Genomic DNA, 72,089 nt, shown 5'->3' on the forward strand with positions numbered 1-72,089 from the left:
TTTTCAGCTACATTGCCACTTTAAGTCGCTCTTTTACGATAACGTTTATAAATTAATGCACTGCTGAAACAATATCTGTACATGTTTTCTATGCTTTGTTTTAGTGGCCAGGTACACAGTAGTTTCCATCCATTTAGTTTGTGTTTGAATATTAGCCAGCTGAGAATAATCAAAACATAGCTATAGGAAAAATCGCTCATAATGCGATTGTGTCGATTGTTAAGTACAAACATGGCTGTATTCATACTACAAGCTCGAGGGATGTATGCAAAATGTTACGTATTGAACATTAGATAATTACGTTCTGAGCTCCACTAGACGACAATAAAACAAAATCTGCCAAGAAGATATAATGAAACTAGATTGTACAATATATAGAAGTAAAAAAGCAATCCCCAAAACTTGGTAGAGGATTATGTGTGAAGTTAGCAATAAGATTTATGTAAGATTTGGTAGGATACAGCAAAGAAAAAGAGCTTTCAACGGAGAATATAAAGACGTGTGTGATTTTGCATGTAAAGATTTTACTGGAACATAGTGAGTAATAGTGGTGTTAAAACGTATGCTCCTAAAATTTGGGAAAAGGATTGTGAGAAATATTGTAACTGGAAGGAAATATGGGTATAAAAAATTAAATGTATGCCAGTAAAAAAAATAGCACAATTTAATTATTATTTATTACACAACAAAATCCCACACAAAGAAAATTTGTTTAAATGAAAAATAATGAATAACCCATTATGTGCGATTTGTAAAAAATTTGAAGACAGTAAACATTTTCTTTATGAATGTAAAGTTGTAAAGCAGTTCTGGACTAAATATAAATATAATCAATCAATTGTATAGAATGAACGTACGGCTGCTGTGGAAGCACATTGTGTAGGGATACAGAATATATTGTAAGACTTTTGATGTATTTAATTTAATCTTGATGGTGGCGACCTTTGCCGTGTATAAAGCGAGAATTTTGGAAAGAAGAGATATTGAGCAAATAATAAAAGAAATATTGTATATCAATTATAATAAGAAGAACAAAATGTTGAAAGAGTTTGCTAATGCTTTGTGAGCTACACGATGTATATATTCTTTCAAAGGGATATAAATAAAAATTCACTTTTGAAAAAAAAATCTGCCAAGAATAGCGAAAAGAACATGCAGCCATGCTACAAAACATCCTACAATACACGAGCACTACAGTAACTGTATTTTTAAAAGCCGAAAACTACATGTATTCTTGATTACTTCTTGATGTATTCTTGATTACTTTGACCAGTCCTCTTGAAAAAGATTTTTATCATCACTGTCATGATTTCTACTCCTATGATAGGTTTACGACAAATAGTTTACCTGACATTTGCCGCCACGATGGTCGTGAAACGTTAGACGTAATAGCGGTGACAATTTGAACCGTAGGTTGTGACCTAATTCACTTCTACATCAATCAATGTTTCCCGCCAAAAATGTCAGACGAAAATTCTCGCTTTTTCCTCATATATGTACATACATAGCGACATCATGTTCGATTGAAATTACTGAAGCCAGTCATATTTATGAGGGAATGTCAACATATTAGGTCACGCGCGTTCATATTTTACAATATTTGATAAATATAGCCTAATATTTGCCGACATATCTGTGGCAACGTAGGGGTTAATTTGATAAAAATGACCCAGAGAGTCACACAGAGAACGCGCGTATCCGAAGTGGTTCATCTTGGCTTTGAAGTTTCTATTAATTCGTTTAATTACCAAGAAACCTGCTCTCACTTTGTATTTTACCTATGTATCCTGAGGTCATATTTACATAGGAGACATTAACATGAAATATAAGTCATTAGCACCCACTTAGTGGTGATATAATATTCCATAATTCAATTTGATTTCGGGAACTAGAACTAAAGCGGAAATCGATTCAAAATGTCAAAGAACACTTGGAAGGAACTTGGCGACGAAGAGCAGGATATTGGAAGCGTGATCTCAACATTTGACATATGAACGAGACAGTGTTTGCTAACAAATTAATCGACATAAGATTGAATATGCGGAACTAATTCCTTGCCGTCTACAGACAAAGTATTAAAGACCGACTATAACTAAACTATTCTCTTGAAATTGTTAGGTCCGATTAATTTAAATTGAAACATCGAGCAAGTTCCATAAGTCTAACTGACACACGGGTCATATATATGTCATTGTAAAAGCAGTAAATACGCATTTGGGAAATTATCAGCCTTCAGAGCTCCATGTTTTTGATAATAATAATTGCACAATTGTGTTCATCGGGACAAATCCAGCGTTTCCTAGTCAATTCTACTCAGTCGGCTGCCCACAGTAAATTACAAAATTACGATCTATGAATGCGATACAACCACGCCGTGTATTGAAAATAACATGGTCGCTCAGTCTGTTCTCGTGAATTCTTCTCGCTTTACGTTACGATTTCTGTGTTTATTATATTGTGACATATGAAGTGAAGATATAGTGAAAAGTTATTCACAACTTTATAAAAATAAACATACAATAAAACAAGTATTATTCTTCGCACCTTACCGCTATACATCCACTAGCACTAAAATCATACATACGATCACATTTTTAGACCAAATAAATACATTATACTCAAGGGAATGTATGATATCCGATGTAAACTTTGAATAAAAAAGAAAATGCCAATCAAAGCAAATAACTACTGTTTCCAAAATAATGAAATTTGTCAACATGAGATTGTAATCACTAAGTAATATATTTTCTTCCTCTGGGCAATATTGCATATCCCTTTGATGTGGCCGACACCGAGTGACCTTTAACCTTTGGCAGATGAGAACAGTACCCGGGAGGAAGAGAAATGAGGCATCGAACGATTCGACTCGTTATAGCTATTCAGTTTACAAATAATTCAGTATAGTAACAAACATTAGGAATCGATCGTGTTTCAATGCCTGGTAACTTAAAATCGAATGTAGTATAACAAGGAGGGGATATAGTACATTTCCATATAGTTTACATGTATCGTTGTGGATTTCAGTAACTGCGTTGATATCTGCAGATGTGATATCTGAACAAAGGGTGCGATTTCTGTCTTTAACATGCGATGACAATTATGTTTCATCAAAACAAGTGAACACGATCAGCTTCTTTCATCTGTCGCAGATGTCGCAGGAAATGTTTCACCCCTTTTCATTGTTGATACATTTTGAATATATAATATGCTTTAATACATTGTCATGATTACAACAATCAAGATTTAAATGTACCATTATTTGTTCAATATCTAACTAAATCTAAAATTACTTACCGTCAGGATATCGCAGGTTGTGACGTCACCGGAGAAGGAATCCTTGGTGGTTAGAAGGTTATGACGACTGTTGCTTGGAGAAAGAATTCAAATCAATCGCGTGAACTCTGAGGTAAATGTATTAATTAATTATAAGATTGATATTGCCAATGATGCATGCATAGAATGGTAGCTGTAACTAGTAGTATACTGGAGTATCACGCAATACCCGGATGAGAGAAGTCGCTTTGGAAGCATCCGGCGCCACAAACGATTCTCAATGCAGCAGTGTCACTTAAACTTATGTATTAAATCGCAGTCATACCAACAGCTGCCTCGTACAACCTATTCATCATGATCGTCCTAGGGCTTAATAATTGTAAAACACTCAGTATGAAGGGTGTGTTTGAAAGTATATAAACAAATGCATACTACTCGTGATGCAACATGTTCTGAAAAAAGCATGCTTTGTCGGAATAAAAATGTAAACAGTTAACCTTAGTTCCAGTAACCTGTATAGTTCCAGCTACTCAATAGTATATTTTTACAATGATTCAATCAATGACATTTGGATAAATACTATAACGTATTCTGTAGTGCAAGTCGGACTTTTCAACATCATTGAATGCTATCGCAAGCCACCTTTCCCAGCGATGTGAATGGATTTCAAAACAAGGACAGTATTTATATGCGCAATGGCCAATGCAGTACGCCGTGAACAGCTTTAGCACAACGGTACAACTGACGCAATTGATAGGGGAAAAAATACACAGATCTACTGCTGACTGTTACAACCAACAGAGCGGAAAAATCGCGTGATCTGATTGGTCACTGACATGCAAGATATCACTGGAAAAGTAGCCAAATGAAAATGGTAGCGAAATGACATTGACAAGCAAATTAACTAGTGAATTCAGTCGGAAATTTACACGTATATACTATGAAATGCATTCTAACTATGGACATGTTAATTGCAATTTCAAGCTGTTGCAATACACCTAGAGGTATAAAGGGAAACGAAATGCCATGGCCATAGCAATCTGTAATTACCAAAGGCATGATGCCTAGTCAATCTGGGACGACCTTACTGTATTCCATCGCGTTTTGCATAATTATGCGCCTAACGTGTTCCGGCGATAATTATTATTTCTTCTCAGTGGTCGAAACTCAAATCAATGTCAAAGGTCGCGAGAGATTTATCGTCAAATATCTAACTTGCTAGTTCTTTAATAGGGTCAGATGGGCAAAACAGGCTTGCGAAAGTAATTCTTAGGCAATGAAGCATATTAACGATTACTTCCTGTCGGCTTTAAATTTGCCAAGTTTGAAAATCTAAAAATTGCATGTAGTAACAAATCATAGCCACTAGTTTAAAGACTGTGGGAAATATTATAGTTACACCAAATATTCTGTCTAATGTCTAAAATATTTATGAAAACACGGGTTCAAATCCTAGCCATCATAAAAGTGAATTTGTTATTTTTTCTCATTTCTAAGGCAAATGATATTTAGAGCATCGAAGCGTGTATTGGGAAATATACATATATGTCTATTACCATACTATAGCGCAATCAACTGTTATGATGTTCATTTCTATTCTGTATTTCAATATTTGCCTTCTCCGTGTATGCCTATATAAATAACATTTTTATGATATCAATATAATGACCGTATATATGTATATTTGATGAATCGAGTTTTGATTTATATAGAGAGATACAAATAGAATTTATACAATGTCGTTTCATATGAAGACATATTATTCCAACCTTCATATGGTTTGTTATCAATCATCATGGTTCAGGTAATCTCTATTTATTAAACGTTTGTTGATAAAAATTGTATTTCAACAAATATTTAACATGTGGTAAATGTAAAGATACTTAGTATCATGATATAAGTCGTACTAGCTGTCTCAATAGGTACCGGTAATATCACATAAATGGCCAGATATAAATTGCATAAATTCAGTAAGGGAGAAATAGATGCCTTTATATTATATTGTTATATCGGAATGTAAAATACGTAGCTACCATACAAGATATCGCAGCCTAGGTACGTTAATTACGCAAATGACTCATTTAAATAGGGAAATACATCATCAAGCTATGCCGGATAAGCGTCCTTTGTTATCGTCAAAGTATGTACAATAGTACCTGAAATCCATAGCTTACATTCATAAGATATTGTCTGATTAAAGAACATCATTAATTATGGAAATGACTCATCAGAGCTAGATGCTATATCAATAAGTTTTAAAGGACGCATGCGCTTTGTTATCAACATTTGTACCAAAAAGTGTACATTCTTAAGATATTGTCTAATTACCGAACATCATATTCATTAACTATGCAAATAACTAATTATGTAAATGACTCGTTGAAGCTACAAGCTGCATCAAGCTTTGTCATCGACGATATATGTACCAAATTTGAATCGCCTAATCAAGCCATGATAACATTTGTTTTTCTAGATACTCCATGTTGCAGTGTTTTTATCGTCTGTAAGGGAAGGTTATGTTTTATTGACGACTGTCTGTTTGTCTATCTATCGTAATTTTACATCATAATAAATCAAATAAATCAACTGTATGCATACAAACGTTCGTACATTTGCTATTGTGTAGTTAACAAGGAAAACATATCTTGAAAATTCCCTTTCAATCAATTCCCAGTGCTACCATCAATCAAGCTTTTAGTGTGGTTCTTTCATTGATTTCCTAATAAATAATCTAATAAGGTTCTGTATACACATGAGAAGTTTGAAGTTATAACACAATGGCAAGTTTGGAAGTCACCGTGACACCAAGGTCAACCAATTCAAGTAAATATAACATTCCTGTAACTATAAGTGTGCTTTGCTGTACATGTAATCATTTCTTTGTAAATTATTTTACAGTTATTTCACGAAGCCTTACAGATACCAACTACATGCAACACGTGTACTTAAAGGGCTATGTTTCAATCCCTGGTCATCGTATTAGTATTATCCTAATAAGGATTACATGGGGTAACTCATTTGTGTCTGTACCATGTTTTTTTTATAGCATTGTCAAACAAGGCCTTTTAATTACTTGACTCTAATCCTAATCTGGAATAGGTCTTTAATCCGAATTACTCAACAACCGTTACAGAGTAAATCTTTCCATAATTCCACTATCTATGGATTTTATAGTAATGTTAGGAATGTCAAGGACATTGTCGGGAAAGAGGGACAGATAAAAATTTGTCATCTCAAACCTACAGTGATGACTTTTCACATTCTAGGTTTCTCTTGTAGTTGACTGACCACAACTTCCATGTTTTAATACATTTATTGATGTCAATACTCTTGCCACGCTTTCTCGAAAGATGAATTTTCAATCTCCACCGTTTGCCTAGTGATCAATCGTATATTTGATATCTTACTACACCCTAGAGAGATAAACATAATTTCATAAATCTCATATGCCATAATGTCATAGAAAAAATAAATGCCAGCATGTTATGACGAGAGAGAGAGAGAGAGAGAGAGAGAGAGAGAGAGAGAGAGAGAGAGAGAGAGAGAGAGAGAGAGAGAGAAAACATATATGGAGAAAGGTGACGAAGGATTGGATGATGATGTCAGTCTCGAAACTGAATTCGATTTGAAATATTGACGTCATGATTTCTTGCAAATTATGTTGAAAAACATACCCGTAGTACAAAGTAAATATGTTGAACTTCTCGGAATCAGTATTCTGCTGTTGATATTAGTACTATTCCGGTTTCAAGTCACAACATATTTCATTGGAGTGGAAGATGCAATGAAGCTTACGTGAACAACAAATTGAGTCGGTTTTAACAGCAATCGAGAAAACGGAGCATAAACACTTCGAATCCTGGCACGATACAATGCACACGTATCGACTGATTGATGCAACGACGTCATGGCTATCGTCTCACGCTCCGATTATTGATGACCGCAAAAAATATTCAAAAAACCACGGTGAATTCACCCTTTCTTATTCGCCATCGTTATGTATGCATAGAGCTTATACGTTGTATGACAAGGTCAGATACTTTTTTTTCATCATTGGAAGCGTATTAGTCAGCTAGCACTGCTTGGCATTTATCGAAAAAAATCTTGTATTCAGGGTTTATGTCATTTTTCTACAGCCTAATAAAAGTCCAATAGATTAATTAACTTTTACTGTTTGGTTATTAAAAACTTGTATTACAACTTCAGTAACGAAGTATTGCATTACTGAAATCGGATTTATTTCATGTTTTGGCGTTATTTTCGCTTTTGTATCTGGACATATGCATTATAATTTGACAAATGTTTACGCACGATATGTTTAGTGTTAATTCCCTTTCTTTCCTGTTTCATTGTTCCGTCGTTCTTATTACAGGTAACTTTGCTTTCTCTTTCTCTATGTTTCCACAAGATTGAGGATTCTCACAAATCAGTGTATATCATACCGACGCACCGTGCGTCATAAAGCGAACATTAGTAATTTATTACGACGATATGATGGAGGGAGTTTTTTCTAACGTTGACATAACAAACAAATGCAAACTTTTAAAGCTGCTCTCTCTATCTATCTATCTATCTATCTATCTATCTATCTATCTATCTATCTATCATATCTATCCACACACACACACACACACACACACACACACACACGTTTTCCTTCGGATGTGTTTTGCTATAGGTCAATAACTTACTCATAATGTCGTACATCGTGAACAGTATTGCATCACCTATGGGTAGACGTATTTTGGTCGCTGCATACATAATTCAAATCAATTTATTTTGGGGTCCGCACCCCAAAAAACGCGCCCTCAACGATTTCAACCTGTTTCAGAACTTCTTATGGATAATATCAAACACAGATTAGCATGTAGACTGTCTAAAATATTGGTATTTGGACAATTTTCACATTAGTGTTTGTCTGAAAAAGTATACTTCAGTTAACAATTAGCATAGTTTCAACATGGTGAGAGATTCAAACCCGAGCTTTCGCTCAAGATTACACTAGTTACAGCTAATATTGAACAGAATGCACTATATTTTTATACTAATTGACCATTTTTAGTGTGGAGATATCTTTGGTAAATTGACAAGAAAAAATGTTCCAATTGCAGCTAGTGTAGGTTTAAAATCATGAACATATTCATGAGGCACTGTATTGTTACCGTAAAGTGGGCCATCGTTTACAACCATGAGATAGGGGTGTAGTTTTTCCAAACGTTTTAACACATGCAAACTGAAGAATCATGGCAAAATTTTATAACAGCAATAATATAATCAATGACAAAGGTCATGAAAAGTGTGCCTTCACTTGTAGTTTAATAGCAACTGCTTTACGATTTTGCCAATGATATGCTGCCATAACTAGCCCCTCCCCTCCCCTCCAACCTATTTCTGTTTTTCAAGATCATCTTAAAGTAATCATAAAAATGGTTGGAATGATAAAAATTACGAGTTCATGAAAGTTGCCAGAAATAGTACATCAAACAAAATACTTCACTGTGAAGGCAGTATACCAAATGCCTGCTGAGCTACATATCAACATCGGAATAAGACACATTTAATGAATTGAACGAAAGTTCATTAAATTTCAAAACTGCTAAATAAATCAATCATTAATCGCATAAATTCGTTATATTGTATATGTTTTCACAGCGTTACTAAGCAAGTGTATAATCTAAATTAAAAGGAAGTGTAAGATTTGTTTTGGCTGTGAATTGCACCCTTTTAACTAGTTTGTGTGTGTTTACAGTTAGCTAGTCATTGTATTTCCACACGAATATTCTTTATCGCCTTTAATATGAAGTCATTGATACCAGCTAAATTGATTTAAATCATTAGTCTTAAGAGTCATGTTATTGAAATCGACATTCATCAACTCTAAAGAATAAAGTGAATGTGTTTTGTATTTCCTTGTGAAGAAAATCCCTTTTGCATTCATTCATTGATAATATTGGGCAATCGCTGTGTATGCTAATGGACTATAATTGCAGAGTTTGTGAAACGCTTCAAAGACACAAAATTCAATCCTTTGGCGTTTCTATAGTATGTATTTTGTGGTTTTCAACTAAAGTAGAAGTACCAGTTCTTGTTCTTGTGGATATATACCTTGGAGATTACTTTTGTAAAAGGTTATTTGGAGTAATCAATAGAGCATGCGCACTTACGGTATCAATAATAAAGAAATAACACATTACTGTCAACGTCAAACTCCAAACGCAAAATGTGTTTAATAGCCTATACAAGGTACCCTTTTCTTTAAAATGGGGATTGTATAGACCTCAATAATATGTTTTGACCTTGATTGAGCTGAAATTGTTAATTGCAATTTTGTTTTTGTTATATGCCCTTAGCAATGACAAGCTGATTTGATTTAGGGGCATTCCATTGTAAAAGCTGTGAAAGAAATACTAATACGATTCTACGATTTTGAGACTTAATTTAATAACGTTTCACCTTTCTACATACGCCAACTATTAACAATTGTAAGTGACAAACATAGTTGAATAACTTGACGAAAGTGGAAATGATAAAACGCGCGTGTACATTGGGTTGCCTTTTAGATAAAGTTTTGCCATTCTAACTCCATGTTGACGAACTTTTACCGAACTGAGGGTTTAAGTACTACTAATGAAATATTTGGTGATACAACACCTCAGGGTGGAGCAAACTCGAGAGTTCAATATAAATATATATATATATATATATATATATATATATATATATATATCTATATATATATATATATATATATATATATATATATATATGTGTGTGTGTGTGTGTGTGTGTGTGTGTGTGTGTGTGTAAGTATGCATATGTACAGGAGAGAGAGAGAGAGAGAGAGAGAGAGAGAGAGAGAGAGAGAGAGAGAGAGAGAGAGAGAGAGAGAGAGAGAGAGAGAGAGAGAGAGAGAGAGAGAGAGAGAGAGAGAGAGAGAGAGAGAGAGAGAGAGAGAGAGAGAGAGAGAGAGAGAGAGAGAGAGAGAGAGAGAGAGAGAAGGTAGGTCGGTGGATGGATAGATGGGTGAATGGATGGGTGGGTCCGGGGGTGGGTGGATATGGATATACTTAAAATGCATATGAAGATACCTGTATGTGGATTGTTGTTTCCTGTGTATATATATTTGGACTTCGTTTGTGTTTTGTAAGTGTTCACCTAAATACAACTCAAAGAAAATCTTGTCAAATATGTGAATAGATATATAGACTGGCTTTCGATTATAACAGATCGCGTTATTGAAAATCACGTATCGAGGCTGTGATTTAGAAAACAGACACCATTAGATAATTTCTTATCAAGTCAAAGTGTTTGAAAAATCTTTCGAAAGACGATGGTGCCTAAAAAATAACTCAAATATCAAATCAATGCATAATTTACTAGTTTGGTGAAAGAATGTTCCAAAAGTGTTCCATTTCTCGTAAAAAGAGACAATAAAAGCGTACTGGTCAGTGTTGAAAAATTGCTTTGAGACCACAGAATTCCCTGATAGAACATTCTGACCCAGCTGAAATAGATACGAATGAAAGAATTGTTCAGCTGATTTCTTTATGATTAATTTGTTCCTTTACATTGACAATTATGTTAACAGTGCTACGCCCCCACATATATCTAGAGAATCTGTTACAGGCTAAATAGTCAGGAGTACGAACGTTTGGATTTACATCTGGTAATTACTGTTCAATAATTCAGACTTGCGATGAAGAGTAAAACACATATCAGACTGACAACCAGGCACGAAAACAGTCATTGAGTACTACACGTTAATTTGAGAAAAGGGTTCACGGTAACTGCAGTGAACCACAGTGCCCCAACACCTAGCTGTAACTCAAATCTGGGGAATCCTTCCAGTAATGGCCAACAGCGTTGGCTTTGATTGTTTGTTTTTCAAATTTTCTTATCAGCTGTCAACTACGTCATTCATCAAAACCCAAACATAAATTCAAATTCAAGAGCCTTAGGGTGGGTCATATACTGAAATGACAATGAGGTCATGTTCCTATTTCTGTAGAGTCTATGTTAATGCAATGACGCCTGTTTTGACTGACGGTATATCTAAATTGTAGATCTAATTATAGACGGTTCATGTTTTTTAGTTACTTCATTCTTAATTAACGCAAAAGTTCTAAAGAACACTACGCCCTAAAGATTTTTTCAATTTTAAAGTAAGTCATCTGAAGGGTGAATCGGGTCTAAAGTGTTATACGGTCACATTTGTACCAAAACTTTCAGATTGGTTATTAGAAATTTTGTTTATTGTAGGATTGTAGATAAAGACTCAAGAGTCACACACACAATTAATCGAGGTACACTGGCCTCAGGTGTTTTTATTCAAGCATTTATCAAAGGTGTTTTTTGACATTTGGAAACAGATTTGTAGAGTAACACATTTTCAAATAATTTCTCAGTCAGTGGTTAGCAGCATTGAAATATTTCTAGGGACGAAAAGCCGATGTTTATTATGTGTTATTTATGTATCCTTTCACTTATAATCTGTATACAGGTATAAAAGAAACTTTGTATTCGATGTATATAAAGTACGATTCAAATTAAATCATCGAAATAAGGACACTCCGCTAGTTTAATTAGACCTTGCCGACCTTATGAGGTTTAGTTGATCTTATGTATGTATGTATGTATGTATGTATGTATGTATGTATGTATGTATGTATGTATGTATGTATGTATGTATGTATGTATGTATGTATGTGTGTGTGTGTGTGTGTGTGTGTATGTATGTATGTATGTATGTATGTATGTATGTATGTATGTATGTGTGTGTGTATGTGTGTATGTATGTATGTATGTATGTATGTATGTATGTATGTATGTACTATACGTAAATGTGCATGCGTTTGTCTGTGTGTCCGTGCGGTTATGTATATGTGCATTTTATATGACAATGTTATTATTAAATTAACATCGGGAATAAGAGCTTATGCTAAATAAATGTGGTTAATTCTTCATCTTCTCAGTTGTATTGAATACATTTGAATTTATCCTTTACCTACCCACCCACGGCCGAATAAATTAACTAGCGAAAATGTCATGATTGATAACACATCTCTGAAATGAATTTGTCAATGAATTGTGATGACAGAGGCATGAGTAATGTGAAATGATAATGCGAATTTGTCATATCATTCACAGAGGGCGCTATAGTACTCATTTTGAAAACTTGAAATAACACAACAATTACTGACATTTGACGTATTCAACTGTGCATGGGTATTCGGAAGATATCGAAATGTTTACATTGTATAAAAGAAATCCGCTAACGTTATAAAATTGTAACTAACTATCAGCATGTAACTTGTGAGGGTGGAGAAGTCAATGAATACTGAATCGACTGCTAAAAATTTTCATGAATTTTGGTGTACTATTTGTCATTAGAAGTGAAGGTGCTAGTGCTATCTCCTAGTTAGTTATGCCTGCCATAGCAAACTTACTCTTTGTTGTTATTGTTATTGTTGTTTTGTTTTTTGAGAGTGTTATGGGTATTGGGGATTTGATTGGTGCAGAATGATATTAAATTGTTTGTAATGTATTAAAATTAATTAAAGTACATTGTACTTGTAAAATAAGAAAACGTCACTGCACCATGTTCTGAAACTACTTGGCTAAAAATAAAAACATTAAAAAAAGACGACATCGAAATATAGAAATTTCTGTTAAATATCATGTCAATCCATAAAATATCAGAGGGTATGACCTCTTGTTATGTATGACGCACGTACCACTTTTTGAATGACATCGAGTCATTTCTCGATCTCGTAGTTAGGAGTTTCCCTGAAAAGTAGGGAATCCTAGATATTTTCACGCCCTTAAACAAGATTATTACAACCTAAGTGAAATCCTTTGTGGATGAAATTTCAATGAATATCATTTTCTTCGCTTCCAATCTCCAGTAGCATTACAGTTTGCAATAAAGATTATAAGTTTACAACACTAAAAGCCTGTATATAAACACAACGGGATAATGGGATTTAGACATGAAATATAATGAAACTTGTACATGTACAATACGGTCGCGTTACCCCAAATCTTCGGAGACTACTTCTAATCACAGAATCTCCGTATATGATCATGATGGCATTTCCCCTTTTCTTAATTGAATTTTCCTCTGTTTGTTTCCACTTTGAAAAAAAATGTTAAACTTAAATATCTTTATCAGTAAAGAATAAAACTTTGAGATTGACAGTGTGTAAATCTAGCTTCAATTAATAACTTTCTAGACGCCAGAGGCGATTAAAATATCTTAGCGTCAAAGTGTACATGGAAGTATTAGCGGAAGGACGACAAGCGAATTAATACAATCATCGTTTTCCCGTCGATGGCGCAATTACTGATGCACCTCATGTAATTTCCTCCCAACATGCTTTTATCTTCAATTTGTACTTTATTGGGCTCCATGTAATAATAACCATAGATGAGCGAAGATTTACATCCAATCTTCCGAGAAACAGTTACATACAGTAAACTCCTAGCTTATGCATATCAATTCACTCTATTCTCATATAAAAATTGGCGGTCGTTTTTATGATCTAAACTGTCAAGATATTTAAGTGAAACCTACCCACTCTTAAACAGTTACCATGGCCGTCTAAACAATGTTAACGACGCACAATATTTTTTTTCATTCAATAAAGTTATAAATTCTTATACTTTGAAATCATACTTTGCATTCTTCATATCATGATACACGTCATCATATATACATTTTGTTTTATGAAGGCTGTGTAAACGAGAATACTTATGTGATGATCCCCGACAGTGGCAGTCTTACTCAATATCACAAGAGGTCGTCGACCCTTACCTTGGATTTTACAACCCAAATTGATTTCTTTGGCGATTATATTACCCCATCTAATATTTTACAGCTGTAAAATATATACAAAAAGATAGTTAACGATATAAAGCGATACGTTAATTTCCGTTGTCGAGCATCATTCCATTTGGGTTAATCTAGTGATCTGAGGTTAATATCAAGGTTTTTACAAAGAATACATGGTTTCATCAAGTTCGCATTGCCATCATGATGACATAATGATCTAGAACAAACACATGATTTTTATTATTCGTGTAATTTCCCGCAATGTAAGTCACAAATTTAGTAGGCAATAGAATACACACATCAAGGATTTTCATGTAGGTATGTCTGTGTTTTCACCCGAAAACCATGTCTCACGTAATTGTCAGTAGACTAGGAAACTTGGGATATTCTGACGATTCGGACAAATCAAGGATCTGGGTATAATGGATTGTAGTTGACAGTATAAAGGACAATTGCAACGATTTCACCGTAGTATGATTCTGTCTTGTCTTGGGTAAATCTACAACTGTTAAATATTATCGGAAGATTTGAAAGATGTCATTAACATGATTACGCTATTTAATACATTGATTCATTACATATACACCAATGGCATAGCCATCCCGATAGATAAACATAGCGATATGCCCATGATATATATGTATATCTATATATATATATATATATATATATATATATATATATATATATATATATATATATATATATATATATATATATATATATATATAACTCGGTGAGTATCAATCTGCTAAGACAGTGCTCTATACCGCAGTGGCAGAGCTTATATATATTGTGTGTGTGTAAGCATAGAAATAATCTAAGGAAGAAATACATTAGTTCGTTTCATCGTTTTAACAGGTATCGTTTACTTGAAATGTTCGACTTAATCTCAGACGTAGACAAACAGCACGGGGGATCATTTAATGATATGTCTAACGACTTGACATCGAATTCCCGAGTATTAAACAACAGGGCACTCAGGCTTACTTAGTTATGTTATGAAAACATACATACAAAATAAATAAAACAAACAAATAAATGAATAATACTGACAATCATCAACAAGAGAGTAGTTACGAATCATTGTCAACAACGAAAATTGCTATATGTTTTCCAATTGTTCAATTGTAACCATTTCGCATATAGGAAAACATAAAGTAATTCTTGTAGTTGATAATGATTTGTAATTACTCTTGTTGATGCTTGTCAGTATTTCTTTATTGCTTTACTTCTTAATTTATTGTTTGCTGCTTTATTTATCTATTTATTTATTTGTTTGTTTGTTTGTTTGTTTGTTTTTGTTTCTTTGTTTGTTTGTTCGTTCGTTTGTTTTCGTAAACATAAATAACTAAGCCTGAGTGCCCTGTGATTAAACATAATAATTCCAGCGAGGGAAGCATCTGACGAAATGATACATTAAGTGTCAACACAGATCCATCAATCAGCAGTAGCCATCCTTCAAAAAGCCCGACCTAGGTGTCTCTAGTCATAAATATATCTTTATCTGTTGCGAGATACACATAATAACATGAGGTGATCACCCGTTACACGTCACGATATTCACGTAAAACGTCATCAAAAGGGAATGATATGTGCAAAAGGTATATGATAATGGGATGTGCAAAGAAGATTTGCCTGGAGATCTATGTATCAAAACAACCATGTATCAGCTATACATAAGTTATTTATTATTTTGTCCTCGATAAGAAATCTCATACAATACTGTAATCGATACCAAACGTGAAATTAACTTAAAATCTGAAGGAGGTTTGTTATGAAAATGATAATACGTCGTATACAGAGAATCAATAGCAAGGAAAATATCCATTATTGTAAAGGTTGCAGCGACGTATTGTGACGTAATCAAAGTCATAATAATTATTCTGATTCCTAGATCTTAATCAGTAGTGGGAACGAATCCACTATCTCTGATGTTTTTACCAGTGCATCTCTTCAAGTAGGGACTATAGTGCTGGCTTCAAAGATTGCCCCCGTATTCTCTCCTACAAATGCAATTACACACAGAGCGTGTAATCAACATGTTATTTTAATTAAGTTTTGTGGCGGTCCTGAATAGAAGAGAGAGTGGAGAAGAGCGGATAATCGATTTTCTTTTGTGAGCTCCGTGAAATTGCGATTTTATGGCTGTTCTTTGATTATGAATATGCGGTCACGTATAACATCTCACAATGCTTTCATCATTAATGGAGTCCATACATAAAACACCAATAAGTCCGATGCTTTTACCGTAATTATAATCTCTACATTCGACACAGCAAAGATCTTAATGCATCCTTTCTAAACCTCAAAATAATTACTAATAAATCACGGCGTCGTTTTTATTTGTGATGTCTCTTATTTCGGCTACTGGCAATATCTTAATGTACAGCGACCCTTAGATGTTTTCCTAACTAGATTCGTTAAAAGATGTAATAAATTGTATTTCAGTTACTATTGAAACTGCACTTGCTACAAAAAAGTACTTGAACATTTTTTGATAATACTAGTATTTTGTAAGATAATATCTTACACGTGATCGTATGCCCTGAACTATATCAAATCGCATGAGTAAAGGTATCTTTGTAGCCACACACTTACTCAGATACAATAAATCAAATCAAATTGATTTTGGGGGGCGCACCCTAAAATCAACACCCCATCGCGGCCACGATTTCAACTTATTACTACACTACTTGTAGAGACTGAGTATTGAAATAGACCTCTAATTAACATGTGCAATATCTAATTTTGGTATTTTAAAAATTTTCTCTGAATGTATTGCTGGTTGTCTGATTGAAAAAATAATACTCCAATTACAGTTAGTGCAGCTTTAACGATATAATTTCAATACCCTGAGCTCCATGATATGAGACAGACCCCCCCCTTTTATAGTGCCTATTGAATCAACTTAATATACCACAAAATGTATTTGAAAGAACAGCTGTATTTTTTTCAATGATTGTGTTCAATATCACTCTGTTGCAAAGATTCCTGAAGTACTAATAATCGAATTTTTAAGCATTTTTTAAAAATCTGAATACTATATTTATCCAGTGTAGATTCGTGCCATATGAGTATAAACCCATCGATCCTATAACGTTGTTTTATGATAGAATCTTGTTTCGCTATGCTCTTGATATCAATGATGACTCCTGGTTGCACCCAAGTATTCGGCATCATAAGTTACTCTTAGCAAAGGGTCACGGTATTATTCGATCGAATGCAACCTTTGAATAGAGCCGTCATGGCTTTATGAGACGCCAAGATGTCCTGACAGATCCACGATTATTGAAAACCTGACTGAAACAGATGTCTGCGTTGTGCATATCTACAACTATATAAAGATAATGTTATAATTTGAGGCTTCACCGTATATTTCCGCACACACAATAAGCGGCTTGATGTTGGTATTTTAGTGAAATGTCAAATATGTTGTTTAACTGAGGCATACATTATAAGTATTACCAAAGAAGAATACGTGGATAATATGTTTTGTGAGTAGATAGTCGATGCATTTGTGTTGTCCAATATCAAAATAAGTATGGCATAATATTTCTCCCTATACTTGCTCTATTACTTTTTACATAACAATGTCAACTATAGCATACAAATTAACATAATTATGCTTAACAAGTCTCATGAAATAAACCTCACTATTATTTTGATTATTGTCACTAAACATGGTCAAGCTTTTCTTTTCCCATGTCTTGTAAATACTTTATTTTTCTCTCTGAGTAAATTGCACTTATTTTGTGTCATTGGGCTGAGTCCTTGAAATAAACGAACAGTATTCTCACTTGTGGAACAATCCTATCACTTTAGTGTATATTAGTGTTATTATTAATGTAAATTTATGTTGTTCTTTTTCCTCTCTATTAAGAGGTTTCTGATTTTTTTTGTTAGTAGTGTTAGTTAATTTGTATAAATGTAGTCACCACAGATTGATATGAAATTGATACTCTTGATATCGAGTGGCTAGCCTCGATTAGTTTTCTCAAAACTATTTTCTAGTCTCTCACCACAACTTTTTCTTTTTTGGATGTTAATGTTTACATGTTATTTGTATGTTTACCTCTTGTGTGAAATAGATTTCAATTTAATTCAATTCAACTATAATGTATAAACTCTCTAATTATACAGATATTTATCAAAGAAATCTAACATTCAAAGTGTGTATTTCAAACCTGGTCCAGTTTCTTTTTTAGTACGTCGGTGATTTTGGGTAGTTCACTAGTTAAAATTCGTCAATAAAAAGCTATTCTGAGATTGTCATTTCCCATACGATGCAACTTTCAATAGATCGACAATGTATGAGCAGTTTCACAATGTGCATTATATGATAAATGAAATTAAAGAAACAAAGTGGAGTAATGTCAACCTTGCATAAACTGTCATGGAAATGATATGCAACTGAAAATCGATATCTGAAGTGATTTGAAATTACATGCACAAAGTATAATGGCTTCTTAAAGATACACACAGAGTGTTTCACTTACCTGTGAATCTACAAATGTTGGCAGTCAGTATGAACAGTCTGATCTTTTCATGATTAGCGTTTGAATGTTGTGTAGATTGTTGCCATAGATATTGGATATTGTTGCCTCTAAATCCAGGAATTGTATGTGTTCAAATTACCTGTCTGTATTTTCTTCAGAGCTCATTTCATGAATTGATTTGAGTGAGATACTTAATTTAATTTCATCGTGTTACACCACCGTCTGAAAGACCTGTAGATCCTTGATTAAATTCACCGCTAACCATATATAATCTTCTTAGCAAACAAACAATATATTCCACTTGTGAGCAGGAAAATGAAGAGGCGTACTTGATGTGAAGGATTTTACGACATAAAACCATCAATCTGACGTCATGAACTCCAATGCGAGTGCCAAGGTGATCAAATATAAATAACTTCCAAAGACATACAGCGATTTAAAAATCGACTTCATAGAGGACATGTGATCCGAGTTCTTTCCTAAGAAAACAAAACAGAACTAATTAACGTGGATGCAGTGATTAATAACTACTCCACTGAGTAATGTACATAGTTACTAGTAAGTTGATATATGAGATGAAATGGGCACCAATAAGTCTCCACAATAAGACTGGTTTGTGTACATACCATCCTTCTTGTCATCGACAGTCGATTGGTGTTGTTTTCATACGCTTTATGCACAGTGTCCGCATTTATCAGTTCATCATTGTAATGGTTTACTTTTGCTACTGTTTTACATTTGCACGGGAAATGAATGCCTCGGAAAATACAGATGGTATCGATTTTTTGCTGTTTCTCTCAGTGCTGAAGATAAGGTGGAAATAATTGCACGTCATACTACACAAGAGTATAATCTTTCGACGATCGATATTGAGTGAAGAATAGATATAATAGAAAATTGTTTATCTTCTTTTAATACAACATTCGATGTGTTATTGTCACGTAAAGAGGGCAAGGCGATCTTAAAAATTCAAACAGTTATCAAACTCGATATCAAGATATGTAGTTTGCAGTTTTGACTCAAGCTTACAAGCAAATCGTAAATTTCGATGCAATGCATATAATCAACTTTCTCTTTGTGCAAACTATCTCCATGTCGTATTTCATACGAAATCGACAAAACATAGTATGTAATTTTGATATCCTGTTTTTCTTCTGTACCAGTATATCTTCTGATTTTATAGAAAGAATCTTTTTAAAGTAATTTAGAACGATGCAAATATGCACACAGTCTCTGACAATGTATGTATGTATGTATGTATGTATGTATGTATGTATGTATGTACGTACGTACGTACGTACGTACGTACGTACGCACGCACGCATGTACGTATGTATGTATGTATGTATGTATGTATGTATGTATGTATGTATGTGTGTATGTATGTATGTATGTATGTATGTATGTATGTATGTATGTATGTACGTACGTACGTACGTACGTACGTATGTATGTATGCACATGTCTTCAAAACTGGATGGGTATGTGTATAATGATATACCGTGGAGGTAAGACGGATTCCATGGATATACCATGTTCCTATATACTCATCAATATATAGATGAGTATAAATAGAAATAAAGTATAATATTATTTCAATAGTAGGCTTATACAGGTCTGTATAGATAATAATACATACATGTATATAGATTGTTGTCCATGCATTTAAAATGATATTTCCATTAACCCATGCATGGTTTGTTTGTTTGCTTGTTTGTTTGGGCACTGTTCCTGGGCTCCCTGAGATGAAATTTGAAACACATATTTCGGCCTTTTTATTTAAGCTTTCCATGTCACTTTGATTATAGACACTAGACACCTCCCCTTTGCTTTAACTTTTACTGACTTTGTTCTTTGTATCTACCCTTTGGATAGTTGCTCCACTTTAATAAGTACTCAGTTCTCTGAGGAGTAAATAGAATATCACATTATTAAATATAGTGAAGCACACCCCTCTTTTATTTATCACATTTTAGTATATTTACGATACCATTGATTTTTCCTCTGATTCTGTGTTAAAAATGTAATTGTATAACTATGCGAGCCATTGATTGTTCTGCACTTTTGTTTCTGTTTGTTTGTTTGTTTGTTTGTTTGTTTGTTTGTGATTTTTATTGTGTTGTACATGTCTTACTCTAGTGTACTTTTGTTTGCTTTCAGATTCGGATTCAGGAGGTAAGTTAAAGTTGTGGATACAGAAATATTGAAAGGTTCGTTTACAACAACAGATAGGATAAAACAATATCAACAAGTCAAGCATATTTCTGTTTACCTCCATATCATTGTCATTTTCTGAGAAGAATTTCAGTTTATGTTTCAGTTTAGCACTCACATTGTCATTGGACCTTGTAAAAACAGTGCTTGGCTCCGGTTACCGACCCCACCTAGTTTTTTCACTGCCAACCCTAAACTTTTTTTTTATGTATTGACAAAAAAATAATAAAATCGCAAAAATTATGAAGTCTCGCGAGAAATAGTGGTATCAACTTAAAAAGACAGTATACAACTGTTCTTCCTATGTGTAATGGCTGTACATTTGATGGGAAGAAACCAATGCCAGCAGATACCATATGGAAAACAACGGAAAACATAACTACTTGAACTAGACACTCATACATGAAAAGAAAAATTACAAAAAGAGGGGAAAAAAGGAAGAAAAGACTCCTTATTCTTAAATTTGAGCGTAATCGGAACCAGAACCACACATTTTTTTAGGCCATGTCACTAACGTTTTGTACTTGCCCAAGTTGCAGACGACAGATCTAAAAAAAAGTTGTATAAACTCACCTCGTTTTGAAATTATTCTTTCCATCGAGTTACAGTACTGCCTGTGAAACAGTTCTAGTGTGTCCTACTTCGTCCTATGTGGTATATGTTAATATCATTCAAAAGTTTGAAATCTATCAGGGTTTTTTTCTCGTATTCATGACGGTAAAAAGGTCACGAGCGAGCGTCTGCTGCAGCTTTCCGTCTGGCGACAAACAGACAGTCCAGAATAAATGCCCGGATGTTGATTGTGATGCGTAACTCGACTACGTGAGCGTTGAGTGTGTAAATGACAAACAAGCAAATGAGGTCAGGTCATTTCGAATATGGCGGACGTACGTGAGGCAAAGTCGGCGAATGAAGTTGACGAAATAACGAACAATGCTGGAAGGTTTGTGAATGAGTCTTAACGTTTAATATATTTCAACATGAAGTAGTACCATAAAGTTCGACTGGACGTAAACATATCAGTTTTGCATCCCGTCTTGACCAAGAAATCGTTGCTCCACCGACATGCGCATGAATGAATCGAGATTGTCGATTATGAAATCCAACGTACATGTAGTGCACATGTAATGATGTATAATAATATAATGTAAGATGTATTGTACATCGCCGTGTTTGTATGGATGGATGGGAGAATGGGATGACTTGGCGCCGCAATAGAGGGTGGGGGGGGGGGGGCGGCGTTGGCCAGATAAAAAGAGATATCTCTAGCCATTTAGGTCTTAAAAAATTGACATACACGAACACGTCCAGCTCGATTGCACGCGCGTGGGTCCAGGGAGTCTGCACGTTCGTCTGTCATGTCTGTATCTGTCGTTTCTGGGGCCGCACTCATCGGGATCGGGACAACTTTCATCTCACTCTCATCCGTTGTTTATGTTACATCATACTGCTTCATTCACCACATATTCCCCAATGTCTAAAAGAGACATGAACACGAAAATATCCATTATACTATTCCATCAAGATTACATCTCAGGACGATTAGTACCTTTCTGTGTATTTGATGATATATTCTAGGGCATCAGTGGAAAGAAGTAACATTACTTGATTAACACTTATTTGAGCTTCCTGGATAGATCAATTTTATAATAATGGTGATATAAAAAGTGGTTAAGAGACTCGATTCTGACTGCAGTCCCTTCACTCTTAGTCTTGCAAAAAGGCACACAGAAAATGATGCCAGAATCTGTAGGGCTGCATTGACTAACATTAGTGATTCATGTAAAAATCACTTTTGGTGGTCATAGTTTATAATACACAATGATATGATTTTATTGTTCAGAATTTTATAAAAATGTATTTATATTTTAGGTTAGAGCTTCAGATTGTTTATGCTACATGTAATTGTTGTCATGTTTTGAATATATGAAAATGATGAGTCATAGTGATATAGTCAGGTTTGCAGCTAATGAAGTGATAATAAGGTACATTTGACAAAAATGCTGGAAGGTCAATATTTCAACAACATAATCAATAACAATAATTACTTCTGTGTAGGAAAGTATGGCATGCCACCAAGCCACAATGATATTATCACAGAAGGTGGACAGTTACATTTTTGTAGATGTACATTGTATATAACTGACAAGTACTTTCACACATGAATTTACAATTCATTGAGGCAAAATGCAGCAAAAAACTATGTACATGTAGTATGCATTCAGTCTTGCTGTCTTAAAATGTACATAGCATGTGCAGTTTCTTATTGCTTTCTGCAGTCCATGATTGTATCAAATAGAGACAGTGAACACTAACATGAAATAGGCAACATTTTCCTCTTGCTTTTCCTTATTCTTTGCAACAATCTTCCCAGAACAATTTTCCTGCACAGTGTTTTTGCTAAGGTTGGAGAGCCCTGGTAAGAGAAAAGGGAAATATGGTAAAACATGCACAATTTCTAATACATCATACCATAATTTCAGTGGGGAACACCAATAAAATGACTGGGAATTCGGCCAGATTTCACAGGTGGTCTGCTTACTGCTTATAATACTGCCAACAAGTTAACACTGCTACATACAATGTATCTATATCTAGCAAGACTAATTGATGGTTTCATTGATCTTCAAGAGGTGTTTTTGGCAAAGTTAAATACCCACATGTTTTAGAAGTCAATAATATACTCCTGACATGGTACATGTGTAGCCTAATTCTACAAGTTGGTCATTATTGTAGTGGCATGTACATGAAATGATATGCAATATCACTTGTCCAAAGTACTACCAAACTAGAGAGACTATAGAGTTCTATTAAGTGGCATGATGTTCTATATTATGTCTCACACAAGGTCTCTTATTACAAAGTACACAATCAACATACAGACACATACTGATTTTGTGCGTGCACTGTTAAAATGTTACAATTTTCTCTTTGTGATTTTAAATCTTCCTTGTCTCATCCAAAAGTGATGTTGATTTGTGTTCACAGTATCATTTTATGTGCTTGAGCACTATCACATAGTTACATAAGTTACATAAAACAACATACAATGTACATGTAGACACTGATAGTATCAGTGTCTATGTTGTTTTATATAACTCATTACAAAAAATGTTATTTGAGATGTAAATAACATTGTCTGCCTAATTGTGTCTCTAGTTTGCACGTTGCATGTTTGCTTGAATCTCTAATACAAGCTGTCTTTCTTTTAATATAATTTATTTTTCTCATTGTCACTCAGCGCCCTTGTTTTGATCCATTTCATGGCACCATGGGCACCACAGTGTGAAGTAATGAATGATGTTATGGTAGAACTGGCCAAGGAGCTCCTTCAAGTCAAGTTTGTCAAAGTAAGTCATTTGACATAAATGACCTGAATGGATAGGGTATTATAGACATGGAATTACTTTCTGATTTTGATAGCCCTGTTTTCAGCATGATGTTAATACCATGGTATGTGCAGGTACCTTTAAAGAAATACAGTGAACAAGAAGTATTTTTAAAAGACAGTTTGGAAATGATTTTCAGTTTTGACCCTTTTACAACTTGTTTTTGCCTTTATAACAGGTTGAAGCAGAAGCCGTACCACAGATATCAGCACGACATGAAATAAGTGCTGTGCCAACATTTATATTTATCAAGGTAAGGACATGCTGTGTTTCACTTTTTAGCATGACTGAGTAATGATTTAACTATAGACAATCATGTGTCATTCCAATGAATTGAAATATAGTATAAAAGCCAAGTTGAATGTGTGTAAACAGAAAAGATGGTATTTATAACCTGGTTCAGTGTCAAGAGCATGCACATGATTGAACGAATAGGTCAATAGATACAATCAACCCCTAATATGTACAATGTCTAATTATTGCTATGTCAGCAATTTTCAGTGAATGTCTTGTTGTGTGATCAAAGACATGATACCTTATTACAGCAAGTTCAGCTTTAAACCATCATTTTAACGTGTGACATGTGACAAGATAGCATAGTAAGTGTTTAGTTCACAATGTAGAGAGTTATCACATGGAGAATAACATATGTCCTATGTGTTTGTTTTACAAAGAATGGTAAACAAATAGATAGGCTAGATGGAGCCAATGCACCAGAACTCAATAAAAAGGTCCAGCATCATGCCAGCAATTTAGCCAGTCCACCACCACTTCCTACAGCAGCTATACCAAAAAGAGAGGTAATTGTAATTTTTGGCAAAACTAACTTATGTGGCAATGTTATTTTACTGTAAGTGCATTCATACATGTGTATGATAATCACTATATGTAGCTCATAGGATGCAGTGTTGCTTCTGAATTCATTATATTATTCTGGTTAACAACGTAAGTCATTTTCAGAAAAAAGTGTCACAAGAGGGCGCCCCAGATTAGAAAAATATGATGGCTAATATCACATGACAGTACATGAAGTAGTCTACAAAATATGACTAAAACAATTTCCTTGATCTGAAGCAAAGCTAGCAGCATTTTGTGACGGAGACTACCACCAACTTTTGTCATCAAACATGGGGAAATGATTTTTCAAAGGAGGCTATAGTATAGAATATACTCGACTATCATGTTCCAAAAGGTGTTTCCAAACAGCACTCCTAGGTGCCAAACGATACAACCTTTTGCCTTTGCTGGAGTGTGGCATATATTGTACTGACTGTATACAAATGTATAAGCATATATATGACTGAAGAGTAAAGAATTGCATTTTATGAGTTGATAGTAATCTCTGTTTTTACGTACATGTAAAAAAAGAGTGTACTGTACTGCTTGATGTTAGTTAAATGAACATGCATTGTCCTTCAGTGCTTTTATACATGTCTTTCTCAGCTGAACAAAGAAAGGAAGGGTATATTAGATGTAGTTATAAATATAGTTGTACTAAAAGTAATCTGTGGTATATGTTTCATCATAGGACCTTAATGAGAGACTCAAAAGATTAATCAGCCATGCACCTTGTATGCTGTTTATGAAAGGAACACCAGATGACCCCAAGTGTGGTTTTAGTAAACAGATGATCAGTATCCTGAAAGAACACAATGCTAATTTCAGCACCTTTAATATCTTAACAGATAATGACGTTAGACAAGGTAAGTCTATGAAACAACATTATAACTTGAATCAGTGAATTGCATTAGATGAACAATTAATATTCATTTTTATTATTTGAAGGTAATGAGCACTCAAGAATCATGAATATTTAGTATTCAACTACTATATATATGTATGTCTGCTAAGAGAACAGAGGCTAACAGGAGAATAATGAAGATGAAATAGTTCTAACTTTAAATTAGTATTTCTTGGTAATTATGTGAAATGAACTTGATGTGAAATCATAAAATGAGTCCCCAGAACCAAACATTTATGAAATACCTTTATTTAGTTGATGTGAGTTCCCCTTCAACATGGTAATTTATACATTTTATGTTTTGAACCTGATGACCATGGAACTACGATATTTCGATTTATGATTTTGAAATGTTATCTGCAATAACAGAAATATTCTTCTTTTTTTCAGGTTTGAAAAAGTTCTCAGACTGGCCCACGTATCCACAGTTGTACATAAATGGAGAACTTTTAGGAGGTGTAGATATTATTAAAGAAATGCAAGAAAGTGGAGAATTAGCAAATACTTTACCAAAGGCAGCTAGTTTGGATGATAGGTGAGTCTTAATTTAATTTTACCCATAATTCATACTAAGTGTCTCAGTAAATTCATTTATTGCCATGGAAATGTCAAATAAACAAATACTAATGGCCATGAATATATCATCTATGAACCTGTAAAGACGATTTAATGCCAAATCACAAGGATGCAGCTTGTACTTAAAGGGGTACAAGCTGGGTACTTAAAGGGACACTTGTTTTGGCATAGTGGATGCTGCATAATGTATAAGGTACTCGCAGTATTGTACTAACTGGAGCATGTACCTTAAGCCACCACTTGCAATTGACTGAAATTGAACATGGTATCAAGATAAAATTTACAAGCAGTCCCCAATTACATAGTTTATCATATGTATCAAAATTTTTTAAGAAATCCCTAGTATGCAATCAACTGTTTTGACAATGCCAAAAGACAATTTAATGTTATAGAAAAAATACCACTCAGTATTAAAATCATTTTAAAATAGTTTGATTGAGGTTATTATGCAAGAATTTTCACTTGCTTGTGCCTCTTTAACTGTACATCTGCAAAAAATGGGTGTAAAACACATTTATAGCTGTTTCTATTCTCATTTATTGCAGATGAATTTCACTTAAGTTACCCTCTTACCTTTAAGTCAAACTTAAACTTTCAAGTTAATTAAAATGTTTTCCTATTCCACAGGTTAAAAAGTTTGATAAATAAATCTACAATTATGTTGTTCATGAAAGGCGATCCCTCAAATCCCAAATGTGGGTTCAGTCAGAAAATAACAGATGTTCTTAATGATACAGGGTAAGTGGAAATGCTTCATTTCAAAGTATTACTGCAAATAATGTGCTATTGGTAAAGTAAGATAAACACAGACTGAAGCTGCATGTAATTGCATGTTTTAGATTACGCAAGTTGGTGACGGTGATGCCTTGGTTATATGGTTATAATCACCCTGTAGTCAAGTTCATGTAAACACTGAATGCGGTTGAATATACGACCACTATATAAAACGTGCTATTATAAATGCCACTCTATTGTGAGTGTAATTACATCAACATCAATTTATAGCTTAAATCAACATGCTGCTAAATGTTAACATGTTTGTTTTTGCCATTTCTTTGTACATTAATTAGGTTGGAATATGACACCTTTGATATTTTACAAGATAATGAAGTTCGCCAGGGTTTAAAAAAATATTCTGATTGGCCAACATATCCACAGCTTTATGTTAAAGGAGAGCTGATTGGTGGACTTGATATTGTCAAGGTGAGCTTAATTTTTTGTGATGTAATACGTGGGATAGTTAAATTATGTACACCTCAAACTTTGACTGTAATGTCAAACTGGTGGTATTTTTATGATAATAACTTGTACTGGGGGTAATTACTTTAGATGAATTACAATATAAGTAAGGTAAGTGTGGAGTTTACTCTGTAGACAAAACAGTGTTTTTGTTAAGGGTGATAAACAGGTAAAATTTTACATTTTACTGAGGTTCCCCACAAAGTTATGGCATAATGTTTTTGAAACTATGCCTGTTTTACCATGTTTCCACCTTTCTTTTACCGGGTCCCCCAACCTTAGCAAAAACACTGTAAGTAGCATTTGTCCTCAAAAAAAGAAGAAGCCAGAATTGCCTCAGTGAGAATTGTTGAAAGCACTGTACAGTGTTTATTCTGTCTTTGATGTTGACTTCATAGTGTTACATACAGCAATGGCATTCACCCCACATGTAGACAGACTTTGTGGTGACATAGGACAACCAGGGTATAAACCAGGGCTCCAACATATTCAACTCACAGCTAAAACAGGCAGTGTTCACCGGAAGACTATACAAAACATACATTTACTGATCAAAGGCGATCTTTTGGCAAGTTGAGGTTGTTGTTTTATTCAGGTAAACAATAACACTTTTATTGCTGAACACAACAGAATTGTGAGTGACAAGGGAGGTTTTCTTCGACATTCTTCCATCTTTTAGACTCCTCTCAATAACAATCATGCTGTGTTCACCAGTAAAGTGTTGTTATCTATTAAGAAAACAACAACCTAAACTTGCAAAATGATAAACTTTGATAGTAAGTATATTATGTTACATATAGTCTTCCGGTGGACTGTCTGTTTCAGTTGTAGCTTGCGTGTGATGAGGTATAATTAGATGTTATTCCCCAATATTTTTCTTTGTTCAGCGAAGGAAAATACAAATGACCTAAGGGCCCTTGTCACTACGAGTCGTAATTTTGAACGTTCTGATTCATATTTCAAACACAGAACTAGTGACATAGACACGTGTTGTCATGACATAGGTAAACATTGTCGTGGCATAGAACGACCAGAGTACATATTCCATATTTTTTGTTCAACTTGGCTTATGCATGGTATACATAAATGCTAAGAGTTATTTTCTTGTCTCTTTCTCAGGAATTGCAAGAATCGGAAGAGTTGGAGAATGTTCTTCAAGGTTCATAGAATGGTTGATAAAAACATATAGTACCTCCAGTCCAGTAAATTTCTCAGAAGACTTTGCATTTTTGATGATGCAATTTCTAGTGGTAGATCCTAATTATAAAATCATTATAAAATCATGGAAGTGTTAATGTTATGATATGAGCTCTTTGCTGAAAATAATTTACTAGTTTTGATAAAACTAGGCTCACAGTCCAACTACAGAGTGATGACACTTCATAATTCATTGTTGATAGATTATTTAGTATCCAGCCATAAAAAAAACCCAAGACACAGGTGTATGTCAAGTTGATGGTTTTGTTTTTGAAAAACATAAATCAAAAACTTAAAATTGTTGTCTTTAAACTTTTGGTTAATCTCATTGTTAGATACACAATCTTCAGTCCACCTTTCATATCATCTCAAAACAAACCAATAGATAATCATAAGTCATGATATTGTTATCAGATCTACATAGTCAATTTATACATTACACAACAGCTTTCAGAATATTTCCAGTGTACCAAGTGTTTCTGATAGGAGTTGCATTGGTCAGAAAATGAAACTGGTGGTAAATGGAGAGCATAGTTATTACATGTAGTGACTCTCCAACTGGCATAGCCCCAAGGGGGCTATGCATTGCTCTCTGTACATGCTGGTAATGCCATCAAATATAGAAGACTTGTCTTAAAAGGCAGATGATTGGAAAATATCCCCCTCCCACCTACTGAAATGTTGTACAGGTATTTGAAATGTATTGACAAAGTTGTGGCGTCATCTTGCTGCACGTTGTCATGGAAGAAGTTGTACAGATTTGTTTGTGACTCTGCCAGCCGATTGCCTTATGATACAGTAACCAGAGTGACCAGGATGTATCTGTTTATACAGACTAGACTAAAACCCTCTGAGTGAAATCCAAAATCTACAATTATACTATTGGTTAACTAATGTATGTGTACATAACACTCAACAACTATTCGTTCATTGTGATGAGCATGCCCACGTTTTCGTGTTGTCATTTCTCTGGTAATTAATTGGATAAATAAAATTGGTCAGAATCCAATATGTCTCCCGTGTGTCATTGCAAATTCTTGATTTAAAATTCAGTTGTACTAAAAACTACTTTCATATTAAAGGGGGGAAAGCAGTATATTTCACCTTAAGGTATGAGACTAGAGGTGCTAACAATTTACACTGAGGGCTTGAGATAAACTCACAAAACATCCACAAACATAAAATGTTCAATATCAAAATATTACCACTGTAAACATATCACTTGTGAGTTTTATATTACAGAGTCAGTTAATGCATAAAATTATCCTAGTACGAAATAATAGACTAGTATAAATAAGGTATTTTACAATGTTTATAAACATCATCCCCTGTTGTAGGAAGGGATGAAGTTACATTGAATGATATTTAATAAAATTTTAATGTTCTAAAATATCTAATTACACTATTATTTTGAAGTAGGACATTCATAAATTGACTAAGTTCAGATGCAATCATACTTTCCACACAAGAAATATGCAACTCATTCCTTTGTTTGTGCAAACATTTAATGTGTTGTTAGCAGGCACATAAGGCAACTGATATTAAAATTAAAAGAAACTTGTAGAATTTCTCTGATTTGATAATTTAGTCTATCATATATAATTATCAACATTTAATTTTCAAGATAATATACAAAAAATACTATGGTCATGAAAACTATTCCTCAGCACTAGTGTTTTTAGTAGCACATGGAAAGTTCATACGAGGGCAGTTCTGGGCTCTCGATTAGCATTTTGATTTACATATTAAAATATAATCAAAAGATTAATTATTAACAATTGAATTCAATTTTTTGTTGTACATACATGTAAAGTGGATGACGCACAAACAACAAACAATGTCGGATTGCTTTTTTTTGCATACAGTATGACACTTCATTTTACTGTTACAGTAACAATGTATATCACATCACATTGGTTTTGGAAGTGCCATGGTTCTCAAAAGCACATTTATTTATTTATAAACTGTTACCATACTTTTAACCATTCTCAGGATACAAGTGAAATAAAAGTTGTGAAACACCCCAGGGCATCAGGTTCTAGTCACAATTAAATGGATTTCATTTTGGACATTTTCTGTGATGACATTCTAGTAAACTTGTTACAGGAAATGTCAATATTGCATCTTCAAATGCTCATCTACTTTTATCAAATAACTACATATTTAAAGAGAACATTTTTGTCTCTGTCCTTGAACCAATAAACTATTTTTTCATGCATCTTCCAATGTCAGACGCATGATGATAAAAAATTTAGTGATCTGTCCAAAAAAATTGATTGTTGAGTAAATCTTTACGTTTTTATCTATGAACTCTGAGTCAATGAACAGTCATTATTCTGATGACATGTCCATTCACTGTCAACAGGGTTAATGATTGAGTAATGAAAATTTCTACTCACATTAGTAAAAGATTTCTTGGAAGCGAATCACAAATTTTCGCTGACGTCTCGTCAGCATCGTCAGGGGTGTACTACTGTCACGTGTCTCAGCACAATACTGAAGATACTGATAATGACAAGACTTTAGAGAAATTTGGGAGATGCTTCCAAGAAATGTTTAACAATGTGAGTAGAAATTTTCATTACCAAGTATGAGTCTAGAGTCCATAACATTCATTATTGTACGGTTAATGATGTCATGCTTACATTTGTATAGGAGACAGCATGTTCAGCTGGGGGGTGGAGTGGGGGGAGGGGAGTGCGGTGGGGTGGGGAGTCCCATGGCACTTTGTTTAAGCACTTAACTATTGCACATAGTACTCATTGGTGTTTTACACCATTCATTTTCACAAAATATAATATACATGTCATATATGGCAATTGCATGTAAAACTTAACTGACTGAAATGGCAAAAATTTACACTTGAATATTCCGGTAAAGTAAAAACTTTAGTTTGACTATACTTATCATCTTTAAGCCTCATTCCAAGCAAAAATATATTGCACATCTGAGCGCACAGATTGCTGAGTCAATGCAAGTACCTTGTTTGGTCAAATTACTATTACTATGAGAACATCTGTAAAAATTACAGAGTGCCCTCAATGGCAAAACACTGCCTCAAGTACATTATACAGTGATAAATAGTCCTTACAAATAATCTTTATAATGGACAGCAAGAGACTGTACTCTTAACAAAACTAGTCAAAAATTCAAGCCATTTTTTGTACTCATCTGTAGGGAAACACTTTTCTATTTTGTTTTAAATCTGTCAGATTTAGAACATGTATTTTGTGGAACAAGTTTAGAACAGTGGTTATTTGTGTTGGATGACACAAGATCTTTGTGTTAGGGTCTAACATTACGCCTATCCTAATCTAACCCTAATCCTTACTCCCTAGGTTGAATACAAATATGGCTGTCAGTCCTCTGTTCTATTTTCTTGTGTAATGTTAACACTACTGTGTAGCATATAAAGTCTTGGAATGGAGAGATACAAGTATGCATAATATCTATACGTCTTAACATTAGCAAAGTACCTTTCACTGTTTGGTGATCTGACAGATTTGCCCTACCCAACATGGAATGACTGTCAAGAGCACTCAACAATGAAAAAAGATAGTCAACAGGTGATGTGGGTCATGCCAAAAGGCTTGCTTGGATGACATATCTCATTCCAGCACATGTGTTCATTGCAGGCACATCTAGTTATGCTCATTTGGTTATGTTGACAGTCATATTAATTTCATACTTGGTTCGTTGGAAATTTGGAGTGTTCACTGACAAGCACTTGTCAGCAATAATGTCTATTTACAAAAAAAAATGGGTAATGCTATTGAGTTGTCGTCTGAATTGACAGTCAGCCAAACTGAAGGTATAAAGTACAGGCAGGTGTTGAACACCAGAGTTTCTTGACGATCAACCTGTAATTACATCTTGTCAATGCAAAATAACATGTCAGTCATGTAAAATAGAGCATGATCTTTTCAATTCTACTAAAACGACCAAAAGCTCCCCTGTAGAATGTTCAAAATCATTACAGTCAATTTTCTGGCATTCTTTAACAGGGGCTTTGTTCATGTTATTTGAAGGCAGGGCACATTGGCTATAGAGGGCGCTGTACATTACCCACACCACCTGGGTACTAAAGCTAGCCTATATTACCATCTTTGGACCAAGACTTTGTACAATTTACATTTATGTTTGAGACAAAAGGGTACACATCACGTAGGTAGTCATGATTTACCAATAAACATGCATACATACAGAACTTACAGCCCAATTCATATTAGTGTACAGTACACAGGCTCTGTTTGATACCACCATGTACAAATCCAATAAGGAAAAGCACATGCTACACTTAAAGATAGCAAGATTGAATGAATACAGGTGTTTTGTTGTTTGTTTGGGTTCGTTTTTGTGTTTGTTTGTTTGTTTGTTTTTTTGGGGGGAGGGGGGTTGCGACATTGTGATGAAATGAAATGACCTAACCTGCCACCATGCAGACAACAAATGCAAACATCAAAGCATTGCCATGTACATGTCTGCATCTTGTCATTAAGGCACAAACTGTGTATGTAGCAAGAAATTGCAATCAAACAGAGCCAGTGAACACTAACATGAAACAGGCAGTATATTTCTGTACTTATACATGTAACTTGATGGAATAGATAAGAACAGAATTCTACTTGATTACTAAAAGTACTACTGGACAGAGTTTTAGGTTCTCACTATTGGAAAACCTATTGAAGGCTTACAAATGAACAAATCTTGCATTTAAATCAGAAAAAAGGCATGGCGGCTTTTTTGTTACCTGCACTTGTTAATGCTTGGGACCAAGAAAAGGCATTTTCATCATCAAGCCTTCACCCATGACCTCTCTGACATAGATTTATAAAAATTGGCAAACCGGGCTCAGAAGAGACCTGCTGCACACTGGGACAAGGTATGCTGGGAAATAAACAATGTTAGGCGCTTCTTTTTGTTGTCACAGCTGGCCTTAGCAATGTGTTTCAAAATGCAAGAAGCTCCACAAGTATTGTTTAATTCCCACAATGCCTCACCTCTGTGTACAGCAAGCTGCCTCTTGTAAAGCCAGATTTGCCCATTGTTATCATTTTATTTTAGCGAGGTCAAGCCATGCAGGATTGGTGTAAATGACTTTTCTGGGTCCCCTAAGCATGCTAAGAATAAAGCAATGCAGATAACATCAGGCTCACCACTCTTCCTAGTACATACACTACATATACATGTATATGGAACTATTTGAAATACAACACATTTGGCAACATCTTGTAGATGTGAGAGCTGGCTCATAAATTTGTACCACCACTCATTTTCCATAATTCACAACATGGCACCACTTGGTTCTTAAAATGTTTCTCATGACTTTCACAACAATGACATTTAATAGTGCGGTTGTACTTGTGCCAGAGGAACATTTTTGATAAGAGAAACACAGTAACAAAGAGCAACACTTCGTCATAACATTGACTTGATTTCATGTAAATTTCACCAACTCACATGTACAACCAAAAAGTTGTTTCCTTGCCTTGGAATCATCTTATGTATACCAAGAGCATAAATTACATTTATCAGTATATGTCGACTTAATCACTTAGCCATCTTCAGCTGTTATTATACACAGTTTGTCCAAAGACTGTAGGTGGGCACCATATAATATTTTCCATCCCCTTGTTAATGTTATGTTATACATAATGTATTATAAGTCTGTCACTGTACAGTGTACTAGTGTACAGTACTACCATCTGGAGCAGTGTACAGTAACATCTGGAGAAGGTTTGCGAATTAACTACAATATAGTCTAATTAAATAATCTCTGATGTGAGTTGGGAAGTACTACATTACATTGTACGTGTAAACAGTACATGTACTTGTAAAGGTGACGCATGTGACAAGTCATTTTTCCATACAAACTTGTAGTGAAACCAACAACACAAATGTTAGGTACATGTATATCATATTTGAATTTTTGTCTTATACATGGATTTATTGTTGTGTTGTATCTTCTTTGGTTACGACAGATCTGTGACACAGTGGACATTTGTCTTGAACATACAACCACTTACGAAGGCATAACGCATGAAAGATGTGATTACAGGGAGTTATGCGAGCATTTTTCAACTCTTGATAACAAATTGCACATATGTCATTCATCTCATCAAGCTGTTCTTGAGATGCTGCTGGAAGGGAGTCAACTTTTCTCATTGCGTCTCGGCGTTGCAAAAAACTTTCCCATCCCATCTGAGCACGTTTCCAAACATTGAAATAACAATGTACTATTATAATAGTGGCACTAATAATACTGTGGTCACTGTACGCCGTCTCTAGTGCGCCATACACCAGCACCGATATTGCCACAAAAAATTCCAAAATGTGGCTTAAAGCTTTAATACAATAAACCAAGTCATCCAGGTTTTCCCAAGGCTCTCTGCGGTAGTTGTCAATCATGAACAATGCATACGTTAATGTTGATGCAAGCATCTGCACGGACGTTAAAACAGAACTTGAAACGATGACAAGAAGCCAAAATTCGGCCTCAAAGAACATGCATACTATATAAGTCATGTACAGTGGAAAAACAAATAAGAAAATGCACATAATGAGCACTTTAATATGATGAAGGAAGTTACGGTTATTAGCAGCTGTTAATGCCATCAATACTGGTTCAGTTATCTCATGCATGGATTGCAGCGTTGAGGCAAAGACGACAAATAGAACTATGCTAAGCAGGAAAACCCGATGAACTTTCTTCATTTCAAGGACTCCAGTTTGTAATGCAAGTAAGAGAAGCGTTATTCCTTCTGTCCAGCCACGATGGAGTATGTTATCATTCACAAAACCTTCACTCCCTTGTAGATATACTTTACTCAACGTCAAGATAACATAGGCAAGATACGACACAGTATAGCATAGACCAATCAAACTCCAGGGACTAACACAGCAGTCTGCAACAAGTGCAAGTAGTATTATCGCCCAATTTTCATTCCAAATAGGGTGACTGCTATTGAGCAAGTAGTTTGCAACATGCATACCGAATAATACGAGCCAAAAAACTAGATAAACAGCTGGCTTGAAAAACTGGTTATAAATGGCAATAGTTACATTAAGGACACCGAAAATTTCGATATGATCTGCTATTACTCTGTACCCATCTACTATTATATGATAAAGTGAAGACAAAGGTGTACAACTACAAATGATAGTCATAGCTTGTAGTATTGTGAATGTCGCAGCAAAGGTATTGGCAGTTTTAAGCTCCGTCAGTGGGAAATCTGGAATAAGTCTTACAAGCAATGGCAGAAGGTAGGCAGAGAACCCATACATAGGTTTGTTCATTGCTACACGTGCGCAGACATACATAATGGCTAGCTGAGCTGCTGTATACATAACCCATTTCAGGAGACAGTTTGTGTCGGCAATTACCCATCCATCATAACCAGTTTCTTCTTCACCAGAGATATAGTTGGACGATAGCAAATGAGCTGTGATCATTAGAGTAACGGTTACCAAATACCCATAGAAGTGCATCACATATTCTATTGGCAGAATTTGTATTATCACAACTGAAAGACAACCTGTTGCGTAAAAAAGGGAAACAAAACAAAAAGTTAATAACTATTTTATAAACTGTATGCAAGTGTAACTAGATAAATTAGGCAAAAGTAGTGTAACTTATACAAGATGGGGGGGGGGGGGGGTTCTAATCACAGTAACCCATAGTAACCAGGAACAATTTCACACTTGAGAAAATTATTACCATTTTTACATTGCTCATTATATAGTTCCATGACTTGAATGTATTGATCAAATATAATAATTATAATAATAGTACATAATAATAATAATAATAATAATAATTATAATATAATTTATTTCCCAATATTTAAAGATACAATATGCAATGAAACAATACAATTACATGATAACGGGAAAGAAGAGATTGGAAGTAGTTATTAAGTAACTAATCGAGTCCATCCCCTTAAATACATACAGTGTACTTAATCAAACAAAATACAATAGTCTGGGCTTATGTTCAAAAAACATACAGCTACAACATACAATATATACATGGAAGAAAAATAACTAACTATTAACTAATTATTGTTTACAAGAAAAACTAGACACATGCAAATAGTTTTTGTATTCTCGTTTGAATTTGGACCTGCATCGAATATTTCTTATATCAAGTGGTATACTATTCCACAGTTTTGAGCCTGCATACTTCACGGTAAATTGTCCTGTCCTATGTTTAGCTTTTGGGATACACAAGTCATTCCTAATACTTTGTCGAGTTGTGTATGCGTGATTAACCGGAATAAAAAAGTCTTCAAAAACTTGGGGTGTATTCCTATGAAGTACATCATATACAAATATTGCTAACTGTAATTTTTGTTGCTGGTAAATGTTTAAAATACCAAGTTTCTTGAATAATGGTTCTGTTGGTACAGTCCAGTCACTATATGTGATAATACGCATGATACGTTTTTGAATTAGAAAAAGATCATTTAAATATGTGGAGTATGTACTACCCCACACTTCAAGCCCATAGATAATGTGTGGGTGAACAAGAGTATTATAAAGCATGACTAGGATTTGCTGTGGTAAGACAGCTCGAAGTCGGAGAAATACATCAGTTAATTTGCTGATCTTTGTTTTAACATATACTATGGACTGTTTCCAGGAAAGAAATTTATCAATAATAACTCCAACAAAAGATGTACTATTAACCGACTGATTGAGAGTTAACATTCCAGTAGCAACCATTTCTTTTCTAATATTTTTCATAATTTTTCATAATATTTTTCATAACTGGTTTTGCCAGAATTGATTGATTGCCAAAATGCACTTTGCCACATATCCATTACAACCTGCCATTAAACATTTATCAGTTGACTGTTTGTTTAGTTGATTGTCAAAACAGTGTGATGAATAATTCCACAATTAACTTAATAGATGTACAACCTTCACCCTTTGATGTTTGTCTAACAGGTACAGATGCTTGATTGCACTGTCACATGACAAATTGTCACAGTTACATGGGTTGTGATATTTGGTCAGCAAATGGAGCAATTGACTATTCGTTTGACTTGTAAACGGTTGACTGAGTATGGTTGTATTGTGCACAAGCAATTCAAACGATAAGTAGATTGATACACAGGACTGTTTTAAAACATATAGAAACAGTGATGCCTGACTCTCATCTCATTAAGACTGTCCTGGGCTACTGTAATGTACAAATGTAGTGTTTGAAATGGGAACAATGTACCGGGTAGACTGTAAAATGCGACATGTCACTCTGCCCTCAATGGGCTTTTGAATGGGGTTGACATATGCTTGTGGGAGACATGGCATACCTTACAGACTGTGTAGGGCAAAGGTAGTAAGAATAACCTGATTGGGTGATTAGAATGGTATCGCACATGCGGAGGACAGAGAGCGACAGAGCTAAACTGCTACAGTTACTGCAGTTTGTCATAGTTATGACAGTCCTACAGAGTCCTACTAGTACTTGCAGATGGATTAATTCGGGAATCGATTCTGTCAATGTCTCTTTACTTCTTTACTCGGAGTCGTGTCATTTCTGTGATTGAAAAATTTAAAATAAGATAAACAAAATCAAAGTCAACAAATTCTTACCAAAATATTGAATGAAAACTCCCAGGAAGAAAGCATTGGGTGCAGAAAATCCAAACGTCTCTAGTTTTTGGAGTAGGTCTATTCGGTGGAGAACTTCAAGCATGAACACTGGCGGAACACGAAGGAGAGTACTTGCGAATTCATCTTCCCTAGACACGGGCATTATATCAACGTGTACCTCCATATTGACACCGGGTTGCATTCTATAATTCAATCATAACAATAACATTGACAATGTGGTACATGTAAATTAGTAGTCGCGTTACAAAGTGTGTTGACCCCCACAATGTACTTCTACCCCGGTCGATCTCAGCGATGGATTTTGTTTGTCTTTTCGATCACAGCTAGCTTGGTTTCAAAACAGTATAAACGAGGTCGAAAGATAGAGGAGTGTCCGTATTACTGGACGGTTGAGATTGTGGAGATGCAGTCGCTTTGCATCACATCCCATCGCATCATCAATGACAACGCGATCATGCGACGACACGATTACTTCTCCGCTTCAACACATACCCTCGTTCAATTAAAAATAATGTTCCTTGTGGAAAATTTATTATGTTACTAACATTAATGTATTTTAATTTTATGGAACAAAAAGTCAAGAAAAACTGTCTTGAAAGTAAAAAACTATAATTTCGTGAAGAAGCACTTGTCACATAGGTCAAAAATAATGATTTGGAGGTTTCAGAAATTACGTTGTTGAACGAGCCCCATAACCCGGAAACGTATGTGCTCTCTCTGTCCCTCAATGTCGAACCGTTCGAGGACATTGCTTGACCATATAGACATTTTTTTTTCTTTTTTTACATTAATTAACACACTGTGAAAATGGAGGAACGCCGAGAACACCAACAACCTCAAGTCGAAGGGAGGAATTTTCCAACGTTGAAAATCCTAGCTATTCTGGATGTGATTTTACGAGTTCCACCCGTGTTTATTGTGGACGCTCTTTTCAACTATCAAGTGCCGCTACCATGGCAAACCCAGTCTTTTATTTCAACTATTATCACGATAAAAGGCAAGTATTGTTTCACATGTATAAATTACAAAACTCGTTTCTTTTTGACACGTTCATTAATTTATAAACGAATGCTTCTGTCACAAATTATTGAGTATGAGTATCTTTTTTATTTTCACTACATCATGAAAATAGACACGACCTACATGCTACATGTACGTGATGATGTGTGCATGTAAATAATACTAGGTGGGGACACAGTGGTTTCAGTATATACATGTATACTAGAATTAATCAATAAATATGTACAGTTTTAGAGATATCTATTAATATTGATGTTGGGAGGATTTGCTAGAGATTCCTTAGGGGCTATCAACACAACACACTCAGCTAAATGCATGGATGTACCGTACAAATACTGTGAGACAGCCATGGCTAATAATGGAACAAACATAACCATATGCTGACGTGGTACTGTGTAATTGTCTACAGAACAAAATAAAATGGCCACCCGCTTATTGACAAACAACTGTCAATGCATGTACATGTATACATGTATCGTTTACACACCTCAAAATGACAAGCACTAGTTGTTGGAGAAGACAACATTGACATCATGACAAGTAGCAGAACTGGTGTGTTTGTACATTTGTACATGATTCACATCTCAAATTTCACTCCTCTTCCAAGAAACATACCATGTGTCTGCTTCCTTGTTACTATGTTATAAATAATGCCATGCTGCTAACAGGTGTGAATTTCACAATTTCAATTTTGTGTGTTTTGGCACAAAGATACAATAGTTATTATCTTAGAATATGATTGATACAGCACATAAAATCATGTGTATGAGGATTACCAAATAATCTAAACAGGTGTCATCGTGTGACAAGCCATGTACGTACATGTATGCCAGGCCCTGTCATGGATTATGGTTCTGTTACTGAGATGCATGGATACATTTGTACATTTACACCTTATGTATCTGGTGTCCATATGTACAACTGCACACTTCACATGGTACAAACGCATGAGGCACTTACAGTGACTTAGTGTTATTTTCTAGAAACTGCATGTACATATACATGCACATGTAAAATTCTTACATCACTAAATTTCATTGTCAAGAAGAACAAATGGTCCACGTTGCGTTCATTTGGTCATTTACGCACGTCACATAGCAGCCAATGTAATGAGTATGCATGAGTACATGATCCACTGAAGGCTCAATATAATCACTCAGTGTTTTGCTTATTCATTGGAAATACACAATTTATCAAGTGGCTCTACATATTTTCAAAGTTTTGGGATACAATATACCGAGGCAACGATTTTTGCCTACCTAGACAATGGAAATATCCATGCCAAAATTGGCACCGTGTCAAAGGTCATGCCTGTCAATAGACGTAGACATTCCATATAAATAAATACATGTATAAATCGTGACACAAAACTATCTCACTCACATATTCAACAACAGTAGGTTATCTTGTCTCCCATTGAGCTAATGTAACATTGATCAGTATCAGAATGATTTGAAACCATGGTATCAAATCGGTCTGACGACAGTTAGTTTGCCACTAACAGACACTTCTAAAATAGACAAGAGTACATATATTTCTCCATAGATGGAAACAAAAACACTCACTAAATCACAAATGTTCTTGGCAGGCCCCAGTATTTACAATAACTGCATAGAAAAGAGTACATCAAACACCCTGATTAACAAGAGTGCAGTTTCTGAGGTACATGTACAATGTACAAGTACATACAATGTACACATGAACGTGATGTAGACATGAATGATGTACAAAGTGGGTCAACATGGACAAATCGTGAAAGCTCTATAGTTTCATTTCAAAAACATTAATTTATCTCTGTTGTTTTTTTGTCAACAGGTTTAATGGTTGCAATCATCATTTTCAGTCTTTCATTCAGGGTCCTATTGAAAGTTTATGCAGTTGTCATGACAGCAGCCATTCTATACACATCTTATTGGTGGAATGAAGCATTCTGTGGCAAGTTTCTCCATGCTCTTGAAGACAACAATACAGTCACTGATTTTATTTTAAAACCAGAGTTTTTCATTTATCTACTTGTACAATTTGGATACGCATCGGTTTTTACAGTATTAATTGGCACACATCACATACTGCTCACAGGGATGACTGTATACGCAGCGTTTCTCTTGCCGTTGATGGTACGATTTACTTTACCGTCAAGTCTGGATGATATTCATATGGCCAAGTATGTTAGCTACATACTTTCATGGTACCTGTCTATTGGATTACCTTTATTGGCTCTCTTAAACACCGTTTTTATCAAAATCTACAAAATATATTATTCAACAAAATATGCGCTTATACTTGTTCAACATATAATACGGAATTACGGGATACATATATTCATTGAAGACCAATGGCGACGTCTTCATGTGCCAACTGTGCTTAGGGTGTTTTGGTTGACAAGATTCACTATTCAAGCAGTCTTCCTCACTGTCATGGTCTTACCATTTGAAGAAGGTTTATGGCTCACTGTCGACGCTGCAATGTTTTGGGATATACTTACAAATCTGATGATAAGTGGATGTGACTCAACATTGACAGTTTTAGGAATGAGTGCAGTTATTTCATCCATCGCACATCAATTTGGCAGATTAATACAATGGGTCTTAGGTGCTGATAATGATGAAGAAAAACACATGGGAACTGTGTCAGCCATTTTGTTTTTCATACTTGCCCTACAGACTGGATTATCAGGTTTATTGCCAGACCAGAGACTCACACGACTCTATCGTAACTTCTGTCTGTTATTGACTGCAATTATGCATTTCATTCATAACATGGTTGATCCAGTGTTATTAGCACTGAGTGCATCCCACAATACATCTGTTTCGAAACACCTGCGAGTGTTGTCTGTGTGCTTATCTTTATTACTCACGTCACCCTGGTTGATGTTCCATGTGTGGAACAATTACAAAATCAGCACGTGGCTTCTAGCAATCAGCGCATTTTGTATCGAAGTCATCGTCAAGGTCGTAGTATCGCTGACAGTGTATACCCTGTTTATGATTGATTCCTACAGGAACGTATTTTGGGAACGATTAGATGATTACGTTTATTACGTTAAAGCTTTCGGCAATTCCGTAGAGTTTATTTTTGGTATCTTCCTGTTCGGTAACGGTGCCTGGATTATGGTATTTGAATCAGGTGGAACGATACGCGCCATCATGATGTGCATTCATGCATATTTCAACATCTGGCAACAAGCCAAACAGGGTTGGAAAGTGTTGACAAACAGAAGGACTGCAGTGCAAAAGATTAATTCATTGCCAACTGCAACAGCAGAAGAATTAGCACAACACAATGACGTATGCGCAATTTGCTACCAGGATTTAGTGTCTGCATGCATTACTCCTTGTAACCATTACTTCCATAGTTTGTGTCTTCGCAAATGGCTGTACATACAAGACAAATGCCCTCTTTGTCACGCAGACATTTATGAGAAAGAGGAGAAAAGTGACGAAACCCCAGGAGAGGGCGAAGATGAAGTTATTGATAATGCTAACGACGAACAAGTCCCAAATAATGAAAATTTGCGATACAGACTTCCAAGATTAGATGAAGATGATGATGATAATGAAGGTGGAAGATGACAGAATGGATGTTACATCAAATTATCAGTCAGGGAAATATAAGCCTGTATCGCTCTCCGTTTGAGTCTAAAAATTTATATTCATTTTTACAAAGGCTTTAGAACCCTACCAACAGAGTTTGAGAAATCTGATTAAATTTACATATTTTTTTTCCATTTGTTATAATATTGTAAGTTTGATGGGGAAACCCGAGTAAACGTGGTAAAATGACTGTGAAATTTAAGTGCATGACAGAACCTCATGATGCATGCATGCAAGTGTGGCATACTCGGGGTATTTTCACGAGCACTTGCAGTGTTCTCTGCAGTCGTACTTTGACAAGTGTACTTAGTGAAAGTGTAGCAGAAAATACTGTAAACACTAGAGTGCAATTTTGCAAGTAGCTCCAAATACCCACACTACTATATCTGAAACAGCAAATTTCTGTAAAATTCACACAGTGTGATCACACTATTTCATGTATAAGGATTGTGCCCTCATTTGCAATTGTATGCAGGTACTGGTAATGGTATGCAGTATATCTTTGGTATTGTATTGCAGTGTAAATACTACTGTAAGGATGCACATACACCAGGTACAAGCAATCACTGTTACATCTATTATAACATAATTTTTTTAGCCGTAAACAAATTAGAGTTGATAGGTTATAAAATGTGTTATCAGTTGTTCTATACATTCATTCATGGGACTGTACTTCATTGTATAGATCTTTGATAATCAAACAAATTTAAGGCAGGCAGATACAGTTTTTAATTAAATCCTTACAAGTGTAGATAGAAGATAGTGGCAAACTTCAATTGTAAATAACGAACAGAATCTTAAAATGTTACTAGTATGCCATTTGTAAAATGTATCTTGTACAAAAAAATGAGAGTAAGAATCCGTTTTGTTTGTTCAGTGTTGATAGTCTAGTATTGGAGACGATTCCTTGGTTTTCTATGGTGCAATATGTTTTTTGTAACTTGTTTGATATCAGTGAAGAAATTTGATAGCAATAAACGATTGTGATTATTTTCCATGAACATAGAAATGTTTTTATCCACTTGTTTCAAGGCTGTGTATGTTTGTTTGTCATATATGCCATGTTATGGTGCCCTCACACATCGATGTACATGTACCCCTCTCATAGAAGGCTGATGAGGGCCGAACATCATACATGTACATCATGTTGATATATCGTTTCTCAATATTGTGGAAGAAGAGAACTTGTGTATGGATAACGTCAGGACTGGTTCACCGTGACTAATTCCCATGGTCACTAACCACAGCCTCTTTTATGGCATCATTATTTCGGTGTTGAGGAAGAAATAACAGCTCTGGGTTGTGAGAATGCTGATTGAGTATGGATAGATGGTTAAAAAGATGCAGTAGGTGCATTCTTCCCAGTGTTGCTTGTACATTTTGTACTTGTATCATTGTGGCAAAAGTATCAACATTGACCACTCTCATCCCATGGCTAGCTGAGTATTAAATGCTGTGCTAATACATTGTAGTGATCGACCATCATAATAATGACTTCATTTCTAGTACAGTTTGGCCCACACATTGAATGATGCTATTTCTCAAGAAACAAGTCATTAATTTTCTCAACATGTACTGTGCACAAAATTACACTTTCTATGAGTAATCTTCCAATTCAAACAAAGAAAGGGCATGGTTATCCAGTAGCACAATATTTTTATCCTGCCAACCATAGAATTGTACATGTAGATATGTGGAATTGATTAGCATTGATACCTTTCCTGTTATATGTACTGATAAAGAGTGGAAAGCTACATGAAATGTCAAATAATATTTGACATTTCATGTAGCTTTTCAGGGGTGAACAAATCCACTGGTCCTGGGTCCGGGACTAGCGATTTTTTGGGGTGGACCTGCACAAATTTTACCTTGTACCATAAATTCTTTCAGCAGGACCACTGGATTTTTTAAGGCACTGGTCCGGGGACCACCAGTTCACAAAATGATTTGTTCACCCCTGCAAATATTAACCATTCAACTAAGGGTTGCCGGTGGCCGAGTGGTTAAACCACTTGCCTCTTACCAGTGATGCATCACTAGAAATTGTGTGCATCAGTGGCATGTCAAATTGACTTAGAGGGCACACTAAAAGTTACTACAGGTAAATTTAATGAAACCCATTCAGGGTTTTATTAAATTTACCATGCTATAAGAAGAGTGTCCTTCAGTTTGACTATGTACCGAACAACACAGGTTTTCCTCAGGTACTCCAGTTTCCTCCTGCATTAACACTGAACCCATGAGGGATGCCCCTCACTGGACTTCTTGGGAGATAAGTGTTTATATACTTAAAGAACTATCCAGTATCAATAAAGATTATTAGTAACCCCATGGTTTGAACCTGAGAGATGAAGTTGCCATTTAAAATCCTAATCCTCCCACAGCTATTACCTTTTACAAGAGCTTAACCTGAAGAATAGGATAATTCCCTTATTACCTGTGCCATTCTTTTCATTAGTAGTAGATTTAGTTTTATACTAGTATGTTTAGTCATATTTACCCTTTTCATCTCTTTCATTCAATCTCAGGCGTATATTCAATTTATGTTGTTCTATTTGTAATTCACACGCTTTTGCTTAGTGGGAGTTCTTTTATTGTATAGATTTTTTTATGATTCCATTGAAGAAGCCTGTTGAATAAGGTGAGAAACTAGTAGAAGAGTCAAACCATCTTTGTACTACTACAGATACAAGTTCTATAACAATTTAGTATATGGCCTACATCCCTTGGTATTGCTGAGTGATTTACCATGATCTTTATGCTGTTGGTTTTCACCATGAAAATTAACAACAACTGTAAATAGCTTGATGAGCTTATAATTAATTAAACCTTTACAAAATAACAGTACAACAATACAAATGACCTCAGACGAAGAATAAATACAACTACATTGTACTTGTCCTTTCAGTAAACCAGTCGAAGGCTTCACTGAACTCTGCATTTTTATAACTGACAAGCAATTACCTGAATTCCTCTGGGATTTTGCATATGGTTACTGTCAACAGAGGCAAGCATTTATAAAATTCCCCAAAGAATTATCAGGCACCTTATTTCAATACCTTTCATAGTGATACTCCTAATGAGGAAACCTTTGTGTGACATTTACCTTTTTAATAATTTAATAATATATGATTGCTTATGAAGTGACAGTTCTTTTAGATTGCTTTTGAATAAGTGCAAATTACATCAATATTGAATTGTATAGTAATGGAATAACCATCTACAATAGGTCCAATTTGAAATTAGAGTAAATATTAATTTGGTTTTTCCATAGGTCACCATGACATTACAACTTGCCACAGAGGGTGCACTATAGACCTAAATCGACATTTCAACATCTAACAAGCTGAAAACTATGCATTGCTGCTGTTATTGTTACTATTCAGAGTACTTACTTCGCAGATGTTGTGGTTAGTTTCTCAAAGTTGAATGTGAATATATATTGTATGTGAGCAATATTGTGATACACCACTAGGAGAAAGCTGACCCACTGTGATAGGCCTTCAGTTCATTGACACAATTACCTTAACACAATACCTGTTAATTAGCAGGAATCAAAATGATAGATGGGAAGTAAAACAGCTGTTTGAATACATGATATACAACTGAAATGCTGACTAATTAAGTTCTTGGTCAATACAATAACATTTTACCTTATGTTGGACCAAAAGGTCAACTTATTCTGTGTGTATCACTATAGTGTGTATGCACCTGTAATAATATGAATAATTATGTAGTGAATGAGGCAGAATTAAGTTGTGGTTTCAACCAGGAAATCAAATGATTGTTATTTCTATAATACCTTAGGAGTCAAATTCTATTTCAGATGTTAAGAATACATGTAGCACATTAGGTGCAGTGACACCATTGTATTGTGATTGACACTCCAATACATAGTACAACCTCTGTTCACCAATTCAAACTAAAATGAAAGGCTGCTGCCAAAACATGCACACTGACTTGGCAATCCCGATATCTTAGCTGAGAAGTAAAGTGTACATGTATTGGCAATCTTTGATTGTTGTAAACTTTATCTGGAGGACTTACGGAGTGTATATGACAGAATAACATGAAACGAGCACAAGATTTAGTGTGGTGTACTCATGGTATTTGCATGAATGCTTATGATGTTCTCTGTGGCCATACTTTCATGTGAGTTGTGACTGAAAGAGCAGCAGAAAACACTGCAAGCACAAGCAAATACCCCTTGGCACCCACAGTAGCACTCATGTGCCATGTGCTTCTGTTATCATTGCATGTTTTTCTGAAACAGCAAATTTCCATAAAATCATACATGTATTGTTTGATCACATCATATACAAGGAATGATTACATATTCAATATACTCTAGCTGCACTAGTATGGGTACGCATGTAATACCTGTATGTAATACTACCCTGGCAATTGCAGTCTCGGGTTACAAAGATTGATACAAACTAATATTATTGTTGTTCGATATCATAGATAACACAAATGGGTGATAGCAATGCCTCTGTTATGCAAATCTAATCACCCTGTAAGCAAGATACATGTAGCATAAACATTGAAAGTCTCAAATGGCACCCTACTGTTGAGTATAATTAAGTCTATTCAAAAGTTTATATCAACATGTCGCAACAATAGTTCAAGTTTAGTTTGTATCTATCTCGTAAACCGAGACCTTGATTGCCAGGATAGTAATATGAGTTACCATATACATTGTACATTTCAAGTATTACCGGTACCACCTACATTATCTTAATATTTCCCATTTGCACACAAACTCACTAGAAACAGATAAAACTCACACACATTTGAATCAATTTCAGCATCTATCTTTATTATCTGGACAGATTATGATTGATATACATGTATAAAAATAGAATTAAATTTGAAGCAAGCACAATCAATAGAAAACATCAATATCAAAACATTTGTACAAAATTATACCACGAAAATCCAAACGTATACAATTCTAATCTATGTGATTATTGTTCCCATGTATATTTTTAACAATAAAAAAACAAAAAGAAATCAGAGAATTAAATGCCAATTTTTACCTTAAAATAAAACAAATCTGCTATGTTTGAAGACATAGACCCCAACACAAATATGCTGTTAATTGGTGTTTAAAATATGGTGCTTACAATTCACTGGCAAGTTTACAACATCACAATTGATACAATCGTGCTGTCTACTTTATACAAGTGATGTGAATCAAGCCAGACACACTACAGAAGAAAATAGACATTGGTTTTATACAGTACAAGATGTTGATATATGAGACAATGTAATACATGACTGGACGGCCTTTCTCTTATGACATGGATGTTGACAAGCACTTAATAAATGGTGCATTCATGTGGTCGCCATTTTGCCATAATAGTTAGGGTTGCAATATTGAGTAACTTGCATAATGTATCCTATTATAGTGTTTGACATTTGTGCCAGATTTGGTTGAAACTGAGTCATGGGTGTTAGCGATATAGCTGCAGATGGACGGACACACACACACACACACACGTGAGCACAGATGCATGCACGAACAGACGTGAGTCATTCTAATAACAGTTCTGATGAGTAGCATACTAATTGAAATGCCATTCAATACATTGTTTTCAACATATGCCATACTTGCACACTAAACACTAAACTGTCATGTATATCTTAAAAAACCGAAAATGTATATTAACTAAATCAGAACTGATATGAGATGTCATTTAGTATCTGTATGAGTTACAGAGTTGAAAAGTATGTACATAAAATCAAACAATAAACATATCACATGATACACGCTATTGACACTGAAAATCAGTAACGTGTACAACAACTTTAATCTTTCAAAGTATAATTCAATAATATGCGATGCATATTTTACTTATATAATATAACTGAATGTTAGCAGGGATGATTAATATATATAATGTGTAATATATGTGTATGTATCAACATTGAAATGTAAACTGTGGAAACACTAAACAAACTCAAATTTTGCAAAAGCGAAACTGCAGCTTTTGTCCCCACAAACTCCAGTGCTTTGCTGTGAACAATATATTTCTGAACTAGATTCAGACTGCCTTCTCTACAGGTAGTCTCTGTAGAATTCTGAATGGTCAACTACTCTGAACACTGCATAATCACATAACATATCAGTTCAAGTGAGACCAAAGATAACAAGCAATCGCCATCTTAGATCTGCCATATTAAATTGTGTATATGACCCTTTTATGTATACATTCACACAATATTCTCTGTGGTTGATCATGAGATCGTCTCAGCCAATGACAGTGCAGATGGCAATTACTAGTTACCATTATGTATGTGATGCAAGTACCGTGTACACAGGAACCAGCAAATATGGTCAACTTTGCCATTGTTTCTTGCAAGGAGAGAACACTGGCTGGCCAGGTTGACCCTCCAGCCTGTTCCAGAGGCTATTAATGATACCAATGTCTTTCATATGGTACATTATTGCTGTATTAAACAGCAAATCATGTTATAATATAAAGTACATATCAACATTTTCAGCTTTCACCATCAATGCACTTAATACCAATGGTGATCATATACATACACATGTAGATCTCTAAACACTTATAAAAAGACTAACTGTTGAAAAACGTTATTTTGAACAAACTAAAAAATTAACATCTGTATTGTGAAATTGACAGAAAGGAAAGTGATTATCTTTGTGAATAATGTTGTTCTTTTCTCATTTGTCTCAGATTTCACACAATGTGAAATTTATTGAAAAATGAAGTATGAAACGTATCTACAATGTAATATACGTCGTAAAAGTGTACAATCGAGAATGAACTGTGTAAATGCATTATTAAATAAGAATACTGGATTGCAGAAAATGTGATGATCAAACATACAAATCTTACATCACCCAATACAAGTGTATACCATATTTTTTTCTAGGTTATGTTACCCCTGCACATTAAAACTCTCATGCAATATTTGTCATTCTGAGGCTCCATGTATAGAATCACACTTCAAAATTAACGAACATGGGGTAAAGTTTGTGGTTATCATTAGTACATGCAATTTAAGCTGAACTTGAAATTCATTTGAGTTTTATTAGATTTCCATCCCATGTTACCGAAGTTCCAAAACACTGAACTATGTGTACAACATCAAACGAAACTATCTGATTATGGATTTTAGCATCCTATAGTGTTTTTCTTTAGTTTCTGCCAACTTTCTCGACAAATGAGAGAATTTTTATTTGACCATTGGACTATTTATATACATTTGCTTGATGGGACATTTATTTATAAAACCAAACACCAAAACCCATGACTGTGTGTATATATTCAGAAAATAGACTTGATATGAGAATATATTTTCTATTTCTAGATCGTAACGTATATTGAAAGTTTTAATATGTCCATATTATATTGTACAATGACACTTTTACTGTTGATAAACATCATTGGAACTTAAACTTTGAAAACTAAAATTTCTGTTCTGTTAGAATATATTGGTTGGTAGAACAGGTGGTGGAGGGTCTATGATAGAACACAACTCTATGTCAGAATTTCATCAAAACAAACAGTTGTATACAAGCTTTTTTTTATAATCAGTGTCCAATTATTATATAATATGAAACTGACTAGCTACACATGCATGGCTGGTAACTGGAATGCAGTACATAATGGATTAATTACAGTGAAGCATATAAATTTTGAAAAACTTAAAGTAAAATCAAATATTAAATTCTGGCCTACCTACCCTATTTTCTGGTCATGTTATTGGAAACATTGTTTATATTTTGCTTAAGTATCAGTATTTTGATAACAGCGTAATATGAAATGTATCTTTCATGTACATGTATCAAACGTGCACATGATTTTACAGACAGATCATTACACCTTTTAAAGGTCTTCACACACTCAAAATAAGTAATAGTATATACATTGTCAAAAATATTTTATATCTTTTCATCATACAAACAGAATTTGAATCAAAACATACTTTTCCAAAATATGGATTTTACAGAATTTGGCAAGAGAGTTCAAGTACATCACTCCAGAATAACTAAATATAATTTTGTTGAACTTGAAAAGCATCATTATTAACAGTTGAAGGATATATTTGAGATAGAACAAAGAAAATACTGAAAATTAAAGACTTCAAACCCATCACCCTTTAATGTGTTTATTATACAATTAAAATAAAAATATTTTCAAAAATGGTAACCTAGTCAAAATATGATGTATAATCTAGGTGATATATATATTTTTCTGACCAACAAAATATTAATATACTATAGTATAATACTTAATATAACCTACAAATTTGATAATGTAAAACAGAAGTTTCCACATGGGTAAGTATGACTTTAGGGACATATAGATTACTTTGCTGATCTATAATAACATTGGGCAGATATAAATATGACATTTCCTTTTTTACCAATAAACAAAATTTCTGCTCTTTATCTGTATTTTTTCTTTCTCCAAACACTTCAAAAGATAATATACCCCCCCCCCCCTCAGAAATGTATAATGCTTTAACAATAAACATAAAACAAATTCATCTTTATATGCAAATTAAGCTGTACTAGCTGCAACTAGAACTTTTTTTCTTAAAAACTGTATTGTTACATATAATGACTTACTCTTAATATCGAACACATTGAACAGTATTGTACAACCTGTGGTTAAAAAATATTTATGTAGCTTTACACATAAATGACACAAGAAATCCGATCAAATGGATTTCAATTTTTTCAATTAGCAAACTATAGAGCACTTAGACGAAATGCTCTGAAGTTTTATAAACATACGTGTAGGTCAAGATTGCAACTGAGGCAGAACTTTTTCAGCCAGCATCATGTTGGAATGAATTACCTGATTGTGTGGTGACTTCTAGAACAAGCAATGCTTTCAATGCAAATTTGGATTGGTATTGGACAGATAGGGGCATATCAAGCTAAGCTTGTAATGAACCCATTAATTTCGGACTCAAACCCAAACACTGAGTCTGCAACAAAACATCCGTGCTCTCAATGCAATGATGATTTCAACCTGTTGCTGTATTACTTCTGGCTACAATCAACCTCTAATCAATATGTACAATGTCTAATTATTAGTATTTTCAATTTGAATGTATAGTTGGTGGTCTGATCGGAAAAAAAATAATACCCAGGTTACAGCTAGTGCAGCTTTAAACTGAAAATGAACATAGCGATCAATTTCACTTCTGATTTTCTAGTTAGGCAAGAATTATGAATATCAAGCTTTTTAAGAAAAAAAATAAGATATTAAAAAAGGTTGTGAACATCTTCTTATTTTTGTAGTTTTACCGCTCACTTTTAACGATGCTGTTTACAGTTTACAAATCTTAGTCATACATCTTTATTCAATTACCGGTATATCTCTTTCCCCCTTATTTATTCAAAAGATATCAAACTTATTTTAAGTATCTAAGAAATGCACATAAATTTCAACTGAGTTAATCAATTTTATAAATCTCGGTCACATTTTCACCCGAATAAATCTCTTTTAGTTACACTTACACCTTTTTAATAATATATATCTCTGAATAAAAATATATTTAAAATAAAATAAATTTAAGGAAATTATGTGATAGAAGATGAATTTTGATTTGAAATATCAGAATCCTCAAGATTCTTGGTTAACAATATAATACAGCCATTTACCACATGTATCAATATGCCATATTCAGGTTATGGATTTTTTAAATATACTTTGGCCACTAGGACTGAGTGCTATTTGGAAGCAAGGGCCACACCTGTGAAAAAAAGTGCCATTTCCCAGTGTTTCAAGGCTAAAGTTGATGGTTTTCCAAGCCAATCTGAACTGAATAGTTCTGTTTTTTGCAATTTTCCAGATAATGCATATTTATTTTATGCATCTGCTTCCTATAGTGCCACGTCATTGGAATTCATGACCAAAGTTTTAGTCCTCATTTTTCCTTATCTAGGGACCATTTTGTGAAACTTCTTTAAAAAATTGCTGCAACATAAGTAAGCAGAATATGGCATATTACGTTTCACTGGTAACATCTCGCCTAAAAATATCTGAAAAAACTCATTCACCTGTATCCCATCTCTATTTCCCCACACATTTTTTGATGAGAGTGTGTATATAGTAAGTCTCTCAGCCTGATAATAGAACTTTTTACATCCTTTTCATATTTGGAGAGTTTATGCATTTTTACACTATCAGTTATAACAGCATTTGATTTTTCAAAAAATACAGTATGATACAAATTATTTGATACTGAGTATCAAATAATTTGTGAAGCCACAGATGGTAAAATCAAAAACAGAGGTAACATACTGTGTACACTGTAATGTGTACATACAAAATATAATAAAAGGGTTTACTTTATGACAGTTGCTATAGTAACCAGTTGTAGGCGTATCTTATCTTTATTTAATTCCTTTAGCTGCAAGTTCTTCTTTGACTCTCCTAAGGTAGAATGGGTCAGGGTAACCATGACTGAAAACAAAAAACAGAAAAATAATCAGATCTTATACAGGTTGCTATTTTTCAAGTATTTCCACAGGGAGCAGGAGCCATGTGATTGTGCACTATAGACATCCCTCAACTCTCTTGATCATACATTACAGGCACTGTTAGTGCATATAATTACAGCATTCACATAGCAACCTCTGTCCTACCAGGTCCCCAATCTATGCAGTTTGGCTGACTTGGGAACAATCATGTTCAAATCTTGCTCAAAGACTTTAGTCATTCCGAAACAAACAGCAATGGGGGAGGCTTGAACCAGACTTGTAGATTTTGAGTGGGGGTGGGGGTGGGTGGTGGAGGCTACTTAAATGTACACCATCTGACCATCATGACTCCACTGCAGGTAGTTATTTGAATTAATATCCACAGTTTTCCTTTACTTTACATTAAATCACACTAGAATACTATGAGGAAAAATGAAAGCCAAACATACTTAGCAGGTCCACCATGACGACTAGTCTTTTGATGAATATCATTCCACACCACTGCATTGTCCAAACCAGTAGTCAGAGACTGACCAATTGTGAATAACAACTTGGATTTGAAAGCTCTCTGTAACAACTTGAGTACTTCTCGACCTTGAGTATTATCTGGTAGGTAAGCTCTTCTTTTCGTACCTTGATATGGCCTTCCTGGATTAGGATGTTCATTCTGTTGAAAATATGAAATCATAATTATACAAGTCATGTAGTTAGAGTATGCTTAGCTGTAGCAGTCAATCATCATAGAGTCTGTTAGAGGCATTGGCAGATGTTGATGCTTTATACATGGATACATGTAAAAATAAATCCTGGGAAACAAAGAAAGTTGGGAAGCCTACATGTACATAGGCCTTAACTATCTACTCCTACAGAGTTGCATAGGGGGCTGTTATAATAATTACGAGGAAATTTCTACAAGGCCATACATAATATTGGTAATAGGTTGCCAAATAACATTAAACATGTATATGTATAAGCCATAAACATGTTTTCATTATGTAGACTGAAGTATAATTGCACACTTACGGTTTGTGTACCATTAGGGAAATTATATGTGATAATGATAGTGCCACATCCACCATAACCAGGAAGTTGCCTGCCTTTATCTACACTGACTTCAATAGTTCCCTCGGGCTGGTTACCTATCATTGGTCCATAAATATAACCACACACAGGACACACTGGCTTATGATCCATTGCTGTATCTATACAAGTTTTGCAGAAGGTGTGTTGACACTTTGGGAGCGTCTTGGCATTGGTGACTCCCTGGAAACAGATTGGACATTCTCGGACAATTGTAGTAAGGTTAGGTGTTGCAGATCTTGGTCGCTGTACTCTTCTTGTAAGTTGCTGTTTTGCATGTGAAGTTGTTGATGATGATGATGATGGAGCTGGATTGACTGTAGAAGCTTGGACCTTGAGTGAACTCTTATCTTTCTCTCCCATTTTGAGCTGCAAGCAGTCATAGCAGTCGCGGCTGTATTTTTTACAGGTGGAACAAATAAAATGCGGGCAATCTCTCATAGTGTTCAGATTACGATGGGTACGACAAAGTTGACATCGTCTAACCGTACTTCCTTTCTCTAAGATGCCAGAAGACGGCTTCTTCCTATCAAGGGATGACGATCTCCCTGCTCTAGTTGAGCCATCAGCTGTTTTGGGTCGACCTCTTTCAAGGCTTCGTGTACGTGTTCTTGCCCCTCTGATGTTGATCGGTGAAAATTCATCATCGACCAAGAGATTATCCAACATTTTCTGAGTCTCTCTGGATCTCTCCCGAGACTGAGGACCATGCTCATGTTCTTCTAAAATTTCTCGCACCAACGCTTCTTTGTCTTGTGCTGAAACCAGTTTAGATGGATCACCACCAACGGCTCCTTGATCACCTGTTGATGTAAATGCACCGATTGTTGCTCTCATAGGTTTCATTGGCGCATTCTCTGTTGTGGATCGTCTGTAGTGCCTGTAGCTATCTGCTGTCTTTGGCCGAAGACCTGGTTGGATTTTTTCTCCGGTAATTCCTGCTCGAGGTGAAGATGCCGATTTTGTTGGAACATATTTATCTAGATCAGCAGAAACTTTGTACTGCTTGAAAGCTGACTTCCCCTTTGTGTCAGTAGGCATTGGTTTCTTCTGTGTCTCTCTGGTCTCTTTTCGAGGACTTGTATATCTAGCAGATGAAGAGAGATTTTTGTGTCTATCAGCCTCATCTTCCCGAGGTCGAGAAGATCTTTCAGATGAGAACAATCTTCTGTCTGTCTCACCACGATCGTCCATAGTCGGTGATCCCCTTAACAATGATGGTGGGGGAGTACTTGGTCTTTTTCGTACCAGAGGGACATCAGAACGTTGTTCTTGGGTAACGATTTCCCGAGGCGTGCCAGGTCTGGGTCTATCAGCTGCTCCACGACTCAATGGTCTTGGCTCTTCTAGTCGGACACAGCCTGCAAGTTGAAGATTCTCCTGGAATACTTTTCTCATGTCATTCACAGTAGATTTCTCATAATCAACAAAGTGTATATCAGTGAGGGTCAAATTTCCATTACTTCTTGGGTGCTCTTTGCTGAATTCCATGACAGCATCAAACATAGCTTGTGCCACCATGTCCAAAGGTACTCCAAATATCCCTGTCAAAACACATACATGATGTAGATGCATGTAGTAAATTAACAATTCATTTCTGAGCTCAATATCATTGGTATTATTTTTCCATGACACAAAAAGCATGTACACTGAGTACATGTATATAAGTACTCTCACAAGTATGGGAGATTTCCAACTACATCATCAAGGTGTCAAAATTGGTGCTATTTTCTATCTTTGCTAACTTTCAACTCAGTGACAAAGTATAGATGTGCTACATTGAACAAAGTCATTAGGATATGATCATATCAAGGATATTTGGAAAAAAAAGCATGATACACAGTTTCTCTTTGTCTATGGAATAATGTGCAGATACATTTTGCACATACACATGTTTCAGTGATTTCGGCAAATTTATTTTAAGTTCATATTATTAACACATCTTCAAAATCGTTCATAAACTTGTAATGAAGAATGAAACATTGTTCCAAATCTCCATACAATACATGTATATAAACCTATGCAAAACCTACCTGCACTGATGGGTGGAAGTGCAACTGAAGTAGCTTGTAACAAGTCATTAGCATGGTTGAAGCAGTTCACAAATGTAACTTTTAAGGAGTCTATACACTCATTCTTGTTCTTGTAATCTTCCCATCGAGGTCCCACTGCATGCATCACATATTTACATGGCAGGATACCTGCACCAGTATGAATAACTTCAGTGACAAACAGTGGACCATGGTTGTCGATGTATTCTTCACATTCCCTGTGATAATGACGACCAGCAGCTTTTCTAATCGAGTAGGCAACCCCTCCAGTATTGATCAGCTGTTCGTGAGCAGCATTTGTGATTGCATCAACTAGTAGCTTGGTGATATCTGCTGTGTATAGTCGAAGTTTGACTCCATGATCAGTCAGGAATGTCAACTCTCGTTCACTATCACTAAGAACAGTAACACCATGGGTTGGTCTTGAGATGGGTGGAGTTTCATCTGATTCTGATTCTCCAGACGGTTCTCTCCTACTGACAGCTTCTTCATCTCTGTCATCTTCAAGTTTATCACTTAGTCCTGCATCATCTAAAATTGGATCTGTTGATGGTTGCGGCTCATCTTCAGTTGGTTGGATGATATCTTGTGGTACTTCGGAAAGTTGTCTATCAGTACTGTCCACAGTGACATCAAGAAAATCATCTTGCATTTCCATTTCTTTCCTCCGGCCTCCACCTCCGTCTACATCACTTCTTCTACTATCTCCATCAACATCAAATGCTTTGCAAAGCTTGGAAAGTATATGAAGCTGTGCAGCCTGAATGATAGGTTTATCACCATAAAGAGCATAATGGTCTGGCTTCTCCCTTTTAAAGTAGACGTTACCAAATTTGATCTTAGCATCCTCAACAGCCAGTTCTACCTCTGATTCGTCTAGCCCCTTTGGTAAATGGAAATCAAATTTATCAATGGTCTGGTAGAGGTTGTCATACAGGACAACAAACTGATCACGTGCCAACTTCAACTGATCTGTGATGGTCCTCTCTGATTTCGGTAAGATATTGACCATACCGGTATCAGCAGTTTCATCACAGCTAAACCTCACATCACAGTCCCTTTCCAATGACTGAAGCTTTCTTTCCTGGGTGTGTTTCATAAACATGTACAAGTCAATATCTACAGCTATAGGACAGACTTCAAAGTTACCCATATCTGCGGCAATGTCATCTTTGTTAGTCTCAGGACTAGCCATTGAATCATTGAAAAGTAATGTTTCCATATCAGGCTGGAACTCATCACCGACACCCAGTCTGCTTCCTGGCCGTTCAGAGCCAGTTGTACTGAGGACATCAGAGACTGGCATTGAATCATACTCAGCTCGACTACCTAGCCTGTCATATACTGATGTTGTGATACTTCCAAGATGATTCTCCATGCCAACTGTTTGCTCCTCTCTTCCACCCCTAGAGGGCGGTCTTTCATCCGGTTTGTCATACTTGCCACTCACACTACTAGAGATTCCTACATCATCTCTGCCTTGTCGAGAAGAGGGTCTTTTGTATGACGCTGCATCTATATCATTCGAGTCATAATCTTGTCTGGATCTAGAGGGCGGCCTTTCACTTTTTTGCGTTATAAAAGTATCTCCAGTACCATAATCCCTAGCTCCTCTTGATGGGGGTCTTTCAGTAGATCTTCTATCATCAGCAGTGCTCACTTCAAAATTTTCAATTCCACTTCTTGAAGGCGGTCGCTCAGTACTCCTACCAAGGTCATAACCATTACTGATAACATAATCCTGTCGACCTCTAGATGGTGGTCTTTCTGGTTGTCTTCCTATATCATTGCTTGTACTGGTGCGATAGTCAGATTTTCCCCTAGATGGTGGTCTTTCTGGTTGTCTTCCTATATCACTGGTGGCACTGGTGCCATAGCCAGATTTTCCCCTAGACGGTGGTCTTTCTGGTTGTCTTCCTATATCACTATTGGCATTGGTGCCATAGTCAGATTTTCCCCTCGATGGTGGTCTTTCTGGTTGTCTTCCTATATCACTGGTGGTACTGGTACCATAGTTGGATTTTCCCCTAGATGGTGGCCTTTCTGGTTGTCTTCCTGTAACATTGGTGGCACTGGTGTGATAGTCAGATTTTCCTCTTGATGGTGGTCTTTCTGGTTGTCTTCCGACCACATCTCGGTCCCTAACACTATAGTCCTGTTTCCCTCTAGATGGTGGTCTTTCAAATGAACTCCCAAGGATTGCTGTTGCTATGGGATCATCTCCAATCACTCCATTGTGAACATCACCACCCAGACCATTGAGTTGATTAGCTTCAAGTGGATCACTATCAGATGTTGGACCATTCACAGCACTTCTTGAGTATGTCTTAGAAGCATTGTCTCTTCTGTCAGCAGATGTCGGTCTTCCTTGATCTTTTGATGCACCACAAAGTTTTTGTAATAATTTTTGTGCACTTTGAATTTGGTACCAATTTCCTTGTAGTAAGCATTCATTGTTTCCGTTCAGTTCTTTGTATTCGAATATAACGCCTGTCTCATTCTGTATGCTTTGTATTATTGAATCAAAACGGCTTACAGGAATGGATTTCACAACATCACCATCAATCACTGCGTAGACACAACTGTACACCTATAAGAATGGAGAGAAAACGAAGAGATGAATCATAATTTTACATACATGTAGTGTCCATAGTGAGTTAATTCTCGGTACCTGCAAAAGTATTTTACCTCCTCATAGAGTCATAATAGAAGAAGACAGTCGACTTATTCTCATGCCTGCCTATATACATGTAGTAATGCATGTGTAGCTCGTGGAGCAGAAGTAACATGTATGATGTTGACCAAGAAATCAAATGTTTGTTATTTTATGACAAACGTAGGAGGTAGAATTCTATTGCAGGTACCGAGAATTGAATTGAATATTGGGCAAGTCTCATAAAAGTCATTACCAAAATAGCAACTTGACGATATCTAGGTCAGTGCAGAGCATACATGCAGTGTCAAAAATTGCACTGATGGTTACCACAATACTTGTATGTTCCACACTGATTGCAAATAACATATCTGTATTTGTAGATATATGTACATTGTACATTGTAATTTTGTGTCCTGGGATCAGGTTTGTCACATACCCACTTTTGAACGGAAGCTTGTGGCTGTCCTAAAAAGTGTTTTGTGCTTTAGTTGGGTTTCCTTACAGTTTTAAATCCATGTACTACATGTAAGTGAAAATAAAATCACAACATAGGGTGTACGAGTAATTACCTGCTGTGGAAGAGGCTTCAGCTCCAACCAATGCTCATCAAACAGCTGAGTGGTTTCAAGAACTCTGTTACAAACTGTCAGAAAAAAAGTTTTCGTAAAAAAAGCATTCTAAGGTCCAAATTATGACCACCGACAAACACAAATATATTTTTTTTTTCTTCAAATTTGACATTCATTATGACTGCTCTATCTCTATTGAGGTGCACATTTCTGTTGTTTACTATTATCTTTTTTGGGGGGGCGCAGGAAAAATTTAGCAGAATGGCAATTACAATGTAGGATATGTAAGGTGCACTTTAATTTGGCAGAGCAAGAAAAAGTAGACACTACAAACATGTACTTGTAAATAACTTGTCCAGTCAGCCCTTCTGCTTTCAGTGCAACTGTACACTGTTTGTACTGTGTTGTTGACACCTTTTACAACAGCTGAATATACCGGGAATATGAAAACTTGTCAAGTATTAAAGTTAGCCAGAAGTTTATCAACATAATTTCTTTTATATGACATGTTCCACATCTCCGAAGTACATTTGTATAACTCCTTACCGTCTTCCTTTTCAAATGTCACCAACGCCGTCTTTTTACTTGAAGCTAGTGGAAATAATACACTGTTCACATCCCCACCACCGTTACGACTTCGTTGGAAATGAATTTGTAATTGTTCCTTGGTAACACCCGGCGGAATACCACTAACTAAAACACTCTTCCTTTGTGCCATTTTTTTGTCAAATGTTATGTACACTTATTATGCTGTCAAATAACAATACAAGAAAACATATTTTAGAGATTTCCACATGTGAATATGAAACATAACTATGCCTAAAGACCACATACATATATTTGTACATACAATGTACACATTGTTTTTCTCTTATGGTTTAAGAATTTTGGTAAACCTGGCATAATTTACATGTACAGTGTGTACTAAAATAAGTTTGTTGGAGAACCCCAGTAAAGGCAGATTGTATACGTACTTAATGGCCTTTTACATACATTTTGTGTAACACACCCTTTATAAAGCTTTCTCTTATGTTTAAATCAATCTCAAGTACATAGTAGGGTACATATAGTCCTGTCATATCATAAATTGTCCATTTCAAGTTCTACTGAGACAAGATGATGACAATGATACAGTGATAGTGGATACTAACACGCTAGCATTTTCAGTATACATGTATACACATACACTGTACATGTACAATGACATATGATTGTGTATTAAATCAACAAGCAAAATATGTGATTAGTTTCAGCACAATTTTATACCAAGATATTAAATACAAGTTGACTGCTACATGTACATATGTACAGTCATGCAGGACAATACTGCTCCACACATGATCTTAAACCTACATACACATGTACAGTGTACATTTTTTTTGTAAACAATATGACAACCAAGTACAAAATGTCCTGTGTTTATACAACTGTACATCAACAAGATACAGATACCTGTACAATACAAAATCTATATGTACAAATGTAGGTGACCATTTCCATTCATCAATAATGAAGATCAATACACTTATTATAATGTTCATATGAAACTTAACAATCAAAAACATCTGTACAATTACATGTATGTATGCAAAAAATGTATGGAATATAACATTCCTTAATAACTCAAAATTATACACAGGTCAAATGTCACCGTATTCAAGAGGTAAAACAAAAATGACCACAGTATAAAATCAAGACGAACTTACTAAAATGTAGTCAGGCAGTTTGTAGTTATACATACATGATAGTTGACTCTTTCAAACATACGCAACCATGTGTTGTCACCAAGGGGTGTGTGTATGACTGATATGCACTTTGGATGCATGCCATTGTTAGGGGCACTGTACAATGTATATTGACCTTTTTAGACACACAGCACTTAATTCTGTATTTGGAATCCCATAACGGACTGTATTGAACACAATACAGGTTGTCTCTACATGTGAATTTATATGACGTGTGTCCTTATATACATGTAGTATTAAAGAAACTTTCTGATTTATTTTGTTGTGAAGTTTGCAGGGTTAGTTTACCTGTACATGTACGTTGTACATGTAAAATCAAAGAACATCACATTCACAAACAACTACATGTACATTGGATGCCTAAATGCACAATCTGTATGTCTATTGAACTCTTGACCTTTGGTTTCCATGGAGACATAATAAACATTCCACTGATGTAAAACCATGCTGGTGTATAACGACATGTACAGTACAGTTCTTAGATCTTTGTAATAAAGAATGTATGTCGTATGATTACAAATGCTAGATATCTGATTTGGATAAAAAATTGAATTTCAGTTTTCACATGTTATGAGTACTTTTGTATGTCATGTTACCTGTTGGTACATGTACATGTATAACATAGATCCTCTTATCTATTCAATGACAAATGTCACCAATTTGAACAGATGAATATGTTGATTCACAGATAGGAACATTATATCATGAGAAATTTAAAAAAGTCCACAATTGTTTTAATGATCCCCTTACACAATTTACAATGTACATTTGTATTGTAAAATGACAGGGTTTCACTTCCAGCCTCTGGCATTGGTGTATCTTATTAGTGAAGCCATAATATTGTAGACTAACTTTTCTATATCTAAGCTCCGCCAGACAACTGTTTTTTCACACCTTAATTTTAACCCTAATTCAAACTGGGCCTTTAAACTTTAAGCTCCATGTGGTATAATGACATACATGTATATGTACATGTACATGTACCACACTAGTGACTGCAAATTTATTTACAGTTTAATAAATACAATGCATTTTTACTTTTGACATAAAACACTGACTTCTGTCTTCAATTTTTTAGTTGATTTTAAAGACACAGTATCGATGTAAATACTTATATATGTACAACATGTACACATACAAACTTGTGTATGTGTTGGTGAAACAATTTGCAGAGGACAGAATCAACAAACATACATTTTTCTACATGTACATGTACATTGTATAGGTGCAGGTGAATATGGGTGTTTGCTTCATGTCAGGATTGAGGCCTATTTCAGTTTTGGACATGCATTGACCAAATTTGGCCAAAGTTCAAATGTTCAACTGAAATGTTGTCACATGACATTTTCAAAAATGCAACTGTGTCAACTTGTAGAAATATTTGATTTGGCATGGATTTTTTGAATGGATATATGACAGTTTTACTACTTCCTTTAATCATACATTTTGAATGCATGTCAATATATTTTCTTATCTTAAAAGTATGTAATCAGTTTAACCACTGCTCTGGTCAAATCATGGAGTCATTAACGATTAAGAGATCTGTTGGGTCAAAGTAACAGAAAAGTTCCATAAACCACTTATTACATTTTTATAACACGAACTTAACCTTCAGTAGCTGACCAAATCTACACTTACAGAGATAACAGTTATATGGTAACTGTTTTACATGTTTCAGACACTAAAAGATTAAAAGTATTCTACTTCATTCCATACATGTACCTGTAGTGTCTACTGTAAATGTTTTTATTCTCACCTTAACAAATAAACAAGTTGGCACAGGCAAACAAATAAATCATGGTGTGATCAATACTGTGTCCTGTCTATGAGGTCAACAGATTGGTAAAAATGCACATTGTGTACAAAATATCAAAAAGTGTTTTACTGACCTTCTCCTCACCTAATGCCCCTACATGTACCCGCAAGAGGGTTTTTTTTTTTTTTTTTTTTTTTTTTTTTTAACAGATACATGTATATGTAGTGCAAATTTGCTGCAATATGATATGTGATAAGAAAGAAGGGCAGATACATGTACATTTTGTACATCATGCTGTAGTTTTGCTAAGGTTGGGGAACCCCAGTAACAGAAAAGGAAATACATGTACATGTACATAATTATATGGTAAAACTGGCATAGTTTGCTTTACAATACTGCTGTATTGTACTATAATTTTGGTGGGAACACTCACTGGTAAAATGTCAGGGGAACATGGGTAGATTTCACCTGCTTATAACCCCCTTAACAAAAACACTGCATATGTGTGTGTTTTAGGTATTTAATTCCCTAAATGTACTTTTTATACAGTGCACCAATACCAATGTACTGTCTTTGATATGAAAACAAGTTGGATTATTTCAGCTACAGTGGTTTATATTTCATCACACATTCATGCATGGCACTAAGGGAATGTGTTTATACACTCACAGGTTAAGCAATCTACACGTGATGGGGCGAAAGTTCATTAAGTTCACCAGAGTTCTAAGTTCTAGTAGTATTATGATTCACAATATCTGGAGTATGAGGAATTTGCAGGAAGCAAAATGTAGGTGGTACCAAATTGAGAAAAAAAGAATGTATATTTTATAAAGGTGAAGACAATCATGAAGATTTCATGAACACACTCCTTAATTATTAAATGTACAATGTAATTCAGAAATAAATACAAGTTGCACTGTCTTTATTACTATAACAGTCACCTTGAACAATGGAATGTCTGCCAGAAATTTGAGAATTAACCAGGAATAATTGATGAATAGTGAAACACACAGTCTTTGAACATTAACTACAATCACCATTAGGAGCACAATAGAGAACAATTGCAACTGAGAAAGAGGTTGTTTGTTCATTGCAGAGTAAATGTCAGTTGTGGTATGCACTACAAAACATGTTTCTGCAAACACTTCAGGTAAATCGTTGCTTCTAACTTTACACAAGTAGGTCAACTTTTTTGTGGCTCTCTATGGTGAATTTCCAAAATGTCACCAAATAACCCATATTCAATGTCACATACATTGTGTACAGTGTTTTGCAAACTTCAACTATTAAGCTGATCTCTCTATTCATACTAAAGTATAAATTACAACATGAAACATTCCTAAATAAAACCCTGGCAATGAATGGCCTCCATGCAGTGAATTGTCAAAAAGTATGACTGCATGTACATATATCTGACATGTTGCACCTTAAAGGCCAAGGATTCAATCCCTGGTTCTTGCACTTGTGTTATACTATCAATGCAACCATACAGATCTAATACATAGGATTATTGTTTTGTTCTGGACAAACTATCACACATCCTAATAGTGCTTCAACATTTTGCCATTTCTGTTTATTTAAATCACATATTTGGTGTTTTTCTCTGACGATTACAATGTAAGAATAACATGTGTTCAAAATGGGGTTATCAAGAGAAATCCACACTAAGTGAAAGTGAAACTACATGTAAAACAGTTGCACAGCATGTATGAACTGTACAACCCTTTTCACTGTGTTGTCACACATTTGCATTGTACATGTACACATGTATGTACATTTGTATGTGTTGAGTAATTAATATCAAACACACACACTATGAACAGATGACGCAATTAAATATATTTTGTATATATCATGTATGATTTCAATGTATTAGATTGATTTCCTGTAGTACATTTAGTGAACACTACACTGAATGAACAGATCTTTCACTACAATACAATACAATACAATACAATACAATACAATACAATACAATACAATACAGGTATTGTACATGTAGTACAATGTATGTATGTGTAGACTCATGTCACCGTAATTTCCCAGGTACAAAATGTACATGTATACATGTATGTTGTATTCTATCACATTTTGTTATGATTGTGATGAAATGGGTATAACGTGAGAATGGAAACATACCATGTCCAGACCATGATCTGTACATGTAAATGTAAGTAATTGCATCTGTCAAAGTCAGAGAAAATTAAAGTAAGTTGGTATCTTGCTTAATGTGAATATTCAAATTTATTTCAAAATTTAATTAAGATGTGTCCAGAGCAAGTGAACTCACTATAATTCATCAACATGATTGTCTCCTGCCTGAAGACATACATGTACTGTACCCTGTAAATAATGAATATAATACAATTTGTATGAAAGCCCATTAGCTACATGTAATTATCACAGCAATTTATATACATTTTGTATAGGGATTGTCAAAGAGGTGTCACATTTCACCCCATTACAAGGCCAATTAAGTGATTCTCACCTACATGTATGTGTGATTTATCAATGTGGTTATACAAACATAAGGTACCTCCATGATACAACTAAATTGGACCATGGAAGTACATGTATACATGTAACTGACCAAGTGTCCAAGTTAGCCAGTCTAAAGCTGCACTAAAAGTAGCTATTACTAGCAATGGTTTCTCACTTTATTACAGTGTTATATTTCACTCTCTGGTGCTTAATTGTAAGCAAATTGTTGATGAGGCCAATGTTGGCTAGTCTACTACACATACATGTACATGTACCACATTACACACATACACCCATATAGTAAACCAACAACTTCACTGGAAACTAAGGATCCAGTGCATGGGCTGGTGTTCTGATGTACATTTGTGTAGGTACATTTAGAAAGCCGTGTGTGAGTGTGTAGTGATAGCAGATATTTATCTGACTTAGACTATAGTGATTAATATCATATATCACGAGTGGTTATTGCTTTACAAAGCTTTTAGCAGGACTACTGGTAGTGACAGGCATGCACTCTCAGACGGTTGGAAACATTATGTTGTAATGTTAAGTAATGCATGTACAGTAATAATACTAATAGTAACAAAGGTGACACAGTAGTAAGCACTCATTAATTATAGACTAAACTATGTATGAATTGATATGGCTGTCTGATATGATCTATTAATATAACACCAAGGTTAGCATTGCTGACATAAAATAATGTATACATGTAATTAATTAATAAGTATAAAACGTTATACAAATTTATAATTTGCTCACTTCCTAGTTCAAAAAAAGGACTAAAATTAGGTGTGAAAAAAGTAAAAGTAGATTCTAAAATTGTTTGCCTAGAACAAAATAATGATCCTATGTAATCCTTATGGTGCCCCTGATGAAGTAGAGAATCTGGAACTTAGTGAAACCCTGGCCTAAAAGGACAGTAAAAATATGCATTTAAATACATTTGAGTTATTTACTTGTAGCTGAAAATATAATTTTTGCAAGATATTTATGCCACCAGATTATACCTAGTAGTGTATTGAATCCACTAAATAATAAGCATGAATTATTGCATACAGTAATGTACTTTGAACTGAAACTTGGTTTATTTCATGGCTTGATATATTGTGCAGTTTCAGCCTTGAAGCTATTGTGTACATGTATGTGTATGCAAACACCGTGAAACATACATTTATTGGACTGTTTCATTGTTTGGCATTTGACCAAATTCAGGGTGTCAAAATGCTACCAGTGACCTCCTCAGGCTCTCACAAACTTGATTGTTTACCCTTGACTAGAATCTCAAAGTCTGACAATGTACCAATAAATCAACAACTTGTACAAAATTTGTTTGGTAGAACCATATTTCATTGAAATATGGGATAATCTCCACTATAAAATGATTACTATAAGAGTCAATTTCACATCAAAAGTTTGAACTAAGGCAGGTTTATCAAATGCAAATCAACACTATCAAAATATGAACATTCCAACAGTTCCAAGTAAATTTTGATATTTTACTGCAATAGTCATAAACAATACTTTGGAAGAAGTCCAAGGTATAGGTACATTTGTATGCCTATTTCTGCACCATGTGAATTATAAATGTGTTTGAGGTTAGTTAGTCAAATGTACTGGATGTTAGTTTGTAGAAAATCTATTTGACGACCATAGACATACATGTACAATGTGGGAGGGACAGAGACAGGAAGCTGTGACATTTCCTTTTAAATGATGTGGGTTAGAACTTAGAACACATTACTTTTTAATCCATAAGCATTGTCTTTGATTAATCTTGCTGTATTTCAACAAACCTGACCTGTAGGCTGGTGTGTACCTGTGTAGCTGAAGTCAACACATTGTCTCAGGCTTTCTTACCTTTAATTTTCTTTACAAATGTGACAAATTTAGTTTTACCATAGACATTGGAATTGGAGAACTTCTCCATCATCTATGAATTTTACCAGTAATGATGGTGAAAATAAAATGTACAGTAACATCTGTGGTTTAACTGAAAAGATGACATTCCAATGTTTCATATTACACCACTTCTAGGGTGTTCCAAACAATATCCCTAAGTACATGTAACCCTACACAAGTATTGTGTTCTGTTTGTTTCTGTCAATCTATTGTAAATAAAGAACATACTCCATGCAGATTATAAGGGACTAGTCATTAACACAGGTAAGACTCCTGCCAAACTGTTGGGAAATGGTACATGGGCATGGGCATTACTCTTGCCCAAGTTCCCAAATGTCATTTCTCAGGTCATGCGTAAATTGTATCTTATTAACATGTTATTATTTTATCTTTTGAGTATGCAGTGTAATTACATTCACATGTACATACAAAAAGCTACATGGATGAGTAACCATGTATACCTCTTGGTCCCCTATAGAGCTAAGTTTATGCAGTAATCTGATGTCTGTATCATGGAGTGACCGAACTCTAAACATGCATGTAACAAAACCTAATTTTTAAATTTATTTCAACATAACATTAAACAAAAATTAATTTAAAATAAATCACGCTATCCTGCATTGAAACTCTCACTAGTTACATTTGTATATTCTACAATGTACATGCAGATATGTCTAAATATAGGGGAGGGAATGTGATACTCAATAACAACAATAGGGCATTGTCTCTGACTACATTGTATGTATTTAACTGTTCAATCATAGAGGTACAGATACTCTAGAATTACCAGAATGTACTCAGCCCCCTCCATAGATTTACTAGGCTAGAAGGCTACCCATAAACCATACATATAAAATCAAAATAAAATTTAGTATAGCTTTTAAGAACTTGTTTAAACCACTACGTTACTTAGTACGTAATTCATTTCCGAAATTGTGACTGTAAACTTCCCAACAAAAATATATTATCTGTTGTTTTTTCAATATGCTTTTAAGTTCAGAATCTCTGAACTGCGCGGTGTGAACTACGCAGTTGTGTTTAACAGTGCCGTTGAATGGCTCATGTTGTACACAACCACCATCTATAAATCACAATAAAACAGTGTGCAAAGATCACATTGTGATAACACCTGTAAAGTTTGCATGGAAACGCACTCTCAGTCTCTCGTCTCTAGGATTTGGGGACTGGTTTCTCCCCAGTTCGCTTTAAAACCACAACGGCAAAAGACCAACGTGTTAGCGTGTTACCTGTAGACGAATAACGGAGAGCTGTCCCGATTTCAACCACGACCAAACAGTACCACGTATCATGAAATCTGTACACATTTAATGTGACATTATCATGGCGTCCTTTGCATAGCGACACCGTCAGGAGCGGGAGACGTGATCGATCACTAGGTTAAAAGTCGGAAGGGGCGACACAATTCATGGGCGCTGGTTCCGATAATGCAGACACAGTTTAAATTCATGCACATTGTAGTAGACATGTAAGATATTCTTACCTGTGAAACACCCATAAGGTAGTCACAATGCATACAGTACAGCTCTAACCCAAGTTTCCGATTAGCTAGCGCCGGGTTAACCCCGGGTTAACGCACGTTCACAATAGCAGTGGCGCAACACAAAGTGTTCTAGTGACTAACGCTAAGCTTAAAAATTGTCCATTGTTCATATGCAAATATCAACCTTATTAATTGAGTGCTGGCGAAAGAAGAGGCGCAACACAAAGGGCTAACGCAACTCTTTGAATGTGTCCATTGTTCATATGCAAATACTGACCTCATTATAAGTGCAACTTTGTACTATCATGGAAGTACAACCCCACTATCAAATCGCCCTGAAAATCACGTATGACGGTGACATGAATGATGACGATAAATTGTGAAACAATTATATAACATGACAATATGTATAATAAATAATCCAGTCAGTGTTTTTAAGGCTAGTTTAGTCTATGCAAGTTTCAGGGGTTCCTCATCAATTTACTTGATTTGGCTATGATTTAAAGCAGAACAACAGAATACAGACATATTGCTTTGTAAATGGATGTTTCTTGACTACTAGAAGGTAAGTTTATTGTAAATCATCTACAGTGTGTGATGGATATGTTGTGCAAAATGTGGTTTGTTGTCTGATTGTATGTTCAGATGTTCGACGTGTACTGAGAGTCGATTTTCTCTATTCAAAATAAGGATATATTCCTATCGCAATCAGTGTAAAGACGCATCACTAATGTTGCAATTTTTTGTTGCAATATTATAGTGACGCGTCCTGTGTGCTGTGTCTACTTTGAAAATTAGTGTCAAAGGCATGTTCATTTGGAAACAGCAGTGCGAAGTAAAGTCATGCTTACGAGAGAGAGAGAGAGAGAGAGAGAGAGAGAGAGAGAGAGAGAGAGAGAGAGAGAGAGAGAGAGAGAGAGAATATGCTTGCATTACATTACATATGAACAATATTTATTTATTATCTAAATGATCATTGTTTTTTGTGTATGACAGGCGATGTTGGCGTATGAAACCCAGTCCTTTCACTTGTGCAGCTTTCTCCTGAGACGGCCATGAAAATGATATACACGTATGCGTGCTTTGATTGATAAGTAGAATAAAGATTGTTAGTGCAGCATTTACGCTTCGTCATCAAAATTCACAATCTGAAACTAACAAGACATTACATTTACGTGTATGTGTACTTTGTATGACATTATTCAAAAGTTTAGAATAGGTCATTGAAAAAAAAATGTTCAGTACACTCGGGTGAGTTGTCAGAAAGAGCGCCTGTTGAATACAACTGACAAGAGACTTTGGGTTGTTACATTATACGTTCGGTATGTAATATTTGTAAATGCGTGCACTCGTTGAATGTTGACGTTCCATCGAAACATAGTTCGTTCACCCCATAAAGTTCATTCACCCATGACATCGCGTTGTGCCTCTGTTCAGTTGCAGCTGGTATATATTCCACCAAGAAGCGAAATAAACTTGGCATTTCATCAAGATAACTTACGAGGGAATAAAATCAGAAATGGAAGACGGGAAATTAATTCACAACCTTTCATTGATGCTCGCCCCGCATTTCACATACGTCAGTACTTACCACTTCAGTGTTTGTCGCATTCCGAACTCTCGCAATAGGAATACTAGTAGTCTATTCAATGGAAACATAAGCTCATCCCTCCCATTACAAATTTCACTGGAAGTGGTTGTAAAATGGATGGATGTGTGACTGTAAAAGAATGATGTAAAATACTATCGTAGATTTGTTGTTTGTGCTAACATTGAGATGGTTTGGTAGTTCTCTTTTTGGAGTATGTAGTGGGCCTGAAAAGGGCCTTTTGGTTTGTGCTGATACAATCAGTGATTTCAGTGGTAAAGGACACTGAATTTCGGGCGAACTGTCCCGGATTATTTCTTTAGTTTTGGCGACATTGCAATACTGCAACATGTCAAACCTGGGTGAGTGATAGGATGCTGTTTTCTTCAGCTTTATTAAATAGTATTTGGTGTTAGACGACAGTTTGGCATCCATCAGAGCAGACATAAGTTTCGCATGTACAGCAACGGCATTTTTGTCATGAGGATTGTTATGTTGATGGTGAAGGGTATAGACACCGCCGACTCAAAGTTCCTTGCTTTCGTAGCAACATCCAGACAACAGGAATTAACTTGGTTATGGCATGGACCATACTGTATTTCACGCTGTGATGTGAATGCAGTTCGAACACTACTGTATCTGTCTCTGGAAAGTTGCATTTTATAGTGATAGCAACCAATCAAAACATTTCAGCAGAATGATTGACATTATGTTCAATTTATTCATCGAAAATTAGCAATTTCGACGTACCGCCAAAGTTGTTTGTCCCCTCTGTGAGATACCGTGTTAGGGTATGTTGCTATAATGAGAGACTGTATAATAATATTAATAAGAGACTTCAGCTGAATGGTTGACAAGCTACACTTTTAATTTATTCATGTAAGTTGTACAAATAACTCTCATGGGCATTTTGCGACTACCGCTAAAGTTGTCGTTCTCCTTTGCAACAAGTTTATAGTTGTGTAACGGCATACGAATAACAATAGAGACTGTATAAAAATAAGAGACTTCAGCTCAATGATTGACAAGCTACACTTTTAATGTATTCACATAACTCTCATGGGACTACCGCCAAAGTTTGGGGGGGGGGCGTCACCAA

The 72,089-nt window shown here is 35.1% G+C and overlaps 3 protein-coding genes across 3 annotated transcripts; 2 read left to right on the forward strand and 1 right to left on the reverse strand.

The window, feature by feature from the left end:
* The first annotated feature begins 21,702 nt into the window (after positions 1–21,702).
* On the forward strand, positions 21,703–29,950 carry LOC144446477 (glutaredoxin 3-like). The gene is made up of 9 exons (XM_078136246.1): positions 21,703–21,760; positions 24,059–24,167; positions 24,385–24,459; positions 24,881–25,006; positions 25,735–25,909; positions 26,338–26,482; positions 27,151–27,261; positions 27,594–27,726; positions 28,882–29,950. Exons 2-9 carry the CDS (start codon positions 24,081–24,083, stop codon positions 28,927–28,929), a joined length of 900 nt encoding a protein of 299 aa, XP_077992372.1. The 5' UTR covers positions 21,703–21,760; positions 24,059–24,080; the 3' UTR covers positions 28,930–29,950.
* Positions 29,951–34,905: 4,955 nt separating this feature from the next.
* Positions 34,906–39,042, reverse strand: LOC144446220 (RING finger protein 145-like). Its single transcript, XM_078135972.1, has 2 exons — positions 38,557–39,042; positions 34,906–36,494 (listed from the first exon to the last, which is right to left on the reverse strand). The coding sequence occupies exons 1-2, from the start codon at positions 38,756–38,758 to the stop codon at positions 34,906–34,908; spliced, it is 1,791 nt and encodes a 596-aa protein (XP_077992098.1). The 5' UTR covers positions 38,759–39,042.
* Positions 39,043–39,311: 269 nt separating this feature from the next.
* On the forward strand, positions 39,312–44,135 carry LOC144446566 (E3 ubiquitin-protein ligase RNF139-like). The gene is made up of 2 exons (XM_078136359.1): positions 39,312–39,574; positions 41,413–44,135. The coding sequence occupies exons 1-2, from the start codon at positions 39,385–39,387 to the stop codon at positions 43,167–43,169; spliced, it is 1,947 nt and encodes a 648-aa protein (XP_077992485.1). The 5' UTR covers positions 39,312–39,384; the 3' UTR covers positions 43,170–44,135.
* Positions 44,136–72,089: the final 27,954 nt, after the last annotated feature.

This window comes from Glandiceps talaboti, chromosome 15 (assembly GCF_964340395.1).
Source record: "Glandiceps talaboti chromosome 15, keGlaTala1.1, whole genome shotgun sequence".
Lineage (NCBI taxonomy): Eukaryota > Metazoa > Hemichordata > Enteropneusta > Spengelidae > Glandiceps > Glandiceps talaboti.

Excerpts from the sequence above, each read along its gene's own strand:
- LOC144446220 (XM_078135972.1), bottom strand. The coding sequence starts at position 38,758 with ATGCAACCCGGTGTCAATATGGAGGTACACGTTGATATAATGCCCGTG. Across the intron at positions 36,495-38,556 it reads AGTTTTCATTCAATATTTTG|GTTGTCTTTCAGTTGTGATA; the intron begins GTAAGAATTTGT and ends TTTACGCAACAG.
- LOC144446477 (XM_078136246.1), top strand. The coding sequence starts at position 24,081 with ATGGCACCATGGGCACCACAGTGTGAAGTAATGAATGATGTTATGGTA. Across the intron at positions 24,460-24,880 it reads CAACATTTATATTTATCAAG|AATGGTAAACAAATAGATAG; the intron begins GTAAGGACATGC and ends TGTTTTACAAAG. Across the intron at positions 27,262-27,593 it reads GATGTTCTTAATGATACAGG|GTTGGAATATGACACCTTTG; the intron begins GTAAGTGGAAAT and ends TACATTAATTAG.
- LOC144446566 (XM_078136359.1), top strand. The coding sequence starts at position 39,385 with ATGGAGGAACGCCGAGAACACCAACAACCTCAAGTCGAAGGGAGGAAT. Across the intron at positions 39,575-41,412 it reads AACTATTATCACGATAAAAG|GTTTAATGGTTGCAATCATC; the intron begins GCAAGTATTGTT and ends TTTTGTCAACAG.